General features: G+C 43.3%; 1 protein-coding gene and 2 long non-coding RNA genes across 4 annotated transcripts in view; all 3 read left to right on the forward strand.

Moving 5' to 3' along the window:
• Positions 1-2,103, forward strand: part of LOC306797935 (cystatin-like) — a 2,291-nt gene extending 188 nt beyond the window's left edge. Inside the window, exons 1-3 of the mRNA XM_079297619.1 lie at positions 1-106; positions 577-690; positions 1,699-2,103. The exon at positions 1-106 is cut by the window's left edge and continues 188 nt beyond it. Coding sequence (XP_079153745.1) covers positions 1-106; positions 577-690; positions 1,699-1,776 — 298 coding nt within the window. The 3' untranslated portion in view covers positions 1,777-2,103. The remainder of the gene's footprint in view (positions 107-576; positions 691-1,698) is intronic.
• Positions 2,104-5,408: 3,305 nt separating this feature from the next.
• On the forward strand, positions 5,409-35,716 carry LOC306797942. Of its 2 annotated transcripts, XR_013773235.1 has the most exons (4): positions 5,409-6,267; positions 28,519-28,598; positions 29,395-29,514; positions 34,759-35,716. It is a non-coding gene; the product is annotated as an uncharacterized lncRNA (long non-coding RNA). The 2 variants fall into 2 exon arrangements; XR_013773236.1 differs by lacking the exon at positions 34,759-35,716 and having other exon boundaries at positions 29,395-30,719.
• Positions 15,130-16,713, forward strand: LOC306797944. Its single transcript, XR_013773238.1, has 2 exons — positions 15,130-16,082; positions 16,115-16,713. It is a non-coding gene; the product is annotated as an uncharacterized lncRNA (long non-coding RNA).
• Positions 35,717-71,896: the final 36,180 nt, after the last annotated feature.

The raw sequence follows: 71,896 nt of genomic DNA on the forward strand, positions 1-71,896 counted from the left end.
TGAGGGGCTGGAGCGGGCTCTGCAGTTCGCCATGACGGCGTACAACAGGGCCAGCAACGACATGTACTCCAGCCGGGTGGTGCGGATCATCAGCGCCAAGAGGCAGGTGAGCGGCCGGGGCGGCACTCGCGGAGGGGCTGGGAACGAGCCCGGCCGGATTCCTTTGGGGAAAGGGCAGACCGCCAGCCTCAGGGCCTTTGCACGCTGTCGTTCTCTTCCTCACAGAAAGTGAGTAAAAGCCTTGTTTCATATCTTGGCTTCTCTCAGTCCGAGTGACCTTGAGTGCTGCGCGCTGTGGAAGGAGCCGGTGGCTTCCCTGCGCTGCTCGTGAGCTAACACGTGTCTCTGCTTATTGCTAAGGAAGCTGCTTTGTGGGACATGTTTACTTGGATTTGGCTCCTGTTTCCAAGAGGGTGCCAAGTGCCTCTTGCTTGGAGGTTGACACATACCATTCCGTCTGTACTTTCACAATCTGTTTTCCATCACTGCCTGCCTCTCTCTCAGGCTTCTCTCCACAGACAGCCTTGATCCGTGTGCTGTGAGTAAAGTTCCCTCTACTGACTTGTCTTGTTTCAGATCGTGGCTGGAGTCAAGTACATAATGGAAGTGGAGATTGCCCGGACAACCTGCACAAAGCCAGCAACTGATATCCAGCACTGTGCGTTCCATGAGGAGCCCCAGATGGCCAAGGTAGGCTCCAGGGCACAGCCTGCTAACACCCACCCCTCCCTGTTTCCAGCCCCATCCTGCTGGCTGGCTTCACACAGATGGCTGTGGTCAGTGTCCCCTAGCTGTCTCACTGACATCAGAGACCTTATGCCTTTATTCTTAGCAAGTCAAAGCAAGTTTTGCCCTTGTGGAACTTGTCTTGCCAGTTGATGTCAGAGAAGGCAGGGTGTTTTGGCTGTTTAAGTGGGGCTCAGGCTAGAGCAGTGCATGTGTCTCAGTCCTCTTAAGAAGTAATCATGGTTTGGATCAGAAGGGTATGAGAGGAAAGTCTGCCAAGCCTACAGCCTCCTGGCTCTCAGCCTGAGGTCCTCAGTCCCCACAGAATTCTCATCTCTTCTTTCCCGTGGTGATGTAAACATGGTATAAACATAGTTGGCATGCTTTCCTGTGGGACTTGTGTTGCTGTGAACAAACCTTTGGGCAAAGCACTGCCTGAAAGTACATCAGCCCATCTCTCTATGCCCATCAAGCAGTTAAGCATTTGAGCTTTGTGGGTGGGAGCACTAAATAGTGCCTTCATCTGGCCTGAATTTTTTTGCATAGTGCTTCATTCCTTCTGATGGCAGCAAAAGGATGTATGTGCCCTTTGTTCCTGCATGTGTGACAGGTGTAGCTGCAAGTAAGAGAAACACAAAACTGGTGTGTACCATTATGGCAACTGCCATGATTTGACACAGATACATGTGGCTTAGCTGTGCCTAGGAGCTTATGTTTGAGTATTATCCATGCTGAAAGCTTTCCTCCCTGAGTGGATGAAGGAGATAACCTGATCCTCAGCAGTGCTGACTGCTCAGCTTAATTTCTTAGGGTTTATTTAAGTGATGTGACTCGCTCTGAGCACAAGAGTGCTGTTCCAAAATACTTGTCTGGAGATGGCAAATCTGGAGAGCCACAGGAGTGAAGAGTAGTGGTAAATGACACTGTTTTGTCCTCTTATTTTTCTAACTACTTTTTTCTTTCTCTCCTTAGCACACCATTTGCAACTTTGTAGTGTTGACTGTTCCTTGGCGAAACCAAGTGGAGCTGCTGGACAGCAAGTGCGAGTAAGCCTGTCTAGATTCCAGCAGAGACCTGCAACCAGTTGTTCAGATTTAGAAGAAAAAGGCAATAACACAAACTGAGATGGGCTTTATCAATGCCTGTAACTTGGCTACTGACGTCTGCTTGTGCTATGCAAATTAAACCATGTAACTTCACTTTTAAAGCACAGTATGATCTCAACTTTTTCTTCTTTGGAATTATTATTTTAGAACAGCTGTTTTGGTCTTCTAAAGCCTTTCCAATAAATTCACTCCAGCATCAGAATTCTTATTAAAACCCCTTGGTTATGGGTTAAGTGACTAATGTAAACATAAAAACTTAATTAATAATTGCCATGTGTGGTTTTTTTTGAGCTTCTGCTGTCTTGGAGAGAGTGCTTGCTTTTAGTTGTCACCTATACTACCCTTCCTGAATAATGGGATGAGAAGGAATATTGTCCTGATCACAGAGGGAATAAACCATGCCTGCTTGTCCCATAGCCTGGCCTGTGGTTTTGAGTAAAAGATGGGAGCCTTACCTGTTTTCACTGAAGGAACTCTGCTTTGGAAGTCTCTTGATTTTGGAAGATTAGTTGAAGCTGGTCATGAGATAACAGTGGTTTTGGGTCTTGGCTGCTGTACTGTTCTGTTCTAAGGCTGTAAGGAAGGAGGATGCTCCCCTTGAAAAAAATTACATTTTCAGGTAGTAGGAGAAGGTGCCAAGTCGAGAGAGTCTTGGGAGTGGGTGAACGCACTGTGGTGAACAATGGGGGTGGCTTCTTGTTTTTTCACAGTCCTGATAAAGTAGTAAATTACTTATCTTGTGTTTTTGTTTTTCTGTATTTTGAAGTAAACCTTGTCCTTTTGGTGTAAATCTCAGCTATGGATACAGCGAGCTCAGCTCCTTGGGAGTGCATCTTCTGTGGGTTGTTCTTCCTGCCAAGGGAAATGCCACTTCCCATCATTGCCAAGGTTTGCCAGGCTTGCAGTGAATGTTAGGCAACATGTTGATTCATGTTGGGAGGATGAGCTGGTTGCCTGGCACTAAAGATCTGCATCTGGGTTGTGCTCAGATCCAATAGGAATAAATCCCTGTTTTCCCTCCTTGTCATTCCATTCTTAGTGCTCTGCATGACTGTGGCCTATTTTTCCTTGCCAGCCAGGTCAGTGACTGCATCTTTCCATTGGCTGACCCTGGAAATCCTGGGTCAGGCTGCTCAGGTGCCCTCAGTTGTCCTTCTCTAGCTCCTCAGTACATACATGCTTATTCCCTGGCTTCCATCTGCACAAGGCAATGGTGAAGGGATTCCCTCACAACTTTAGGTGAGTTTGCCTCTGTTAATCTTTTATCCTCTTGGCTTGAGGATGGGTGATTGCACTGGTCTCCTTCAGAAAGATCTAGGCAAGAAATGAAGGTGCAGATAGACATAGAGGCATTTCCAGCACTTTGTTATATTTATTAACCAGCAGCTCAGAACAGCATGGGAGAAAAAGAGTGGCTGTTCCAAAGAAGATGAGAGTTTGTTAGGAGCTCCTGAATCTGGAGGTGCTGCATTTTCCTGTTGAAATGACAGTGACTAAGGGAATAAATGAATGGCACAAACCTACCCCATGCTCACAAGGTGCTGAGTGTCAGCCTTAGTGATTATCCCACCTGGAGGAGTGCCAAAAAAGCCTGACCTGATTTAAACACCCTCCGCTGTGGGCTGTTACTTTGCATTTGCAATAGACTAAGAGCATTAGTGGCAGTTCCTCTGCCAAGTGCAATTTTCTTCTCAGGTCTTTCTGCTTGGCTGGCAGTGCACTGGGCCAGCTGAACACCGAGCCCTCATTTTTAGCTGTATTCTCTGCCTGACTTTTTCAAAAGTTGGTGTCAGATGTTAACAGGTGATGAGAGAAGTGCTTGTTTCTTTCTGAAACTTAGTAGAGAGCTTTGCTGCTGTTACAGCTCATGCACTTAAGGCTTTTTCCTGGTTCTGGTTCTCAGGGACAGATGTAGGGCTAACTATGTGAGAAGTGTAGCTCTCCTTAGCAATGCCTGCACTTGCAGGCCTGTTCACATGGACTTGTGGCTCCCAGCACCTGCTGATGCTGCTCCCTGGGTCATAGCCCTGCAGGGTTTTTCTGAGATTCTTGAAGCTGTATCAACACTCCTGCAAGGTATGGGCACTTCCCTGTGCACACAGCTGAAATGGCAATTTCCTGCAATTATGGAAGGAAATAGCCATGTGAAGATTTGAGTCACCCTGCAGCCCTCAGTCTGGGCCACCAAGTGCTGTTGCTGATGTGAATGCACTCAGGATGCATTCCTTAGTCTAAGGCAAGGAGACATCTTAGTGAGTGTTTAAAGATGCCTGGTGGTTTGTATTTATTGCTAACATGTAGTGCCTTAGAATCCTTAGGATGGTTCCCTCAGAAGGTCAAATTTACCCATCAAACACCCATTCAGTTTTGACTCTTGGTGCTTTCTCTTGACATGGGGGAAGGAAGATTTCATGTCCCTTTCCTTGTGGGATGCAATGGTCACCTGGAGATCATTTCTGCAGGGTTGAGTAGGAAAGTGTCCTAAACTGGATCACTGCTGGCAATGCTGAGCCTTTCCATGACTTGTCACTCAGCTTTGGTGGTGGCCTGCAGGTGAGAAGGTGGGGGGGCAGCTGCCTGTTTCTCCTCTCTGGATAGCATTGTCCCAGCTGGTGAGGAGGACTCATTCTTGAGTAAGAAGAGCAGCAAACTTGCAGGCTGCACAGTACAAATCCCTTCTCCCTGCTGACTTTCTGGCATGGGTTGTGGCTCACTGGGACAGCAGATCCTGGGGCAGGACCCAGGGCTTGAGGTGACACATGCTAAAGCCTCCCTTGTGTGTCATTGCTCACTCACAGGGCATTGCCCAGCCTCCATGAGCTGGAGGGCTCCTGCTGGCAGGATTTTGCAGCAGGGAAGAAAAGGAGAAGCTTAGCTTAGCTGCTGATCCCTGTGATAAGCTGGTGGATGAGCATTGGGTGTGTGCTGGGTGCTATTTTTAAGCTTTCTGGAGGCAGATGTGGGTGTGTGTGAGCATAGAGGTGATGATGGGGAAAACCTTTCCCTGTTTCCAGCTGGAAAAGATCCCCAATGGCTCATGATGCCCTCACTGTATCATGCCTTGCTGGGAGGCACTTTATTTTCTTCTCCATGAGCTGAGAAACTTCATACCTTGTGCCCTGCCAACTCCTCCTCTTTTCAGCATCCAGCTGCAGAAGAAATTTGGACTTGGGCCAGGTCAGGGAATGAATTTTATATCTTGAGTACAAAAGCTAGCAAAAGAAGAGTTGTTTCAGTGAAATAGTGATGTTTACACTAAGCCTGCCCCTCTCCCTTGTCCTAGGTGGTCTCTCCATCTGTACTGGTGAGTAGTGGGGTTTTTCCCCTTCTTGTGGGGCCAAGGAGGGAAGCCCTGACATCCCTGGAGGAAAATTACCATCTCCAAGTGCCAGAACTGGCTAAAAGCAGGAGGAGGCTGGAGAAAAAAATTGTCTGGGCTTTAAGGGTGACTTTGCAAATGCAGCTGTGCAGTTCTGAGCACATCCAGAGCCAGTGGGACAGATCCCTTCAGGTACCATGGTGCAGCTCAGCTGGGTGACATTGGATGTCCCAAGCTCTGTCTGTTCAGAATCACAGAGCTGGTTCCAGAAGAGATAGCTGGGAATTTTTCAGGAACAGGCTTCTCTCAAGACAAGCCATAGCCTATAAAATGAAACTAGTTTTGGGCCTCTGAGCATGGCTGGGCAGGTTGGCTAATGACCTCCCCTTGATAAAACTCACACTACTGGTTAAGATGGTGACAGATTTTTTAATTACTTGCTTTTTCTTGCTGAAAAGCAGGTCTTTTCACTGCTTTCTGTGATAGCCAGATAACATAGATAGAAATGTTTATCCTATTTAATCTAACATTTGCAGTGTCTGCTGCACACTCCAGATGGTTCAGTGGAAATGATTCCTTCTGTGAGATGTTGAGAGAATAATGAAACATGATGTTTCTACAGCTCTGACACGCTTTGTGCCCAGCTGCTTGCATGAGCAAAACTGTCTGGGATGTCAGTTTGATTAGGAAATTGGAGAACTGACAAGAAACTTACTTGTTCTATGCTCTTGTAAACTGCTTTCCAAATGTAGGAAATGTTTCTTGCAGTTTCTTGTGCTAGGAAGGCAAGGAATTCAGATACTAGAGGACAAGTGATCTGTAAGAGTCAGATCCATCAGGGAAGAGACCTGCTGTAAACCAAAATTTTTACAGTGTCAGCTCAGTACTAACTGCAGAATTTCTTGGCTGATAATGAGAAGGGGGAGGTGGGAGGAAAAATGCCTGACAGGCTTTCAGATGGTCCACTGAGCATCTTCCATCTATCAACAGAGCCAGTTCAATTGGGAAATAGTGACAGTGAGCAGTGAGTGTGAAATTAAACATTGACCTCAGACTGACATGTTTTGGTCACATTCTGCTGGACCTTGGTCTGATATACTGACACAGGCAAGCAAGGTTTATATATTTAGCCTTACTTTTTATTTTTACAGGAAATGTTGAGGGAATCCCTACCACTGGGGAAGATGCTGTATGATGGCATCTGAAACCAGCACTTAAGCTGCAGATGTTACCAGGTGTCCCTCTGGGCTGTTCTTCCCTGGACTTAATCAGTAGTATCTGCATTTACTGAGGTATTTGTATTATCTTGTGGAAGATACAGTTTCACAAGTTTTCCTGGAACATAGATGTCTGACCATTCCATTCCAGGACTGGAAGAGAAAATGAGACACTGCTGCTGCACATGATATGGTTAGTAGGGAGGAGCAGGGCAAGTGACAGTCTTGACTGAATTTCCAGCATGGAAAAATGGTCCCTGGGTCCCCCAGATATGGGAGACTAAGTCAAGCCTTCCTTTCTCAACTCTTGTAGCCTTGTACATGTAACATAAAAATCTTTCCACAGGGGGTCAGCATCTTACAGGAGATGCACAGGAATGGAAGACAAGCCAGTTTCACACCCTCAGCAAAAGGAAGGCAGGGCCAAGCATCTGCCACAGCCCTGTTCTTTATCCCAAAAGGATAAGGATCCCACAATGCTGGAGGAAGGTCTAATCCAGCCTGCCTGGAGCCTGCTTTGGTCACCTGGGCAGAAGGACACATGAAGGACACTAGATCAGTGTTCCCTGGAAAAATCGGGGGCTGAGGGGAGGGACTACATCAATCATGCCCTCAAAATCCTGGATGTCCACAACATTGCAGGATCAGCACCCATTTTTGGAGCTCTTTGCCTGGTATTTCCACTGCCAACAGACACCTCTCTGTCGTGTCCAGGTGTTATGCAAACTGAAGGAAGTTACTCTAATTTCCCCCCACCTTCTTGTCCTGCTTCTGAAGAGAATTGTTTATGCAAGTCCAATGAGCAACCCCAAATGTATCTGCCCCTAGGTGGAAGAGTGTTTGCAATGTTCACTGAGATCATGATAAAGGTTGGTTTTGTTGCTATGGGATTTCTATTCACTCTGTAATAGCAAATGTGTTTTTTCTCAGTAGCTCAGATGTGATGGAAATAGTTGGAGAGCTTCTGTCAATTATGTCCCTTCAAACAGACATCCTGAGGCTGTGTAAGCAGGTGTGGGAATTGGGATATTGAAATATGAGCATCCTTGGCCATTGATCCTCCACTGCCTTTGTACTTGGCACGTGCCTGGAGAAGCAGTCTAACCCAGCAACTGAAAAATTGTATTTGTGGCTGCTGCAAATTTCTGCTGAAAATGTTACACTGAAGATATCTCCTTAAATTTAGCTCTTCAGGATCAGCTAGAAAAATATTAACTTAAATCAGCTGTCATAAGAGAAGAAGCAGAAACTGGATGTTATAATAGATTAAGGACAGATTAATTTAGTGACTCTTCAGATAGCTGGTCTTATTGAAATGCAACCTATTGTTTTTGTAGGGCATAGCCTTCCCAAAAATAGCTGCTTGTAAATATTGGAGCTCCTGAACACAGGCACACCCTGTAATGGGCAGGTAAACCAGTGCCTGCAGACACTGAAATTCCCATTTTTTGGTTCCCAGTGGCATTTAATCCTGACAAACAAGCACCAAGTGGAGAATTGTCTTTATGCTGCCCCCAACATGTTTCAGGGCCACGTGCAAAGCCAGCAACAGTTGTATGTGCACTTCTGAAATCAGTGGTAAATATACTCCAAACCCTAAGAAATTATTGCCCAAAATTAGATGAGATTTGGAGAGTCCAGTTTATATAAATTCCTGGACTGTCCTATGAATTATCAATATGGAGCAAGAGCCTTATTCTAGTTGGCTTCTGGACCCCTCAATCTATTGACTTGCATAAATCTTGTTTGCTTTGGAATTAGCTCCCTTAACTGCATCAGCATAAAGAAAGCATCTCATTTTCTCTAAGTCGTCTTTTTTTCAAGGTGGACTGATATTAAATAGCTGGCAGATATAAGAGGCTGTGTTGTGGCAATGCAAATGATGTGATATATGGCATAATTGGGATCCTTGTGCAGAAGAAATGAAAATCAGGATTTTTTTTTTTTTTTTTTGGTGCTTGTTTGCTCACTTCTAGAATGCTGTGCCATCAATTAAGAGCTCATTCTCTGTGAAGGTGAAAGTCCCCACTTTGATGCAAGACTGGAAAAACTGCAAATTTGTCTCTTATCAAATTATGAAGATTGAGAAGGTGCAAATATTAATTGGGAGTGCTTGGCTGGGGATGATCCTGCCTGTGCCCAGGTCAGGCACAGCTGAATTTCTTGTTTTCTGCTAACAGCCAGAGTTTAATGAGGTGGATGTGAGTGAAGATAAAGTGTTGAGTAAAGGATGGGGGCTCTTGATAGCATGATGCAGTGCTAGCTGTGGTGTTATCAGGACAGTGTCTGGGGGAGCCAGGATGTCCCTTCCAAGCCCTCCTGTGGGTTGTTCAGAAAACCTTTTTCCTTTTTGGAGTCCCCAGAGAGCTCTGCACAAAATCCCTTCCCTTCAGTGCTTGTTTGGGGTGGTGGAAGGCAAAATTTCTTACTTCTCTGGAGGCAAAAAGCTACTGGAGAGCTGCTGAACAGCAGAAGTTTTGTAGTGATGCTTATCTTCAGCTGCATCTCAGTCCTCAGTTACTGGGTTTGGAAAAAAATCTTCAGTAAGAGCACAGACAAACTCATGATTATTAATCCCTACCCTTCAATTTAAGGAGAAAATAACAGTGAGATTGAAGGAAGCCTTTTGGTTTCTGTGCTTAATACAGAATGGTTCAGCCCTTGGTCAGAGCTAACTCTCTGCTCTGAGGCCATTGCCTGAGCAGAGGAAAAGTTTTTTCACACTCAGGTGTGAGGTTTTTGTCCTTTTTATCTGGATTTGTTTACCAGCTACCGTTTTTTGAGGATTTTGAGATCTGAGAGGATGCTTACCTCATTAATTTTAGTTAATCTCAGGAGTAACTTTTATCATTACGTCTTACTTTTAATGAGTTTAGGGTTATTTTTATAGGCCAGTTTTACTGGTATGCTCAATTTTTTATTATTATGGAGTACCATAAAAGGTGGATAAGACCTTCAGACTGTACCAAAACCTAACACTTTTGAAAATGAAAGATGTTTAAGGATGGTGTCTGGTTACTTGGTTTTTCTAAGCCACTCTTTCCCTTGCAAGGCAGAGCTCAGCACAGGTACCAGCAGCTTCCAAGACAGAAGCCATCTGTGTATCAAAATAACACCTTGTTTAAGGGACATCTCAGGCTGTGAGGGATGAAAAATGAGGTTCTGGGGATGTTCACACAATTTGGTGGTGTTTAGAGCAAGGGTGGCAATGACACTTTATCTCCCTGGTTGCCTGCCACCACTCCTGCAAGGATGCACAGGCTGCTGCCTGAACTGTGTTTAGTTATAGCCCTTCATAAAACCAATTACCCAAATGTCACAAAATGGTGTTATTATTAGTGCATTTCCTGTATATTAGCATGCCCTGAGCTCTTGCACTGTCAGGGCAGTAGAAAGCTCATGGCCTTTTACCAGCAATGGCACAAATCACATTTACTGGGCTGTGCTGGAGCTGAAGTAACATTTCTTCAAACTCTCAGCCCTGCAGGCCTGAACAAAGTGTTTTTGCAGGAGCTGAGAGGCTGCCAAGGAGAGATGAATTGCTCCACAGTGATCTGGCTGCTGCATAGTGACTGGGATGGTGGGGTGGTGGATGGATCTGGAGAAAATGGATCGTGTGCACAGAGGTGTTCATGGGCCAGGACAAATCAGAGCTCTTCCTTTTTGTGCTGGGGAAGAACTGTGTCTTCTCCATGTTTCTGAAGTGCCCCAGGCCTTGAACTTAGGAGAGGTGATTGGGCTGGGGCATCCCCCTGAGAGGCTCAGCCTAGAGAATGGATGGCACAAGATAAACACACTTTTAATTTGTTCTGGCAACCACAGAATAAACTGCCTCATCATAATATAATTTTCAGGGTTTGCAGAGCAACGTTTCCTAACTTTCTCAATCTGACCCTTATGAAACATGGGTCATTTTACTACTTGGAGAAATTAATTGTGCTGTACAATATCTGCATCTTTCCACCTACACACTTTCATGAAATGTTAGGATTGTTTTTGTTAGGTTGTGCTGCTGATGCCTCAGCAATTTCCAATGAATATCTGAATATAAATTGCTGAGATTCTTCCCCAGGGAGTTAAAAAAAATTATTTAGGACAGTCTTTATTCATTCCCCTTAAAGAAAAAATAATAATTTCAGGCAGGTTATGTTCTTTTCCATAAACAGATGCAGGACTTTTTTTTTTTTTTTTTTTTTTTTTTTTTGGTGTTGCAGTTTTATTTAAAACAAAAGTTTTTTTACACTGAACAAATTACTAGCATCTGCTGTGCACATGAGAATGTGCAATTAATTATCACTTCTGTGCTTTTGCAAACTTGCTCTAAGGATGTTTGAGTAGTGAGGAAGCAAGAAGAACCAGTGAGGCTTCACATTCCTCTTGATCTGGTTTGGATGTTTTCAGAAGGTTCCTCCAGTCAGGAGATGCTGTTGGAGGGGAGAACAAAGCAACACCCAGATGTCTTTGAAGGGCAGACAAACAGAATCACAGAATGGGACAGGTTGGAAGCGACCACAGTGGTCATCTGGTCCAACCTCCCTGCTCGAGCAGGTTCATCCTCTTACACATTGCATGGGATTGCCTCCAGACAGTTCTTGAATATTTTTAAAATATTTCACTCAGGGATACTTCACGACCTCTCTGGGCAACCTGTTCTTCCTCATGTTCAGGTGGAACTTCCTGCTTTCCAATTACTCAGCATCACCAAACAGAGCTTGGCTCCATCCTTCTGGCACCTGTAGAAGATGTATGCAAAACAGATCCACTCAAATCCTCCAGGGAAGAGCCATGTGAGGGTAACACCAGGATGGATTTCTCTCAGGTGGTGCAAGACCTTGGCTGGGGATACAGATCTGTTTTCTGCTGCACAGCTGAGTCTCAGCCAGGGCTGGCAGCTGGGGGCTCAGGGTTTGAGGCTGCAGCCCAGTAAAGGGCCTGGCCACACTGGGATGAAAGCAGGAGTGAAAATTGGGACAAGCCAAGAGCTGTCATCTCCTGCCACACCCACTGCTGCTCATGGGGCTGAAAATCCCTTTCCAGTAGAGCCAGTGTCACTCCATCCCCCATTTTTTTGCAGCCTCTGCAGATAGGTAGAGGACAGATTGCTGCTGTTTTCTGTCTGCAACTTCCTGGTTTCCTCCCCATCTATCATTTTCTGCTTTGCTTTTCGAAGACTGCATTTTTCATTCCTTTTGTTGGCTACAAGTGCTGGTAACTGAGGCTAGCTGGGAGTGACGCCTCCCTGACACACTGCAGAAGCATCAGATGTTTAATTGGTTCCTCCACCCTAGGATAAATAAACCCTCAGAGCCTCAGCCTTGAGTGCTTAATCAGAGGAGTTAAACATTCAGGGAATTGGATCACTTGATCTCTTTGCTTAAAAGTTTTTCTGCTTCTGCTTGATGAGACAGACATGCTGACAGTTGTCAGAAATCTTAGAGACCTTTGTGCAGAGAAGCTGAAGCTGAAATGTTTTTTTGTTTGTTTATTTTCCTGATTGATTCTGGAGACTATCAGATGAAGAAGTTATTGAAAAATGGGAGTGTGATTCAAGCTCTCTGACTTGAAATTGCCTTTTCTTTCTGAACACATCCTTCTCAACACAATTGTGTCTCCAATTTATGGAGAGAAGTTACTTTTCAATCAGGACTGCTGGAAAACACAACCCAACAGGAATTCACAGCCTTTCTACCCCTTGCTTTTCCCTCTCTGCTCCTTTTTGGCTGCATGTCATTCCTAAGCAGCTGCAGCAGGAGAGATGGGATCATGAATCACTGCCTTGGGGAAAACGTAGATGTTCCTCTCACGTTGTTCAGGAAGGAAGTTGAGTAATGCCATATGCAGGTGTTTAGTGCAAGTGTTTGAAGAGTGAGCCCCTGGCCAGCTGTAGGTTAGACCTGGCAGGAATCTTCTTGGAGGCAGAAGTTTGTCAGTGTGGTATTGATTTCCCATTATTTAATTCTCATCTGGATTAAAACATTTGGCCTTTGGACAATGGTGTTCTTTATTCTGCCCAGTGCAGAATGTGCCAGGGTGTCAGCTGAGATGGGTTTGAAAGCATTGCTCCTCTCAGGACTAGGGGAGTTTTTCCCAAGAGCTTCAAGTGGAAGGCAGATGGTTTGCAACTGCTTTTTGTTCTGATGTGAGACACTGAAATGAAAAACATCTTTGATATATTCATTGCAAATAAATGATTAGCAATAATAAAAGTTTCCTGCTTAATTAGATTTCAAAATGAAAACTATGAAGAGATGATCACAAGTCTAAGGTGCCACTTTTGTTACAGACACCCCATAATTCATAAACTTCTTTACTTTGTGAAGGGGAAGAAGAAGAAGCTTTTCTGTCCCTCCCACCACCTTTGATTATTACCTGAACCAGCATTAGCTCATAGAAAATAGACCCATAGTGGTGAATAGAGAATGAGATTTTGTTCTGTCTCTGGCTGTCATGCAGCATTCATCCTTTTGAGGGATTTTTGCTCCATCTCTGCAAGCTTCATGCACTAATGCCCTCATTTTATCAGCACAAACCAGAACATTTTCTGCAGGACAGAGTCCTTCAGGGCTCTGGCCCACGTTGCTCTGGGGAACCTGGTGTGTTGGGGTCACTGCTGGGGTAAAATAAATGCTTTTTGCAGTTATTCAAGTGCTCATTATACCTTGGACCCCTTGGATTTCTCTTTATAAAATCGTTCATATAACTTTCAGGTTATTTAGCTCTTTCTATTATTCCTTTAAAATATGAAATAAAAGTCTCCTTTCAAAGAGAAGAATGGATGCACTTGCATAAAGAAAAGGTGAAATGAAACATCTGAATCACTCTGACCTACCCAGTTCTACTGAACAAATTTCGTGCAATTTGTGATTCATGTCAGCACCCTCAAAACCACATTATTTCCATCAAATTGATGATGTGTCCTTTTTCCTTCCTGCTCCTAATGAATTACATTCTCACTGCAAATTGGATCATCCAGGTTTGTTTGTGTTGCTGGGGACCTTCCACAGCTGAGGAAGGCATGGGTTGTTCTGTTCTTGCAGCTCTCCATGTAGTCCTGAATTCCCTCTGGCTTTCCTCCCACGGCTGAGTGACTGCTCCACATTCTTCCACCTTCTCTTGTTCCTCTTGCTGGTGTCTCATCCCTTGTGGGATCCCTCCAGCCCTGTGCAGTATTTCCAACAGTGCTGCTTCAGCTTTTTGCCCCACTCACTTTCAAAGCTGCCCCTGTGGTGCACCCTACCTGTTAATAAGAGAACAATGTGACTTTTCTTGAGCTTGCCATAAGGAAAAGTCCAAATGCCAAGCCATGGGTGTGCATTTTGATCTGCCCCACAGGGGAAGATAAGGCATTAACAATAATGCTCAAAAGGGAGCTTTTTTCCCTACAGAGCTAATCAGGAAAGGCCCAAGGCTAGAGAAGAAAGGGGAAGATAAAAAAGCTGGTCATCTCTCTTTTTCATACCAAACTCATTTTTGCAGGTGCCCTTTTGCTGTTCAGCCATCTTTTGCAAAGGTATAAAAGGCTTTTCTTCATTTTGTATTAGATATGAACCTTCAGTTTAAAAATCCCCAAATCCTGGGTATTTTATAGCCTAAGCTACCCAGGGTTTTGAGTCATAAACTCACCTCCTACACTGGCTGTGCAACGTGCTCCTGACATGTTCCTGCCTTCATGCACATGGCATTACCCACACTAATGTGTGTGTGGCACCAAAACAGCAGCTGCAACACAAAGTGCTGCTTGCCATCTGTGGAGGGTGAAATCTTAGCAGCTCCACATGCCAAGGGTTGGGATGTGGTTGATATTCCCTGTGGATAGGGATCAGAGTCCCTGATCTGTGCCATCATAGTTATTGCCAAAGCTGAAGTTATGCAGATCTACTTTGCCCTATCTCTGATGCTCTCCAGGGAGCTGTGGGTTCTTCCAGCTCTGGACTGTAGGGGCTGGATTCAAACGTGCCAGAGTGCTCCTGAGCAGCTCAGCCATCTCTGATTTCTTCCTGCAAATGTTCAAAAGCTGGATTTCATTTCAACATACCAGGCATTGATTTTGACTCATTTCCTGCAAAAGCCAGCAGCACACTGGTTGAACACTCAGGGAAAGCCAATTTAAGCATGACTGCTCCACAGAAAGCCAGTTGTGAGTGATCTGTTTAATTTCAGGATTCACAGTGCATGCTGGCCTGGGAAGTGGCACAGATCAGGGAGCAGAAGCCAGGCTCTGAGCTGCATGTGGGTAGAGTGTTTACAGCAAACTGTGCTGAAGGAGCTGACTGCAGAAGGACGCAGCTGTGAAGGTGTTTGAAAATAATTTGGGATGGTGATGCCTTCCCAGTGCTATTTCACTCTTGCAAGGGATAAATCCTCTTGAGAGAGAGGATTTTTATCAAGGGAAGAGTTTCTGGCAAGTGACTTTATTATAGAATTACAGAACACTCTGGGTTGGAAGGGACCTTTAAGGACCACCTATCTAAACACCCCTGCAATAAGCAGGGGCATCTTCACTGAGACCAGTTGCTCAGAGCCCTGTCCAGCTTGACCTTGGATGTTTCCAGAGACAGGGCAGCTACAGCCTCTACCTGTTCCAGTGTTTCACCATCCTAATCATAAAAACTTAATTCTTTCTAGTCCAAGTTGTCCCTGCTTCAGTTTAAGGCCATCATGTGCCCTGTGATCTTACCAGCCTCAGGAGGCTTCCTCTGTGCCCTGTGATGGGTAATGAGCACCAGGAGCTCTGAGGCTGTGTTTTGCCACTGTGCTGTGGTGCAGAGGTACACAGTGTGGGCAACTTCTCCAGCTTCTCTTCTCTGTGGTTTTGTTCCAGTAGAATGAGCACTATTTTCCTACTTTTCTGTTTTCCTGGCTTCATGCAAGTCTAGCCCTTTTTCTGAGCAGTGGTGTACATCTTACCTTTTCTGCTGGTTGAACACTTTATACAGTGCAGAAGATGATGACGTGCCTGTGATGTGCTTGCAGAAGCTGTCTCAATTTTATGAGCAGAATTCATTCAACTCATCAATCACAACCATAATTACCAATAGTACAAATCCATTTGACAGCAGCTTGTTCACCAACTTACCAGCTTTGTGTACCTGGTGCAGACTCTTCTTAATGATCAATGAAAGGGGAACTGTGTTATGATGTGATTTCAGCTGCAGCAGAAATAAGCAAATATTTTTTCTTATTTCTGCACAGAACTGTTGGCCCAGCTCTTGACCTTATTGATCATCATCTGGGAACCCAAGCACAGGCAGAGAAGAGCACAGACACAAAAAAAAAAAAAAGAGGGAAAAAACAGGAGAGCAGTGAGGTTAACATACTGCACCAGATCAGAGGCTCATTTAGTTTGGTGAATACCTCTAGAGCAGAATGGGTCAACTGTGAATTCAAACCAGGGTGCTTTGGACTTTGTCCTGTTAGGACTTGAAGTTCTCCATGAACAGAATTTTACCAGCTCTCTGGACAGCCCATTCCATGCTTGAATATCCTTACAATAACGTATTTTCCCTTAAATCCAGCTAGAATCTATAATTTCAGCTAATTTCTGTTGTTTCTATGGAGCAGGATGAAGTGGGGCTCTGCCTCCTCAGCAGCCTTCTGGTGGGTACTGGGGGTGTGCTGTTTGCCTTTGGGCCAGGGTCACTATTTTGCCACTGAATTTTGGTGTAGTCCTGGTCACATCACCTCCCTGTGTTGACATTTCTCCTCTCTAATGATGTCACCATGATGACACTTCATACAATATTCAGGGTTCTGTGCACAGTTTACCTGGAAGGTTTTCAGAGTAGGAAAAGTCTCTTGTAGCTTCACCACAACCACCAGCCACTCCACACTCTGGACCAGCATCCAAGCTGTGCCTCTAAATTTTTAGCTTTCTTTCATTTTAAGTAAATCCCACCAAGAGAGATAATTTCAAGATTGTTATATGTATATCCACATGTTATTCTTTTACAACACACACACACAGTAAAATATATATATTGTAAAATATTGCCCTACTTAATAGATTGTTTTAAGTTGAAAAATTTATGTGGCCACAGGGGCCACTTTCTCCCAGAGGTATAATATCTCCTTTAAGACAGCAGGAAGGTGGTAACCACCTAACTGGAGGACCAGGGAGCTGACAATAATTCCTGCCTGTCACAAGAAAGTTTCACATTACTTTATTGCACATCAGCTGTGTTGGCCCAAAGTTGCTCGAAAATTTCTTGCTTGCCTTGCCCACAGAAAGTGTCTGTTCTTTCTTCCTATTGGAAACTTCATTTCCTAATGAAAATTGCCCCCAAATGGAGAATGTTGGTGAAATTAAAACCTTTATTTGATTTTTGTACGAGTATATGGAAATGCAGTTATTTGGTGAAATTGCCAGAGAGTCACATGGGAGCTATTCTTCAGAGAATACATCTAATTTCCCTCATGAGTCAGACTTCCTTGTCATATCATTTCCATTGGGAAACCATTGGCAAAAAAATTTATTTTGAAGTCCTAATTAGTGCAGTTCTCCCCTCACCAACAACAAACCCCTTCAACAGAACAGAGTAAACAAATAACATTTCTTCAGAAAAGTGGATATTGACAAAAGTCCTAAATAATTTAATGAGAAATTCAAGTCTTGAAAGACAGTCTAGATGAAAAAATAGATGAAAAACCCACTCTGCTAAGTTATGTTCTGAACATTTTGTGTCAATTTGCTGAAACTTTAGAGTGAAGGCTCTCAAGAGGGGCAGTTCTGAAGGAAAAAAAATCAGTTACTGTGTGAGTATTGAGGAATACTCTGCAATCTGCTCAAATGACTGAATTTCAGAACTATCAAATATTTGTATCAAATCAATTATGAACAATGTAGAGATCCCAGCTTATTTCCCATGTCATTTCACTTCATTTGAACCAAGAAATGAGTTTATGAAAAGAATGATCAGAGCACCACCAGGGAAGAGGACAAGAAACAAAACCTCACTCACTGCATGAAGTCTTTGGAACAAATTGCTTAAACAATCTAAAAGGTTTATAAAAAAAAGAGTATCTTTTACCCTCGGGATAACTGAAGCACCTAATACAGTTGTATCAGGAAGAAGTTTCAAGCACAGAAACTTGAAAATGGAAAAGAAAAGAAAAGAAAAGAAAAGAAAAGAAAAGAAAAGAAAAGAAAAGAAAAGAAAAGAAAAGAAAAGAAAAGAAAAGAAAAGAAAAGAAAAGAAAAGAAAAGAAAAGAAAAGAAAAGAAAAGAAAGAAAAGAAAAGAGAAAAGAAAAAAGAAAAGAAAAGAAAAGAAAAGAAAAGAAAAGAAAAGAAAAGAAAAGAAAAGAAAAGAAAAGACTGGAGGGAAAGGAGGATTTGCTTCTTTTGTATTCCACTGAAATTTTTCGGGTAAGTTAAAAAACTTTCCAAAACAGCAACATCATTTAACATTCACTGGACAGGCTGAGAAGAGAAACTCCTGCTGCCAGAGACACTGGACATCCTCAAGGAATGTATCCCATCTTCCCTTAGGGGAATGATTTCCACTGGAGATCCTATGCAGGATTTGTTGAGGAAGGTGGAAGTGCTGGAGAACAGGACTGAGAGAAGGGGAGAAATGTGAGGGATGGGAGGGGTGTGATGGCAGTTTTCCCTCTTGTCAGCCTTCCCAGTCTCTGGTGGTGGGAGCTGCCCCCAGGGACAGCTCACCCTGACCTGGGACTGCCACTGCAGCTCCCAGCTGTTCTGCTGCCTGTGCACTGGGCTCATGGAAAGACAGAGCAAATGAATGTTGTTGTTGAACTGAAGGGCTCCCTGATTCAATGAGGAGACATACCTCAGGTAATAGAGAAGAGATTTATGTCTTGCCAAAGCAGGCAGGAAGGAAATAATTCTGCTAGGCACAGATTGCTCCTTCCATCTACTACCACTGATGCAAGGCACCTTGGGAGAAACTCAGGCATCCCTGAAAGAAGCAAGGCTCCTTCCACTGCCAGGGTTACTTTAACAGCAGGTAGAATTGCTTCCTTTGCAACATTTATTTTCTTGGGTAATTTTCCTACACATCCCTGAGGCCACACTAATTTTCTCTTTTATGCTCAGCTAAGCAGCTGATTGATCCTTGCTGGATCTCTACCTGTATGCATGGGGGTCAGGGCATCACCCAATAACAGAAAAATCAGTTCTATGAGACACTCAGCTCCCTACAGCCAGGAAATTTCTTTTCACATCTACTCTAAAACCCTATCACTCTGACAGCAAAAGGATGGTGCTTTTGTTCCCTCTGAATTAGGAGCTCTGAAAGAGGAGATTTGGCATCTCTCCTTGTCTTGGCTTGTAAAGCAGGATGTAACCAAAGTGGGGCAGTGATCCTTACCTCCAGGGGAAATATCCTCTGCTAATGGGCCATCTGTTAAAAAACAGGTGGGACGGTGTTCTTCATCTTTTCCACAACCCATCCTTCTGCTAGGTAGGTATCTTCTGTTAATGACCATTCAGTCTCACTGTGTGACTGATAAAATTACATCATCCCACTGGGAGATGCTCCAGCCAGGGGGAGGAGCCAAGCCTTTCCTACCTGGATAAAAACTGAGATTTGGAACATCAGAGCAGCCTTTTGCCACTGGATTGCAGAGGAAAGCCAGACCTGTCCATATCATCTCTGGGCCTTCAGAGGAAAACTGCCCCTTCTACAGGAGCACTGCTCCAGCTGAACCACATCTGCCACTGCAGGAGGATGCAGCCACAATTGAATGGGACTGCTGCCAACACCCTGACTGACTGACAGGGTGTCAGGCTGTTTTCTGACTCTTTCCGTGTTTTTTGTTGTTTTGTAATACTGTATTTTTATTTTAACTTTCATAATAAAGAATTTTTATTCCTGTTCCCATGTCTTTGCCTGAGAGCTCCTTAATTTCAAAATTATAATAATTTGGAGGGAGGGGGTTTATATTTTGCATTTCAAGAGAGGCTTCTGCCTTTCTTAACAAACACCTTTCAAATCAGGACATTCCTTAAGCGCCCTTGTTCTTCTCTCTGTGTTCTGGATGGTCAGAGCAAAGTGTGTCCACCATCCCCTGACACCCAGGGGGTGATGATGGGATGTCACTCATTTCAACTCTGCTGCATGTTCATAAGTCAGAAAACATCCCCTGACCAATTGCAGCATTTGTGACCATTCCTAGCATTTATGTGCACATCACCATGTTTATGGGGTAATGCACAGTTGTGAAAGCAGACGGTTTGTTTAATAAAAATAGGAATGCTTCATTCAAGTGGTTAGGGAGAAGTGACTCAACAGCACAACTGAATAGCCTTTGGGAATGCACAGTTTTAAAAAAGATTTTCTTCATGGGACACAGCAGAACTGCCCTGTCTGGGGCAGTGGACTTAATAATCTTCAGCGGGATTTTTCAGAAGTGCCTCAGGTTTTCCAGAAGGAAATTTCTTATTCTTAATGATCTGTGCTGCTAAATTATTTAGGTGTCTTTGGTAGTCTCCCTGCTAATCCTAATGAAGACCTAGTCAGGCTCTTTAATAAGCATAGTGATGTGGTCTGCACCATTTGGATCCTTGGAAGAAGCTGTGCTGCTCAGATGATGGGAGCTGATTAAATCTGTATAGTTCCACTATGCAGAGATAACAGTCCTGAATATTCCCACTTTTCCTTCTGTCAAAAAATAAAAGACCAATTTAAGGACTATCCATCAAAGAAGGACAAAATTTGGATGCCTGACTGTAAAAAGGCAATTTTCACGCAAATCCCACTGGTTTAATGATATTTTGTGCCAACATGAGTTAGGGGTAATGTTTATCAGCAGAGACTGCAAGTTTAGTATTTCAGATTTCATCCCTTAATGCTCTTTAATTATTGTCCCTTGAGGTCCAGCACACACCTTTATTATTCACCCACAGTGTTTGCACATGTAGGAAAATCAAACTGGGATGTAGGGAATACAAATTTTGGGTTCAAGCACAAGGGGAAATTACATGTTCTCTGAAGAATGGAGCACTTCTGCCCCTCAGTTCTGAGCAGAGAACATTCTAGGAAAAAGAAAGCAGCTTCCATCAGCCTCTCCTGCAAAATACTGACTCTGCAACCTAGTTGTTGTTGTGCCTGCTAAAACTGCTCAGTGGTGTTGACTCTGTTATCACCTACCCCTTCTACTGCCCCTGAAGGAATAGCTGAGTTCCTTAGTTGGCAAAATCAATAAAAAGAATCATCACGGGAATCTGTGCAATTCTCTCCTAAATGATCCCCCAGTTCCTGAAAGAGGTCAAGTGCAGAACAGCAGGTTGTATGTATGGGAGGAAGAGAGCAGAAACCAGGTTATTTTCTGTCAGCACTTCTAAAATGCAGCATCTCACAGTGCATTCCATCTGTAGCTAAATAGGAAACTTTCCAGACAGCAGATTTTGACATCAGAAATTGCCATGTTCTTTTGAAAGCAAATTCTTTTATGAGAACATGGTGGCTTTGATCTATATTTTTAATGGGGGAAAAATGCGGTGAATTGTTTTGGATTTGTCATTTTTTTTAAGACAATGCAGTGTGTGAATGCTGCACTTTCTGACCTTAAATGTCCCTCATTTTGTTCTGAGAAGGACAAACTTCATTTTCATGGTGGTATATTTTGATCATGTTTTGTTTTGATATCTATGGAGAACTCAACAATTAGCTTAAATGAAAAATTTATTCAGAACTCTCTGTGTCAGGCAATATGGAAAAAGAAAAGTTAATTGTGGGCTATTAAACATAAAGATGCTCTTCTCCAGGAGCCAAACTCCCTGAAGCTGTCAGGAGAGTGGCTTGGGAACAGGGAGTCTGGCTGACAAGGGGGTTCCTCTACAGGGGGAGGGACTAGGGGACCTCAAGCCCCTGGGAAGTACCTTCCTAGGAAAGGGACTTCTAAAACTGGGGCAGAAGGAGACAAAATGGTAGGAGAAAAGTGGGATCTGCAGAGGAGACAGCTGGCTAAATTTTCAGTGTTGCCACTTGAAATTCCAGTCATGGTTGCTGGTTCTTCTGTCCATCACCAAAGTGGAATGAGAGCAGAGAACCGTGAAGAGTAAATTTACTATATTGATCTTTCTCTTTTATTTCATTTTTCTAATCCCATATAACCTGCAACAGAGAAGCTGTCAGGCACCTGCTTTGACTCCCTGTGGTAGCTGAGAGCAGTTTTCTTCCAATTCTATGGATGCTGTTTGGATTGCTCCGTGCTAAGACAGCCCTGTGTAAGTTAGGACAGCAGGAGAAGGCCTGTTCCTTCCCTAAGGCATCCATTTGGAGACCTGAACTTCAGCTAGATGTGTGTGATCTTAATGAAACTCTTACCAGGGTCTGTCTTCCAAGGCCAGAACTCAGCTGTAGGATTTTAGTCAGAAGATTTGGTTGGTTTCCCATGCAATGAGAGCTGGCTCATGATGATGTGTCTGTGTACTGGCACAAGCAGAGCCATGTGTCTCAGACCTGTGACTCTGAGCCTCACTTCAGCAGAATTTGTCAGAATAGTAGGGAGTTCCAAGGTGTTAGGATAAAGAAGAGAACAAACAAACACCAACAAAAACTTTACTGTGAGAGTAGTGCAACAGGTTATCCAGAGAACTTATGGATGCTGTATCCCTGGAAGTGTTCAAGGTGGAGCTCTGAGCAACCTGATCTAGTATAAGGTGACCCTGTCCATGGTGATGATCTTTGAGGTCCCCTCTAGTCCAGGACATTCTTGTCTCTCAGATGCAGAAACAGATTTTCTAGGTGTTTACAGTCAGGGGAGATTTTGAGATGGATTGCCTTCCTGGTCTTTGGTGCTCAGCTGTGGCTTGCTGCAGGAATGATGTCCTGCCTTCCTTTGGAGCAGAATGCTGGAGAGGACGAGCAGGGAAGAGCCAAGTAGCAGCATTACTGAGTGGTAACACATAAATGGTGCACAAGGAGGTTATTTGGTGGCTTGATTGCATTGTGTAATTACCTCCAGGAGGGATAGTGTCAGCTGCTAAGAGACTATTAAATTCAGCTGAGAAAGATGTGCTAATGCATTTTTTAGGGTCTTTTTCCATCTGTTAAAGTTTACTTCCTCCCTTCATTGGTTTTAAAACATTCATCAGTAGTCTGTTGAAATGCTGGACTTGGCCCTGCAGTGCAGGACTCAGCAGGTACCAGCTGGAAAGTAAAATGTTATTGATGGACAGGGAAGGGAATTGCAGCATGAGGTCTGTTTCCATTGCCCCCTGGCTACAGGAGCACATCTCTGTGCAGGGAGGGAATCAAAGGTAAACCTTGTGGATGTGTTCAGGGGCTGATGTCTGCTCTATTCCCAACAGTCTAAGATGGACTCAAGACTCAGGAACAACAGAAGCGAACTAAAAGACTAAATATACCTAAAATATATGAAAAAGATAGATTATGTGTTCTCTGGGTGATTATTTTCTCTGGGTGATTATTACTCAAACTGGTAGTAGGGCAATGTTTGGAATACAAATCTATTAGTCTATTGATGCCACTACACTCTTGATCAAATTAAAACTCAGTGACAAGTCCTTAGTTATTTTTCCACAAAAAGGTTCTGTCATGCCCTCATTCCTCCCAGTGTCTGCTTCCCAAATTTAGCAACATCACTTGAATTATTGAAAACCATATTATTTCATGTCTCCCACTTCTCTGACAGGAGCATGATGGCTATTGACAATGGGCCATCAGTCATGTTTTAAAAAGAGCTGTCAGTATCAGTCAGGAGAAAGAATGATTCAAGGACTTCCAGCAAAAGATGAAAAAAACACTAAAGAAGGGCCAAGTGAAATCTTTCCCTAATGAAAGCCTCAAGTTGTAACCAGAAACTGTGTGCTTTCCTCACCAGGCATTGTTCTGGTCGTTTCCAGATGAAAGAAGTTGCTACATCTTGGATTCAAGTCGTAATTTAATTGGTGCCCAGATGGATTTGTGAACAGTGTTTTAGAGCTTGAATTCGAATAAGCATTTTCATCTCACCTGCAAGTGCTTCAGACAAAGTGCAAATGCAATGAATAATAATAACACTGGCTTCTGATCACCCTATGCCATGGAAACTTGAATTAAGTGTTCAGTGGAGGTCAGAACAGATGAAGGGAGCTAAACTCTGCCAGGGCTTCCTCTGAGGTGTAGGGATTTTTAGGTGTTGAAAACATATTAAAATAATTCCCCCATTTTATTTTTAGGACTGATTTTTATAAAGAAAAGTAGCCAGCATGGGGAGAGGAGACAACATGTTGTTGTCAGAAAACCAGGAAAGAATGCTTGGGAGACCTGGGACTGCAAATTGGCTTTCTGGGGGAAGAAGTGCTGCCACCAGAGCTCCTGCCAGGGCTCCAGCAGCTCCTCAGGGGTTTTGCTGCACTCTTTGACCCACAGGGTTTACCAGAATAATTTTTTCCCTTCCCAAATCTGGCTGCACACTTGGCTTGAAGGGGTATATCATGGTACCTGCTGTGCAAACACCTGCCTCTGCTTGCAAGTGACACATCCATGAAGAAATAGGAAAAACAAAATGTGGAAAGTTCTGATTTCAAAGGCAGACCAGATTTGAGGTTTGAGTTTTGAGCAGGGTGGAGGTGGGGAAGCAGCTCTGGTTCCTAACCTGTCCCACAGAGCATGGGAACAATGGTCAGAGAGCAAAAGCAGGAGATGCCAGATAACAAATCAAGGAATCCTGGTTTAGTTTTCTCCTTAAAAATGACAGCGAAATTTATTGCTATAGGATCTCAATAAAACAATACATTTTTCTAGCTCCTACCATGTTTTGCACATATTTAAGAGTCAGAGCTACACAGATGAGGATCCTGTGTATTGGTAAGCCCAAGGCCAGATTCAGGTCTGCAAGAAACTTTATCTGAAGGCAGATTGTGAAACAGCTGCTTCCTAGATTTACTGCTGTTGGCTTTCTTCTTCTGCAAAGCCTTGATGGCAGCCACTGTTTGAAGTCTGCTTGCCAAAACACACATACAAATATGCATATGTGAAAGCACCACATCTCCTTGCCCTTTGCTCATTTTTTGTACCTTCATTGCAGGACTGTTCCTAAAAGCATCAGTTAATTACCTTTCCTCCTTCCCAAGCAGCTGCCTTTGGACAAGGCTCATTGAAAGAGAGCTGGGGTGAATTGAAGTCAATCTGCACACAGGGGAAAAGTCCCACTTCACTAATCCATGTAGAACAACTCCAGCAGAGACATTCATCTAAGGTTTCTTGTTTCTCTGGGGAAAGAGTGACTGACAGATTCCAGAAAGAGCCTGGACCACTGAATTTTAAAAATCTACTTGCTTTTACTGCACCACTGTCAAGCTTGTGAGTTCAAGAGCAGGAGACAATTCCCCAAACTTGTAAAACGGGTACAAAGCTTGCTGTCTTATAGAAGGTGATAAATGGGCATTCCTCTTATTCTGAGGCTGAAAATGCAGGATTACCAGCTCTGTCTCCAGCACAGATCAGCTAGAATGAACAGAAAAGGGATCACTGCTGCAAAATGAATTGATGCTTAGGAAGGATTTTGGGCATATACAGATGTGATTTATGCTTACTGTGATCTCTGAGTACTATGAGTTAGAGAGCACACACCCTCTAACAATGCAATCCTGTAGGTGTAGAAGGGATTACAGCTGCCCTTGCCCCTGATAAGTCACAGTTGTACTAATTACCAAAGAAGAGGAACAGCCTTGCCCTTAATGGGTTACAGCTGTGTTTAATAAGTGTGATAAAAGGAGTGGGTTGGCGGGTTGGCTGGTTGGGAGTGGCCTGGAAAATGAGGACTTTGAGGAGCCCTGAAGAAGAAAGAGTCATCCAGAGAGACACAAAGAAGAATGAAACAAGGGAGAAAGTTGCTGCAGTAGAAGATCTGATATGAAGTTAGTCTGGGTTTGATGGGGTCAGAGTCTGCAGCTGCACCCTACAGTAGGAGCTTGCTCTAGTCAGAGTCAGGATGGCTAATCTGTAAAGAAGAATAATCCAGTGCCCTTTTTATGTTGTTGAGTGAGAGTCTGTGTTTTGACTCATTTCTGCCCCTAGTGAGAGATCTGCTGCAACAAACTCTTTCCACAGGAACCCTGGTGGAATGTCAACATGCCCCACTGCAATGTCCAGTCCAGTGTGGGATGAGGGAAGGAAAGCTTTTCCAAATTCTAGTCTCCTGTAGTGCAATGTCTTCCTTCTCTCACCTGTCTGTGGCTGAAGACATGTCATGAAAGGACAGAAGTGGAGAAAGTCTGAGCCACTGGATCAGAGAGGGACAGCAGGGACTGGAACAGGCAATGGAGAAAGGGGTGTTGACAGACTCTTTCTCTGACTCAGAAAGCTCTGGGCTTGGACACCAGCTGCACTGGGCTGATATTGTTGTAGGTTAACCAGGATGTGCTCCTAAGTCTCCTAAGTGCATCCAAGGAAGGTGTATGTAGAGATGTGACCCACAACATTTTTTAACAGTAATCCTAAACCCCTGGTGATTCTAAGTGTTGAAGTGTGTTGGGAACTTGAATTGTGCACCCAAGGTGGTGATGGTCAGTGGTCAGTCTTGCTCTGACCAATCTGATTATTAGAGATCCAAAGCACCACAGTAGCTCTTGCATTAACTGAAAGTGTCTCAGTCCTATCCATAGCAGGTTCATGGCAGCCACCAGTGGGACTTGTGCTGGCCAGTGAGTGGCAGGTCACCCTGCACAAAATATCAGAGTGTTCAGCAAGTGCCAGGTGTGGAACCTGCCAGGAGATGCACTTTCCAGGCTTCACCTTATGTTTAATCAAACACTGTTTTCTGTGAGATAACCTGTATTTTGAGTATGGAGAGCAGGGCTGAAATTAAATACTGCTCATTTGTTTTTTTCAGTGCTGAGACCTTGCTCTTTCCTCCCTGCTTTTCTTTTTTTGCCCATTTACCATGGTTTTATGCCTTATATTCCCAGCTGTCAGCCAGACCCTCTCTGTTCCTGGCTGGATTGATGCTGACTGCAGTGAGGTTTAGCTTCTCCCCTGAACTGACCTGAGTCCAACCTCTGTTTCATTGGGGTGTTGGATGCTGAGGGTCAGGGCCTCTCTGATCCTGATGACACAGAGGGACAGGGCTGTAAATCTGTCACTGCCTGGAGGTGTGTGCACTGTGCTGATAGCAGTGACACTCCAGGAGCAGGGAAAGAGAGTGATGCCCAACTCAACCTCTCATCCTTTGTGTCCCAAGGCCTTGAGCTGATGGATTCAAAAGGTGGAGGGAGATGGTGATGTGACAGCTACACTAACAGGTTGAGTGACCATGTAGAGACAGAGTCCTCCACCCCTCCTTTCTTTTTAGGAAATCAGCAGAATTTGCAGCTGTTGAGCAGAAGAATTTTGATTTTTGCTTTATTCCTTCTGTGGTATTTCAAGTTGATGGTCAATATGGACAGATGGATAGATACTAGGATGGTCCCAGCAATTCTGGCATGCTGACACCTGCCAGATGGAAATGTGGTCCAGCTGAACAAAAATCACATCTTTTCATACCCAGTCTGAATGCAGCTCTCTCTGTTGCAAAAACACTGTCCTCATTTGAGGGGAGTCAGTTGCAGTCAGTTTGGCAGTGGAAATGCAGAGTTTCCAGGGACTGTATGGTGTTTTTCTACCTGTTACTGTTGGATTTTAACTCGAGGCCATGCCTAGTCCCCTGGCAGTGCCAAGGCAATGCAGATGGGTTACAGGTTCTGCACATCTGCTGTAGCCATCAGAACCTGCAGCAGGAGGATGAGACACGTGTGTTCCACAGGAGGAGACAGAAAGGGACAGTGCAAAGCTTGCCAAAGTCCTCTGCAACAAATTTTTTGCAAGATTGGTTGAAGCAGGGTGTGTGCAGAATTTGTCCTCTAGCTGGAATGTGTTTGAAATTAGGAACTGACTTAATGGTTTGGTGCAACTTTTTGTGCCTCATGCTTTCTGAAGATTCATGCCTGTTGTGGGCTGTGGCAAGAGGTTGGAGAGTGACAAGGTGCAGACAGCTTGTGATAGAGCAGCCTGACTGGGCTGAATAATCCTTTATATCAGCTAAGATTTCTGAGTTTCAGCACTTGTATTTCCTGGGCCTGTGATTGTCCCACTGTCTTGGGTTGCAATGCTGGACATGGCCAGAAATGTGTATTCTATCCCCATCTGTTGGAGCTGGGTGGGGCAGTGACCCTTATCTCTGTGGCACACACCATCTGCTAATGGGCCATCTTTAAACCAGCTGGGGCAATCATCTTCATCTTTCCACAGCCCATCCTCCCTCCAGGCAGATATCATCTGCTGCTGGCCCATTCAGTCCCACTGTGTGACTGAGAAAATTACATCATCCCACTGGGAGATGCTCCAGCCAGGGGGAGCAGCCAAGCCTTTCCTGCCTAGATAAAAACTGAGATTTGGAACACCAAAGCTGCCCTTACCCACTGGTTTCCAGGGTACAAGAGCTACCAGACCTATCTACAGGATCTACATCCCTGCTGTAAGGTTGACTTCTGTTGCATCCAGGGGATAAGTGACCTCAGAGAAGTTTCTGGGGAAAGTGGTGCAATGAACAAATTATGTCAAGATGGGCACAGGGAACATTTGTAGCAGGTTTTATGGAAAGGGACTGTCTGCACACACAGGAAAATGAGCAGGTGTCCAGGTTGTTTCTCTAAGCCCAGATGCTGCTGGTGCTGGTGGACCAACATCAACCCTCTAAGATCAGAGTGACCAAATTGTTCCTTTCTGGCTGCCCTTGTAGGAAAATGAGCAAGCTCTGCCTTCTTTTTGTTTTGCCTGACAACTATTAGCCAATTACTGGAAATGAGGAAAAAAAATCCTTTTCTCTCTTAAAAACAGATCAAATTGCATTCTTGCAGATATGGAAGAAAGCAATTTTTCTTAGAAGCTTATCTTGTCCTGAATAGAACATTAAACTCCTGTGCAGCCTGGGAAACACGATGTTCTCCAAACTCAGCCTCTCATTTTCTCTTCCCCTCCCCAGATTGAAAAGGAGCTGCAGCAAACTTGCCCTGGTTTTGTACACTGTGCATGGATGAACTCTAGGTTGTGTCAAAGGCCAGTTGTTTGCCATCACCATACAGAGATGAGAAACCTCTTCTAGCCCTTGTACCCTCCTAGTTACTAGACAGCTGCTACATCCAGATGTTTGGCTTTGTGGGGCACGTGGATTAACTGAATTTGCTTCTAACTCTTCTTTTAGGATTGCCTGCACAGCTGAGTGGGAAGGGATGTGCACCCTCAGCAGGAATGTCTCCCTGATCTCTGGAATCAGTGTGCAGGGTAAGGAGAGGTCACTCCATTCGTTGCCATAGTATTGAGCCACCCTGCAAAAAACTCAGTCTTTTGTCTGCCTTGTGAAAAACACTTCACAGACCAGAAATGTCTGATGAGGGGGGCATTACACTGCAGAGTTTAAAATCCCTGATGCTGAGCCCTCCCTGGGGCTTCCTTCATCAGGAATGGGAGCACTCCAAGCTCAGTTCAGGACAGGGAATGCTTGAACAAGCACAGCTGCCTAAATGCCCTGCAAACTGGGGTCTTTGGAACAATTTCTTCTCACTTGGGTCCTTACAAGAGTTGAGGAGCAGTAAATTCTGGGCTTCTCATCTGTATTCCTCCTTCAGATGGGCTTTTTTTCCGTTGAGAGGCAAAGGGAAGGAAGGGAAACATGGAAATAGAGCAAGGCAGTTTCTTGGCTGGTGTGTCTTTGAGCTGCTCCAGAAGAAACAGTTCTCTGACATCAATTAATGCCAGCAGGGAATCTGCTGATTTTAAGTGGAACATCAAATCTCATTGAGATAGAAATAACTCTTTTATGCTTACCTCAATTCTCAACACTATCAAATTCTGGGCCTGGGTTCTTGCCAGGTCTTTTCAGAAATAATGAAATTATTGTTCTCACCTGCAAGCTAGAAAGACTTTCAACTGGAAAAACCCCCATACCCTGCATTTGTTACAATTTTATCCTTCATTTTCATTAACAACTCATTCCTGGTATAGCCTGGCAAATATGCTTATGATTGTACAGTCCATTGAATTCTTTTCACTTAATGCTTTTTTTTCCTGTCTCCTACAGGACTGAAAATTGGACTGTGATGAAGGGGAATGTACTTGAAGGCAAGCCAAGGAGGAGCAGAGAAATATGGCAAGCATGGTGATGGAGAGACCCACTGGAGCAGGGATTGCCAAGGAGAAGGTAAAGAAGCAGCTGGTGTGACCACCTGGTGAGAAGACAGATGAAAGATGGTCTGGGAAGCTTTTGGAGGAGTGTCCTGTGGACTGAAAATGAAGTAGAGGGATGCAGGGGAAGTAGGAGCAATGCAAAGGCAACAGAAGCCACTGGGGACTTTTTGGAGTAAAGCTCTGCCACAGCTTTGCAGGTGGAACTTTTTTCCTCCAGGGTGAAAAGTAGATTCCTCAATGCTGCCATACTTGAGGAGCTCCTTTTGCTTCTGCCAAGTTAACCATCTCAAAACAAGTAAGATAAGAAGATAATTTCTCTCTTGGTATTTGGAAATGAAAGTTTCATTGCAAACATAATTCCTTTTTTATAAAAAAAAAATGTGGAAAGAGTGATTTGGAAAATAAATCATCTGTTTCCCATTTCTTCAGTGTTTCACTTAACTTAGAGAAACATTTTGGTATTTGTTGGAAATATTAAGACTATTCTGAATAAGGAGGGGTCTGAATACACTTCAAAATTTCAAGTGACAGCAATGTAAGGGCAAATATGGCATTATTAGTTATTTGTTACTGCTCTGGAAATCCCTCTCAAACCTGAGACTGGGCTGAAAGCAAAACTTCAGGGATGGCTAATTTATGGAGTGAGTGAGGCTGGTGACAAAATGAGATTGAACCAATCAGAATTAATTAAACTTTCTGAAGTGATTTTTAACACCCACATAAGCACACCAAGGGTGAAATGAAGAAGAAATCCTGCAGGTCTATATTGTGTGTGATAGGAAGTTTTGAGAGACATCATTAGGGCACTATAGGCCTTTTCAGACAGCATGTATTTAATATGTGACATAAGCAATAAGCAAAACTGAATAATTCAGGCTGGTGAGGACCTCTGGAGGACTCTGGTTTATTCCCTGTGCTCAGAGCAAGGCCAGGAGGAGCAGGTTGCTCATTGTTGAATCTGTTCAAGTTTTTAATATTTCAAAGGATGAAATTATCTCATATCTCTAAACTTCTGTTTTCAACTTTAACCACTGACTGAATAAAAAACTCAGGCTAACAGAAGAAGAAAATGAGATACAAACAAGATTTTGGTGCCGTGGTGTGAAGCATCTGGCACTGAGAACTTCAACTCCTTGACAGAATGATGCTCCCTTAGTCACCATGAGTTACATTCCTGCAGCACATCTTTTGCCCATGTTTGCATGAAAAACATCTCCCTTGCAGGCTCCAAATGTGTCCCAAAGCTTGGTGAGAGGGAGAGCAGGGGCATTTTATCAGATGCAGAATCCCACTGTGGGTTACAATCCCAATGTGCACATTCAGAACCAGCTCTGCTATTTCCCTCAGGAGTGTTCAGGGCAGGATGGATGGGCCCTCAGCAGCCTGACCTGGAGAGTGCCATCCCTGCCCATGGATCCTTAAAGCCCTTTCCACCCCAAACAATTCCAGGATCCTGTGATTCTTCAATCACAGGCTTTATAACTGAGCAAATTCCCAAGTGCTTTTTAGGGGTTTGTAAAATCTGATCTGGGGCTCTCCCAAGTCCTTTCTTCTCTGCACCTCCACAAGGACATTTCACAACTGCTTCAAAATAAACACTGACTGTGAGGAAAGAATGGGACTCCCAAGACAGCCCACTGTTTTATCCTTTTGAATCTCATGAGGCTGAATTTTTACCCTCCTCAGCACTGAGTTTTCAGAGGGAAAAAGCTCTGTGGCAGCACAGACCGGAAGGGGTCTGGCTTAATCTCCCATCATCTTCAGCAGCACAGGAATATTTTGTAATCTTAGTGGATGAATATCTATTCACATGGTTTCCTCTAGAAACAAGAGTACTGTCATTATTTTAATGAGTATCTGTCTCTCTTATTCTTCCCTCCATCCCTTTTTGCTGTTTCTGGTAGTTTCCAGCAGACTTACCAGTAGCTCAGAGATTGCAAAGATTCTATGTTCATATAGGTTTCCCCCCTCCTCAAAGAAGTGGTCACATAGGGGAGGCATTGCCAGAATGTTCATGTTTCATGTGAGTGAAACAACAGAAATGTGAACTTATCCTTATTAGACAACAGAAAATCTTCAGATGAGAGAGAAACCTCTTACCAAGGTGCCCAGATTCCTACATAAGTGTCATTAGGGTTTTTTTACTTTTCTTTACACTGCCTCATTTAGCTGAGAAGAGGAACCTCAGGGATCTCAGTGCTTTGGGATCAGCCTCAGTAACAGGATTTTCCTGTTCATTGCTCACTAGGTGGAATGGCAAAGCACCAAAACACAGCGCACATAAATAATATTTGGAAATTAATCATTCAATTCCCTGCAAGTGATAAGAAAATTCACCCTGTGTGCAAGTAATTTGCAGTAATTTATGGCAATTTGTAATATTTAAATAGTAAGTAAATTAATTATTTGGCATTATTTTTAGTTAGCTGATTTACTGTAATTGCAGTGACTAGATCAATCAATTACTTAAAAAAAAAAAAAAAAAGCCCCCTGACAAATGTGGCAAATCAATTGCTTAATATTTAATGGGAATTACTCACTGTTACCGAAAACAACAGAGAAACAAATCCTCTAATAACATAAGAAAATTCAATCACTGGGGAAGCCTGGGGAAAGGGGTTTCTGTACAACATTACCTTTATATAACTCACAGGATAATGCAATGAAATAGTGGGAATGCATGGGAATAGTGAGCCCAGATGAACTACCAGGCAGAAAACAGCTGGGACCTGATTTTCTGCACCATCCCAGCAGGAGGAAACAGCTTACCCATGAACAGCACCTGTGCCAGGAAAGTTGTGAAAACAGATGGTGGGTGCCTGGATAAATACCACCTGTGCTGGAAAAACAAATCTGTTATTTGGAGTCATTAGAGAAAGGCTGGAGAAGATCATTGTCGTGGCTGTGGGAGGAGGCTGCTGTCAGCCCACACCTTAGAGAGGGTGGGACAAATCTCTCCTCTCTGCTCTCCTCAGGAGGGTCTTTAGGAGATGCTACAACAAATTCCAGTGGGGACAGTGGGAGCCTGTCACAGTTTTTAGACAATGAAACCATGGATGAACAGATTAGGACTGATCAGCCTGGAAATACAGTGATGGAGAAAATTGAGGAGTTAAGGGAGGGCTGGAGAAGAGAGGCTCACATGGGTGCACAAGGTAAACTGTGGCAAGGATACACCAGGAGAAAACAGCTGGAGACAGGGCAGCACCCTGGAAATTTAATTATCTTCCAGATCTCAAACTGAGTCTGATGAGGTTTATTTTGGGCAGCAGCTTCAGTGTTAGTCATCAAAAGACAGAGAGGAAGATGAATGGTGCTGGAATAACCCTCATTAGGAAACTGGGGTTAGAGCCCACCAGAACTTGGTGAAACTGTTATTTCTCATCTCCTGTCCACTCTTTTAATCCAATGTTATGGTAAGGGTGTATATAAATTACTGTATCCTAAAATACAGCTGGTTAGGTCATGAGTAGATTTGGCAGCAGCTTGCTCCATCACTGGTGGTGGCAAGTCAGCTTTAAGATCAGGAATGGCTCCCTTGGAGCTCTCCCTGTTCCTGGAAACCACTGCTGGTGAAGAGACAGTGCTGATGGAAGGAGTTCATCTCCTGTCTCACCTGCTGAATGCCTTTGGAAAGCCTCATTACCATGCAAATGGAGATTGCTCACAGGCTAAGAAAAATGCATCTGTCAGGCTGCACATATTGATAACAGCAAATGTGAGCCTAACTGGGATTTATAGAGCCAAGGGATTTCACCTGGGGCTGCTTAGGCTTGTCCTGCTGCTGAACACAATAAAGGTTAATTGTGCTCGGTAATTCTGTCATCTTTCTGATCAACAATTCATCTCTAATTGTTCCAAAAATCAGCCAAAAAACCTGACACAGTACTGGGAAACTTTTGACCTCGAAATGGGTAGAGGAGAACTTTGACAAAGAAATTGCAAAACTGAGAAATGGGAATGAGCAATGAATGCAGCTGTGCAAGGGAAAAAATGATGACCTAACTCAGCCATAATTTTGCAATGGATCAAGTTGTCCTCTGACTTACATTGGAGTGATGATGAGACATTGAGAAAGACTCCAAGGATGCTGCTGCTCTAACCTGCCACAGGGCAGCAGCTGGACACTCCTGACAGGGTGTGGAGTGTGATGATGGGGCACCCAGCTGCAAGCCCAGAAACAATGTCTGTGCAGTGGAATTTGTGACTGGGAGAGTCAGGGCACCTCAACACCCAGAGGGAACAACTGCACCAAGCTTAGGATGTTGTGCTTTCCTTCCTCCAATTTGAACTTCCACCTCTAGGCACAACTAGACATGCCTTGGGCAGAGTTCCTGAGGAAAGGAGTCATCCAGATTTGCCAGAGACACACACTGCAGAAATCTATCCAGCTAAAAATATTTTTACCTATTTCTGAATATTTTAATATGCTTATTGATGTGGTGGTGCACAAGCACTTCCACAGAGTGATAGCCTCTCTGCAAACTCTGTAGAATATACCTTTGATTGGAGATTACAGGAAAATAATTTATTGATCTACTGAAATTGACATGTGCACAGTACAAGGCATTTGCCAATGCAGATATATTTTATTTACTGAGGTAATACTGGCAAGGAGTCAGGGACAATTAACTTTGCAAAGGCACTCAAGGGAAAAAGACAAAAGCAAGCTTATAATTTATACTAGAAATAACAGAAAAAGTCTGTGTGTGTTTATCTGAGTTCCAAGATACACATTTCTTGGAAATGCATAAATATACCCCCAGGTTTTATATCTAAACACACTTTCTTGAAAAACAACTTGATTTTCATGCTTTCCAGACTGTTTGTAAGTGTTTTGTTTCATATTGTCTGCTAGTTAGAATATGTTTCAAATTGGAATCCAGTACCAAGTTGTTTAATAGAAATTTTTGAGATGAAAAATTTCTTCTGGTACTGACGACATCCTTTACATGAGAAATAAAGAAGGCATTTATGGGAAGCTGCTGTGTGGTTTTGATAACAATGGTAATGATTATCTTGCAGCCTTTCCCCACCCTCACATTGCTACATGTTAACTAATCAACTCACTAATTAATTCCTTTTCCAAGCTGCATGCACAGCTGGAGGAACCATGGCACTGCAGTGGGGTTGAGCATTTTCTTACTTTCATGGACCATTCACCACCAACCTAGAGTTTCCTCTCCTCTCATATATTAACTTAAGGTAGCCGTTTGATTATTTTTGGTGTTTTTGTTTTATTTGCTTTATTTTTCAGGCTGAACATGAAAGCTGGGAGTACTGGAGAAGTCAGGCTGGAATGTGACATTTCTGGTTCAGTTACTGGCCACCCAAACCATGTCACTATCTCCTCTCAATTTTGATGAAATGGATCTTAGAGAAGACAAGAATTGTCTTGGATAGCTCTCCACAATTCTGGAGATGGATTCAAATTAGCATTAGGACACCAGTTTTAGTCCCTAGACCTGACATCTTTGTCTGCATGACTCCCAGCCCATGGTGATATTCTAAAAGTTTGTTCTTCTCACTATCTCCAAAAATATCTGCAAAGGCAGGGTGAATATTCCCTAGGGGACTTTTGATAGCAGAAGAGATAAAAAAAAGCCAACATTTTACAAGGTAAATACATTTACAAGCCAGATAACTGCAAACGTGGGAATTACCAGTTATTTGCTCATAGGCCTTTAAAATCTACAGAAGAGGCCTGAATATGTTTCTGCTTAGAATCCAAATCTTGACTCCTTTTTACCAAACACAAAGGCTTCACTCCAGTTCTGGGATAACTGTTTTTGCTGACTGGAAAAATATTCTTGTGTTCACATTTGAGACAAGACAAACTTAATGCCATATTTGCATTTTGGGGTTGACTGGGCTTTCCTGAAAACCCTGAGGTTTAATCACCCACTTCACATTTGAATTGCTTTCTATGATTTCACACAGAATAACAGTATAACCACAATTCCATTACTCTGCACCCCCTCTCCCAAGGGTTTGGGATGTACACAGATACCCTGTCACTGCACAGCATTGCTCTTTGATCTGCCAAAGATCTAATTTTGCAACAGCAGAGAACTACACTCAGCTCTCTCAAGTCCCAGCTCTCCACCTATTATTTCAAGAAAGTTGTCCATGGAGGTATTAAATTACCACGAGATGCTGCTGCAGCAGAGCTAAGTATTTAATAATTAGCTAACACGTGATTTGTTTGGAGTTTTTTTGTTTGTTTTTTTGTTTTCTTTTTCTGTGAGGCAACATTGGCATAGAGCTCTTCTGTGAGCCACGAGTACATCTCAAGATCTCATAAAAGCAAGGCTGGAGAATTTTGGGTGCCAGACTGAGCTGTGAACAGCCAGAGCCTGTTGATGCCAATGGGGACATAATGCTAAACAGACTGAGAATTTGCTCTTGCCTGGTGTTTCTAAAAACCTTTTTGGAGCTCCTCAGATGCTCCAGTGGATCTTTCAGGCTGAGGAAGAAGAAGGTTTTTTAGTAGCTCCTGGAGAACCTCTCCTGAGTCTTTCCTGCCATTGTCTGGTCTTGCTGAGACTTACCAGGATGGAAGAACTGGCAGGAAAGGAGCTTCACTCATCTCAGAATAATTCCCAGTGATGCTGTTGGTGATCCATATAATAATGAATCCCCCAGCATCAAGCAATGCACAAGAAAGGGAATGCAACACTGAGGGGATAAATAAAGAGAGAATGCAAATAAGGTTTAATGAAAGCCACTATGGTTTTCAGAAAATAGGTCTTGTCATAGAAATGCTGGTTTTTTTCCCTCATTATGGGCTTCTGAGTAAAGCACAACAAAGGAACCACACAGAAAAAAAAGTACACTCTAAGCTAAATTGGAAATCTTAGAGTAATGTGGTGTTGGATGTCATAAAATAGGAGCTTAGAGGATCAGTCTGATGCTCAAACCACTTTTATATTCTCACTAAAGCTTTTAAAGTAAATATGAAATCATGGCTAATAATGCTTGCCATGTTGTTGTATTTTCTCCTCTCTATCCATCTGCCTGTATTCATGGTGCTTGACAGAAATCAACATTTTCCTATACTTTATCTCAAACCAGCTTGAGACACAACACTAGAAAAATGTTAAAGAAGGGAAAACAGCACAACAGCAGCTGCTGACAGAGACAAAAGTGTTTTCAGGAAAAACTGAGCAAAAGTCTGCCCTCAAGCATTCTGATACTTCCCTTATGTACACTGTAAAATATAGCGAGCATTTTGGTCTGATTAGTTTTTTAGCCATGTTAATGAGATCCTGTCAGTAGTAAGTAAAGCAATTAAGAATAATTAAGCTAGTTTGAATATTTAAGAATGAACACCGTAGTTTGACATGTTTGCAGGTGTAGCTTTTAAAGGTTTGCCTGTTTGCATTAGGATTTTAAAGTGTAGCCCAGTTCCAGACAGGAGGGCAAGGAGGGGCCATTACCAGCATGAGCTGGCAGGGATTAGGAGGGAGCTGGTGATGGATACAGGCTTCTGCAGTAAGGGGACAGGTCTGTGAAGCATTTCCAGCAGTGCCCCAAGGCTACCTCCTCTTCTTGAACACCTCTCCTGCCTCAGGTGTGTGCTCCAGGTGCTGCCAAAGCCTTTCCAGCCCTTCCCAGCCACACCTCCTGTTGCAGTCTGTCTGGGGGCAAGACACCTGTGCCTGCCAGGAGTGTGTGTCACAGCTCCTCACAGAGAGATGCCTTTGCAGACTCATCTCTCTCAGTACAGCTGCCTGCTGATTAAATAAAAGTTGCAAAGGCATTCTGATGCTGACTGCTGCAGCCAAGTGTTTCATGGCTTTACTTAGCTTCCAGTAAGTTACTGCCTGCAGCATTGCCAAATAGGCAGGGATGGTTAAAAAAAACCCAAAATCATCCAAGATGATTTTTTTTAGTGCCTATACACTTTCCAAAGGCACGGGCAGACTGTGACTGCAGACTGAGAAAGCAAAACTCCTCCAGCTGCTCTTTCTCTGAGTGTGGAGGTTGAGCCTATTTTCACAGCAGCTGTTCCAGATGTTTGCACCTACTCCAGTAGATGTATCAGCAGAGAGGGGCCCTAAAGGAACGAACACAGCCACCTGACTCCTATGGGATATTTGTCAGGTGGGGATAGTGGAGGGAAGGTGTTCACTTCTTGTTCAAGTGCATGTGAGGGTGGATGTGCCAGTGGCAACCTGGGATCGCTGCCCTAAGGTGCCTGGTAATGTAAAGGCAGAATGAAACCCCAGAAAATGCAAAGGAATAGAGTTTGAGTGAAGGAGATGAAAGCTACAAGCCCTTGACTAAGCCATCTTTGTCCCAAATGTGTTTCAGCAGCTGTTTCCAGCAGTGGTTTGGCTGTGAAGGGCGTTGTGTCAGCTGTCACCATTGCTTGGCTGTTCTCCTTGCCTTGAGTGAGATCTGAATGTGGCAGCCAGCTCAGCAAGGACACAAGAGCCTGGCTTACTCCTTCCACACTTGCCAGCCTCTGAAGCCCTCTCTGAGTAACAAGATGAGCATTTTCAGGTCACTGCCACCACCACAAGCATCTGCTCTCACTAATGGCATAATGGCATGGTGCGTTTGCTCGAGGCTGCAGCACTTTTTGCATTCAGTCTGTCACCAGTCCTATCATCTGCAGCATCTCTCAGAGGAAATGATGCTGAGACATTCCCTTCCCCAGCTTCACAGTGTGAAGTGTGTGCTTTCACATGGTGAGGGGCTTTAAATTTGAGGTTTTTATCATATAGTAACAAGTATGGGACAAGATGGAGGACTTTGGGTAGTATCTCTTTTGGTATTCATCTTCCTTCATCTTCATGGTTTCAGGTAGTAGTTTCTGGTTGGACAGTTAGTGCCACACTGAGGGTCATGGAAGGTTAAAAAAATAAATAATATAGGTATTATTTCTCCATTGGACTGTTTAGCTTTAAGAGACCTTGTAGCTAGCTGGATCTGTCTCTATTTTGCTCGCTTCTAGCTGGTGGCTAGAGGTGTTATTGAATGTTCTGTACTATTTGATAAGATTTAAACAAGCCTTAACATGAGAAAATCTGTTTCCTTCGTGTATTTTTTTTAGTCCTAGCTCTAAGTGAGAGAGAAGGAACTGCAGACAAACCATTAATTAACTGGAGCAAAACCCACCCACCACTGTAACAGACCACTTGGCAAAGAGCAGATTGGTATTTCCCCATCTCCCCAAGAGCAAGAAAAAATAGAAATTGTGGGGCATCTGTCTCCCTATTGTGCCTCTTAATAGGACTTTAAAAACAGAGCTGCCTATCTGACAACACTGTCAAAGCCACAGAAGGGACTTGCCATAAGATAAGCCACCACAGAGGCACCTTGAGCTAAGCACAGAAATTCACAGCAGGAAGGTGCTGATTGCAGGCTGGGCTGGGATCTGGTGAGCACATCCAGGATAGTGAATCCAGAAAAAAACCACCCCTGTGCCAAACTGTGGGAAAGGAAAACTGCCACTGGATCCAGGGGTAGATCCTCACTGATCTTTCTTTCTCTCTCTCTCTTCTTCCCCTGCCCCACCATCTTTTCTATCTCTCTAACTCACATTTAGTGCTAAATAAAATCCGTGCAATTGAGTTTGGCCTATGGTGTGATTTACACCTGAATTTGGGAATCTTGCATGGATCCTAGCAGCCTCACACCTGCTCTGCACCTGGGCACTGTTGTTCACCCAGTGCAGCATTACTTTGGAAAAAGAGGCCTCTTTCTCAGGTTATTTTTACAGATTCATCTTGTAGTAGCAAACACCAGGCCAAGCCAAGCCCATTTCTCCCTAGATTTGCATCTCAAATCAGATTTGTCTGCTAGAAGACAAGAACTTCAAGTGTTTTTCTGCTGTAGCTGCACTATAAAATGTCTCTCCTACTTGGCTTCTTTCCCAAATGATTTTTTTTTAAATTTACTTAGGATTTCATTTCTTGTACAGCTGTCTCAGGCACTTTGTTCTGCATGGTTTCCTATTTGCACAAAGCACAGGAGGAGTGTAATGACCTCAGAGACATCTTCTACTGTTGCTTGGGCTGCAAGGTGATAGGGAGTAGAGACTCAGTTAAATAGTGGCAATGCAATAAAATATTCTTCTTTTATCAGGAAAGCAGGTTGAAAGGAGGTGTTACAAATTGCCAAGTCTTTTAGACACCCAACTGAGATATCCTGAGAAAACCTGATTTATAAGAAAAGCTCAAAATTCAATGCCTGAAAATCAGAACCTTTAAAACACATCAAAATTCAAAACCCCAAGACTTATGTGGATCATAAAACATTCTGGAAATTATCAGATGAGAACCTTCTTCATAGGACCTCCTACAGGAGCTAGGGCAGCTCTTGGCATTCTGAAAAAGGCTGAGGAACAAAGAATAATTTCAAACACAAGAGCCTGACGAATTTCTCAACTGGCAGCAGTGAGAAACACTTGTTAAATTAATAGTCCAAGTAGTTTCTTGTCAAGTAAGTTCAGTCTAATTTATTAATTATGACTTTATGAATTTGCTGCAAGACTCTGGCTGGTCACTAGATGTCACTAATAAAGAATAAGAAAGAAGAACCTTGGGGGAGCTTGTTGGGGAGGCAAAATTATTTAATAGACAATAGTTCCTACGAGTGCCTGAGACCAAACTTCTGTAAGCAAAAGAGTGATGCTCAAGCACCAGGATGGTTTGAGCAATTACTGTTGTAGGATTTGCAAAATGCCACACTTAGCACTTTTCAATTTTTTCCAGTGCATGGAAACCTTCCTACCCTGTTTCTCACCACTGCAAGAAAAGGAGTGGACTTCAGCAGGCCAGTTTGAAATGCTGCTGCATCAACAGTCCTACAGCTTATGGGGTCTCCTGAGGAGCAAGGAACCATCACAGCTGAGACTTTGGCATGTATTTACTCAGGCATGGCCAGCATTAGTAAACTTTTGATCTGGTTTCTTTATGACATGTTAAAAAGTCTCTATTACACTCTATGGTGCATCTTCTACACAGAGTCCATTGCTTTTGGATGAGCAACCAGCCCACATCACACACTTCAAGGACTTTGAGGAGCTTGCTGCTTGTTAGGCTCAGTGAAGATTTAATCCAATAAGCACAACTACCACCACACCATTAGTTTGATGAATAGATGCAACCAGAGCCTTAGATGTGTTTAGCTCAGGAGAGAATCCATCAGGGAGTCAAGGCCATCCAGCTCCCCTCATCCAGATGCTAATTGCACTCAGGTCTCCTGTTTAAGAACTTTTAAGTTACATTTCTTTTGGTTGTGTCTTCACTGGGCATATGTAAGTGAGTTGTGCCAGAAAGACAGACAACAGTGTCCTGGTTTGAAGGACAGGTGTCTGCCAATAAAAGCAGAGGCTTCTCTTTGAAATGGAGAATGTAAACCCCCTCCCTCCAAATTATTATCATTTTGAAATTAAGGGGCTCTCAGGCAAAGATATGGGAATTAGGAATAACAGTTCTTTACTAGGAAAATTAAAATAGAAATACAGTATTACAAAGAACAATCCCAAAACACTGACAGAGTCAGAATACAGCCTAACACCCTGTCAGTCAGTCAGGGTGTTGGTAGCAGTCCCATTCAATGGTGGCTGCATCTTCCTGCAGTGGCAGATGTGGTTCAGCTGGAGCAGTGCTTCTGGAGAAGGTGCAGTTTTCCTCTGAAGGTCCAGGGATGATGTGGAAAGGTTTGTTTTTCCTCTGGAATCCAGTGGAAAGAAGGTACCTTGCTGTCCAAAATCTCAGTTTTTATCTGGGTAGGAAAGGCTTGGCTCTTCCCCTGGCTGGAGCATCTCCCAGTGGGATGATGTAATTTTATCAGTCACACAGTGGGACTGAATGGGCCAGCAGCAGATGATATCTGCCTGGAGGGAGGATGGGCTGTGGAAAAGATAAAGATGATTGCCCCAGCTGGTTTAAAGATGGCCCATTAGCAGATGGTGTGTGCCACAGAGATAAGGGTCACTGCCCCACCCAGCTCTACAGATAGTGATAGAATACACATTTCTGGCCACATCAACCCAAGACACACAGGAATTAACTTTCTCTGGTAGGTAACTTGTCAAGCATGGCCTTAGGTCAGACTGCCTTGGGTTAGATATTTACAGGACTCCATGAAGCAGCTCAGGCCTGCTCAGTTCCAGCCTGATGTCTCAGCCCAGTGAATTTGGCTGTTTATGGGGACACAAGGATGGGCTGGACAAGCCTGTCCTCCACCTCAAATTGCTCAGCACTGTGTAAAACATTGCCTTTATTGGCAGACACCTGTCCTTCAAACCAGGACACTGTTGTCTGTCTTTCTGGCACAACTCACTTACATATGCCCAGTGAAGACACAACCAAAAGAAATGTAACTTAAAAGTTCTTAAACAGGAGACCTGAGTGCAATTAGCATCTGGATGAGGAGAGCTGGATGGCCTTGACTCCCTGATGGATTCTCTCCTGAGCTAAACACATCTTGCTCAGCACTGTGTAAAACATTGGAAAGCCTTACAGCAGGCATGAAGGAGAGGACATTTTTCCAGTCTCTCTTGGGGCAGCAAGAAGAACTCAAGCAATGCCATGGGAACAGGGAGGGACAAAAAAAATGTCAATAAGATGTTGAGTGAGAAGCTGAGATTTGTAGAGCTGAATACCCTTATTTTCTGACATGCTTCATCTATTGACCAGCAATGAAACCTCTGCAGCCCCCAGACAGGACCATCAGCAACCACTCTTTCCTTGTTCATTTTGTGCCTGGCTTTGTCAGTTTCTTTGTTTCTTGGCAGAAATACCTGTGAAATACCAGCATTTTTAGCCAGTGATAAAATCCCAACATTTCAGAAGTCAGTTTTGTTTTAAATCAAATTTCAACACAAAATGCTCTTCCCTCTCCCTCCTCCAGAAATGAGAATAATCAAATTGAATGGTTCTGAAAACATCAAAATATTTTGTTTCAACAATATCTAAATGTTCCATTTCCATAAGGCACACACATTGTTATTCTGTTATAACAAAGCATTATACCAGCAAATATCTGAAATACAATATTAATGTTTGATATTATCCTAAAAGCTCGAGTGAAATTAATGGAAATGAGTGAATTGAAATAGGAATTTATTTACTTTTACCAGAATGAGACCATTTGGTATCAAATGAAACTTACCAAGAGCTTTTTCCTGGGCTTTCCCTGTTCTATAACCTCCACTGAGGAGAATAATATTGAATTACAGTAATTATGAAGTTATTTAAGAAAAAAACCCAGTGACTCTTGAACATAAAAAGACACTCACTAGGCTTCTCACTAATCTGTGGGCCAGTGAGGGGCTGACAAGCAATGCATCACTCTTCTTACCCAGAATGAATTGATTCTGTCACTAGCAAACTAAATGCAATCAAGCTCTTGAGTTGAATCATAAATCCTGTGTAAGTCACAATTAGCAGTAAAGTGAACTGAAGCTGATAAAGGAGTCTGACAACAGGCTGGTCCAGCAAACAGTCTCCAATAAGGAAGGGGAATGTAAATATTTTATTTTGTTATCTGAAATACTTTCTAGTTTTCAGAACTCCATGTAGTGAGAATGTAGAGAATTGTAGCATGTCAATATGACAGATCTTATCACCCTGGGCCTTTCCCATAAAACCAGAGTGCCTGACCAGGTGATTATCAGGGTGTCCAGGTCCTGGGGGCCTGTTAGGCTGAATCTGCTGAGAAATTATTTTGTTTTTTTTTAGTAGACCAATCTGCTATGTAGACAGACACTGAGACAAAGGAAGCCAAGGGATGTGATCTTTTTGGATTTCAGTAATGCTTTCTGTACTGTCTGTCACAGAATCCTTCTGGGCAAAATGTCCATCTCCCAGATGAATGAACACATCCTGTGATGGGTGTCAGGGGAGGTTTAGTTTGGATATCTATAGAAGGTTTTTCACCCAGACCATGGCTGGGCACTGAACAGGCTCCCCAGGGTAATGGTCACAGCACCAAGCCTGACAGAGTTCAAGAACTGTTTGGACAATGCTCTCAGGCACATGGTGTGACCCTTGGGGAAGGACCTGTGCAGGGCCAGGAGTTGGGGCCAATGTTCATTGGGGGTCCCTTCTGTGATTATTTGAAAGGTCCTTGCAGAAACCCCTCCACATGGGAGATTTTACAGAGTGAGGTGCCTTCTGTGCAGGAAGCAGTTCACACAACTTCATACAGCAGCTCACCTAACACAGATCTGTTTCTTTTCCTGGAAACTGTGTCTGAGGAGATGTGACCAGGGACCTTGTCCTAGAAATCTGTGCAGAGGAGCTTCAGTGGCATAAAGGATCCCTTCTACACCACCAGCATCCAGACTGCAGTGCCACCCTCCCCCTGGAAGCTGTGTCTCTGTGAAATGGCATTGATGGTGTCTGCAGGGGGTCCAAAGGATGGGAAACTCTGGGTCACAGCACAAGGAGTTGGGAAAGAGAGTCAGACACAGTCACATCCATTGAACAACTTTGTCAAGGCTTCCTCTGCTGGGGAATGCTCTGCCTGAGCATTGACCTAAAGGCTGCCATTTAACAAGAACTTTTTACATTAAACCCTTGGAAGAAGATGGTACAGCTGAGGCTCTCTGTGCTGATCATGTATTCAGATTTTATCACCAAGTACTGAAAGGATTTTGATTCCCTTGATTTGTGACAAGTTCAAACATTTTCTAGTCTAACTGCTCTGAGCAAAGACAATGATGAAATCACCCTTGCATTTAGATCTACCCAAGATCAGTTAAGGTTCCTGTGTTTAGTAATTTAAAATCTATTGAGACCAAACTCCTTCACAGAGAGAGAACAGAACTTCATCAACAAATCAGACAGCATGATTAGGGGAAATACAAACAATCTTCTTCACCTCAGATTTACCAAACAAAACAAAATGAAAAATATTTCATAATTTCTCAAATGAGTTAGGGAGAGAGCTGATTAAAAAGTGTGTGACAGAACATAATTCTCCTTGAAGATGGTATTTCATCAAAACAGGTGAATTCTAAATGCAGTAATATAAAAGAAAAATTGTTTTTTGAAATGAGGCTGGAAGAAAAATAGTTCAAACGTTTCTTTCTAAACTTGTTATCTCTGAGATCTCCTGGGGCATGGCTGCAAGCCCACAGTACTGGAGATGGAGCTTTTTTTTTTTTAAAAGGAAGGAGGTAGACACTCATAAACTCATCAGTCTAGTTGTGATGCCCAGAATGACACTGACATCCACTCATTTCTCTCACAAGCCCTTAAAGAAGACTAATTGGAGGGTTAGAAACACTCAACTCACATTTATCAAGCCATGCCAGAGCAATGGCAGTGCCAGTGATGGCATTTGTTTTCCTGGGTGCCCTGCCTGCAGGGGAAGGGGACAATGGTGGGGATCAGTGGGTGTTTCAGCTAACATGAGTGAGGTCTTCTGGTGCTGCCTCCAGCTAAGAAAGTTAACGCACAGCGTGGGTGAAGGCACCAGGAGGTGCAAACAGTGCTTGATTCTAATCAATAGATTTATTAAATACAGAAATGTTTCACTGACATGTCCCACTCAAAGCCTGAGAGATTTGGGGTGACTCTGAGACAGGATTTGGTCAGACTTGCCAGGGTGGAGAAGGAAAATGGTCTGCAGCCTCTCAGGTGGCATTGGCTAAAGACACACCTGGTGTGACACACAGGGCAGGAGAATTCAGCAGTCTGAGATGAGGGCAGGGATTATGACACTGAGAAGAAGTGAGATGCAGGATGCTCTAGCAAAAAGGCAGAGCTGATTTGGAACAGTGAAAATGGGAGTGCAGCTTGAGAGACAGTGCTTTTGCTCTGGTCACCTCAGGGATGGGAGGGTCTTGAATCAAGTGTTTTGCCTGATGGTGAAGCTGTGATACAAGAATGATGCAGGGGCACTGTCAAAATGCCAGTGCAGAGAAAGGAGCAGGAGCAAGACAGATGAGCCATCTGTAACACACAGTATGAGAGGAAAGAACCAGTTATCCAAGAAAATAAGAGACTGAGCAGAGGCTTTCAATTATTTTTTAGTAGGTGAAAGGTGGTAATGAAGAGGTAAGAGGCTAATTGCTGTCTTTGTTGGGCCTAGGAGAGGTAAAATGGAAAAACCAGCAGAAACTTCTCATTTTCACATGAACTTGCACTTTCTCTCATCCTAACCAGCTGACCTCAAAGAGGGGTATTGATCCCACCAGAGAGGGTTCCCATTATTAATCTGCAGCAATGCAGTCGTAGTTTCTTTCTAGCACACATTCCTGGTGTCAGGGCTGAGTGTGTTTCAGTGCCAGATGACTTGGAGGGGACAAGTCTGGCCTGCTCTGCCAGGAGCTTCTTTAGAGATGTGCACCAGTCCTCTCCTGAATCAGGGAGGTGCTGTAATGTGTGAGGGTGGTAAGGAATCCTCAGAGGTCTCAGTCTTTGTGGAACTCTGTGTTTGCTGCTGCAAGAAGTGGTAGAACAGCCTTGAAGAGAACTGCCTGCACAGCTCCCAGAGTGGGCACTCTTTTCTCAATGGCAGATGCCAAAACATCTCATGTGAGACACTGCTGGGAACCTTCATTTGTCCTGGGTGCTTGAGAAAGGGAATGATCTGCACTGGCACAGTCTTGTTGGCATTTCTCAGTACAACATCGATTAGTTTTCAATTAGAAGATTTATTCCAACTTTCATGGCATGCTTTGCTGGGAACAGGGTTTTGATTGTCATTTCCTAATGCATCCTGGCTAACTCATCTGTGTGAAACCCAGACAAGCTGACAATTCCCCACAGTCCAAGGCAAATTTTCCAGAATACAGAACTGTGAGAGGTATTTTTAACATGGAACATTGCATCAGTTCCAGATATGCAGAAGCATATCAGATTCTCTTGTCTGACACACTTCCCTTTGAGATGAGCATCTAATGAATTGTCCACAGCTTCAATCTTCCCTCAAATTACCTGCTTTTTTGGAGAGGCACAATGAACACAAATTGCATTATAGCTCTGATGCCCCTAACCAGTCACTCAACTAATGCATGGTGGCAGTCCAGGTGGAGCCTGCCAGTCCTTCTCCTGCAGGAGGAAATAGAGAAATGAAGAAGTGAGAAAAGGAAAACCCCAAAAGTAGGAAGAAGAAGATAATTCACAGGTGTTGAAAGGTTACTTTGAATTGCAGCAGCACCACTGATTCACCAGGACAGTGGAAGGAAGGAGAGTTTCTGGCTTTTAGCTGGAGCTCAACACCTGAAGGCTTTTTCCATTTCAAAAGATGCTTTTTGGATGGGGAGACAAAAAAAGGAAGGGACACCAAGAAACACTGCTTCTGCTGCCTTCTCACAGAGCATGTGGCTGCACTGTGGAGCTCTGTGCCACTGTCAATTGTGGCTACTGAAAACATCAGGGCATTGCACAGAGAAAGTTGACAATTAGAGTGTTTACCTTAAGATTGTAATCCACATAGCTGAAGAAAGGTTGGTGTACTCACATTAGACACTGTTTCTTTCCAGCTAAAATTAATTTTTCCCTCCAAGTTAAAACACTTTATTTTCTGCCAGACATAATGTGTGATGTACAGCCCTGTGAATTAATAAAGCACTGCCTCCCTCCAGCTTAGCTTTTCCTGTTGAGTCTGATAATGAAATTTAGTTTTCTTTTATATACTCAATTAAAGTAAGTTAAGAACTGAAAGTGTGACTTCATTTATTCTTTGGACGTGTTTTCTTTGGGCTCCATCACTGGTGAAGTGCATAACCCTGTTTCACTGTGATCTTTTGAACTTCCCTTATTTCCTGAGAATACAGAGGAGAAATGAATCAGCATGAGCCAAACTTTGATGGAAACAGCAAGGACCTTCCCATGGGATCAACATATTTCATTCCACTCTTTTCACAGCAGGTTTTCTGAAAGAGCTGAGTTCCCCTTCAGGGGCCAGACTTACAAAAGAGCTGAGCAGGTGGGACACACCTGGGAAAATCTGCTGGTAAACATGGAGCAGAGGCAGCAGGAAGCAGAGGTCTCTGGAAGGGCTGAGAGGAGATTCTTCTGAGATCCTCTTCTTTCAGGGATCCCACCTGTTTTCCTGCTGACAGACACTCTGCAGACTTATTTTGGAGGAGGAGTCCAACACAAATTTGTCTACCCTCAGCTCTGCTGAAAGAGTGCAGCTGCAATCTCCCTTTATTACTTTGTCTCTAAACAAGGTCTACATTTACCTTCTGGCTTTACTTATTGCTCATGCCCAGTCCATAGCTCATGGTAAAAGTGCAGAAGTGTTGGATTCTGAGGGTGACTGACACAAAATTCCTTTTCTGTTCTTCACCACTGTTGTGATGATGTGGTCCTGACCTTCTCCAGGGTGATTTATCCAGCTCTGAGTAGGTGCAAGCCCTGAGACACAAGAGTTATTGTGCACCTTCCTCCAGAAGAAGGTCAGTTTATCACCTGCACATCCCAGACCAATTACAACACCCTGGTTCACTCCTCACCACTCTGTCACTGAGCCAGGCTGAAAAACTCACCAACCTGAAGATTTGCTGCTAATTGCCTGCTTGGAGGATATGCATTTCATCATCTGTCCAGGCTCACCTCCAGGATTTGTTTCTCTGTCGTTCTCTAGGATCCTTTGCTCCTGTTCATTTCCACACTTCTGCTCTCTGGTTTCCCTTTATTTCCACTTTTCCAGCCATGTCTGAGGGCAGTGATGTGGTGGCACCTGGCAGAGCCTGTAGTTTAGGATTGAACTGCCTCACACAGGTCACCAGTGAGCACTGCTCTTCCAGGAGAAGGAAAAGAACATTTATCCAGCAGTGGTCTGCTTGCAGACACCAGGTTTGGACTCACCTGCTCCTGCTCTGGGTGCAGCAGCTCTTGGGACCAATTTGTGCAGAATTACACATGACAGGGCTGCTAACCACCTGTCTCTGCAGCAGTCCAGCCCAACACTGTAATTATCAACATTATTAACAGTTAGGGAATACCCCAGAGGATGGAAAACCACACATACTGTTGCTGGGAAATTCACCTTCCATGGAAAAAGCTGGAGTGTTCTGAGGAAGGAGCCACTTACCTGTTTTTAATAATGTATTTCTTTGTCTGCAGCAGCATCTTGGATCTCTTCTGGTCCTTGAAAACTCCTAAATCAGATAATTCAAGGGAGAAAAAAACCCCAAAACCCAAGCCGAAAACCAACAATGTTTACAATTGAATGGAAAGAATTAGCAATAATAACAGTGTTGCTGGCAGTGACAGTGGTGTAGGGAAGGTTCAGCAGCTCTAGTGCCCTTCACTGGTCTTTCCTGCTGGCTCATTAGGTAGAACTCTCACAAAATAGTCAAAAATGGTTTCCCCTTAGAAAATCCATTTAGCAAAATTATCCATCCACAAATAGATGTCAGGACAAATCTTTTCACCTTGCCCAGGTCGTTCTGATAATGTCAAGCCAATGCATTTCAGTCCTCCTGATGATTTGTTCCAGTGACAAAATATCCTGCTTCACAGCTCTCTCTGTTAAATTCCATTTTGGCTTTACACAAACATATTAACATTCATTTTCATTTAAATGGACCTTGCAATTTGCAGCATTAGTGTTTTGGCTTCAACATTTAGAGCCAAATGTGTGCTGCCTACTTTGCTGAGGGTTGCTTTAGCATCAATGGATGCAAACAACCATCAGTATTATCACCAAGTCTGTGAAACATGTTTGTCCAGCACTAGGTTGTACTGAGAGATTGCAAAAGAGAGATTTTGCAATAAAATATCAGTCTTTTTGACTTTATAAATTAAAGGCAGCTTGGAAACTATAGAACATGCAAGGTGATGAAAGATCCTTCTTTCATCTCTTCAGCTGCAAACAGCAAAACGTAGTTTGGCATTCAAAAGCCTCCAAGAAATCAGCGTATCGGTGTAACCTAGCAAAGGTTTTAGCATGTGCCAGTTGTGCTGTCCAAGCCTTCCTTTGCCTCCTTCAGCCTGATCCCCTCTAGAGCTCTCCACAGCCATGGTTCTTTCCTCAGCTCCTCCAGTCTCTCTCTCACAGCTCCCTGGATCTGCTTTTCTTCACATCTCTCCCCTGCCCAGCTGCAGAGTGGCCTGTGGGAGATGGCTCATCCTGCTCCATGTCCTGGGTGGCAGGCAGGACCAGGGCATCCAGCTCAGTGAGTTGTTTAGGGGAGAGCATTTCCCCTTCCTTCCTTTTCTTCCCCTTGCCTTGACCTGTGCCACCAGCTCAATACTTTAAGAAAGGTCCCTCACAACCAAAGCATCAAATGCAAAACTCTTCTGAAACACCAGCTAGGGAGGTGTCATGGTGGGTACAGAAGGGAATTTGCAATCCCACCCTTGGCCTTTTTAAGTCTCTGCACTGGAAAGCATCTCTGGTCCTTGTGGACTAGGTGGACAAGAGGATTTGATCCCATGTAAGGCATTAGTTAAATGTCTTGGAAAAAGACCTCTGTCTTCCCTTTCCTGCACTCCTATGAAATCCTCACTCTCAGATGGGGAGGGAGGACACAAGGCAGAATACCTACAAATAACACCTCTGGAGGGGTATTCCTCCAAAACTGAGTCTACAGAGGCACAGCCCTTCACACTAATAAAAGGCCCTTTCCTCAAAACCAATGCTCTGGGGAAGCAGAGGAGGTTAATGTCTAATGAGGCTGAGACATCCATTTCTGGCAAGCACACGTGGGAAATATTAGATATCAATGCAAATTCTTTCTTGCAAGCAGTTATGTGGTCTTAATTGGCAAGATTTAACTCTGTAAAAATGAAGAAATTTATCTTCCCTGCTCAGTGCTTACTGCACAGCTGGCTGTGATAAGTTGCCTGCATTTTAAGACCAGCAAATTAACTTTTTTTATGTAAGGTCCTCTTGTAAAATGCCTGTGCTGATGGCAGTGAGACACTTTTTTTCTCATGAAAGCACCTGCTCCACTCCTTCTAAGGGAGGGGTGCAGAGTTCCAAACAATTAAGTTAACTTTGCACTTTTCTGTGCACAGAAAAGGGATATTTTTGAACTTGAAGAGGTTCTCAGAAGGCAAAACTGTCTTTTGCCAACCCAAAACCCGGAGGCATATGCTGAAGATGTAACCTTGAACTGTCTGGACTCTTGGTCAGCCCATTGGGCTGGATTTGCCTCCCCTCTGGCCAGGGGGAAAAATTCTCTCAGGACAAATTCTTTTGCTTCTTGGCCATCTGGGACAGTAATAGATAAAGGAAACATGAATCACATCCTTCCAGGAGCAGCAAATTTCCTCCTGGCCCCTTAAAAAATGAGGGAAAGTAGGGATTGAGTTTATATCAAAACTTATCCCTGAGACCTGAAGCTTGGTGGGGAGTCAGTTCCTGATTTGCAGCAGGGTATGATGAAAATTGCTCTGCAAGCTCCAGGGTTTCCAGCTATTGCATGTTCCTCCCTGGAGAGTGCTGCTGGATTTCTCTATGGAACACATCAGGGTTTATCTCACACAAACCTTTCCTGCAGGGGTTAATGCAGAATGGGGCTGACTTGGTAATGCTGGCTCTGATCTGATGCTTTGGTAAGGTTTTCCTGAAGGTAAAAGGTTAGGATAGTGGAGATTGGAATATGTAAAAGTGGGAGGTTTTAATTGAGACACAATTTTCTCCTCTATTCACATAAATAAGTGTTTTCCCATGTGGGTTCCTATTCATCTATCAATGCACTTCCCTTTGGGAAAAGCCAGTACTGGCTTTATGAGACATATCCTCTTGCTAAGCAAGCTAATTTTCCTCAATATTAACTGGGTGGGCTTTTTAATGCAGATGCCAACTTAGGGTTTTAAGCCTACTCTGTATGTTTGTTGTAAGAAGTCTCAAATGAACAAATTTGTTGTGACATTCCCTATGCTCACCACAAACACACACTCACTGAACCACAACTGAGCTGGCAGAGAAGTGGCAGAGGAACTTCTGTTAAAATAGAACCAAGAAAATGGAGTTTTGAGGGGACAAAAAGTCTGCTTATGAATCTACTTCAGCAGAAAATATGGGAAAATATTTTAAATCACAGAAACTCTTTCATTCCACAGTATAATTTCAGTTACATCAAATGCTGATAATTTCTGAATTGCATTTGTAGTTTAGAATTGTCTTTGAGGAAGGAAGACAAAAGAATAGAGGAGAAATGAGCTGGGCCAAAAAGCTTTTAAACAAGCCCTTCCACCTGAGATCAAGCAAAATAAATTCAAGATAAGCTGAATTATTTTGTGCATCTTTTGTTTCAGCCACTAAGCTAAATCTCTCTTACTGATACAGGACAGCTTCTTTCTTCAGCTAATCATAAGAAACAGGCCTGTACACAAGTCAGGGAATTTTTACTTGGCTTTCATCTTGGATGTTCCCTGCAGGTGTGTGTTGGAGTTGGACAGCAAAAGTGAGACACAGTTGAACAGGAATCATAAAAATCAGCTCTGAGCAAGGGGACAAGTGTGTCCTGTCACCCTCAGGCCGGATGAACTCTGTTGTGTCCTGCTGAGTACAGGGTGGTTTCAGCACCTGCTGGTGCTGCCCTGCTCTGTCTCTGCAGGGCTGGTGGAGCTGCTGGTGGCAGCACTCAGCCTCACATCCCAAACCCTCCCCAAACAGACCTACATGGGCCATCCCACATGGGGCCAGCAATGCCAGAAGGGGGAGGGCTGTGATGCAAGGATGTGTGGGATGCATTTTGTGATGTGGCACTGTCTTGGGTTGCCATACAGGACATGGCCAGAAATGTGTATTCTGTCCCTATCTATTGAAACTGGGTGGGGCAGTGATTCCTTATCTCTGTGGCACACACCATCTGCTAATGGGCCATCTTTAAAACCAGCTGGGGCAATCATCTTTATCTTTCCACAGCCCATCCTCCCTCCAGGCAGATATCATCTGCTGCTGGCCCATTCAGTCCCACTGTGGGACTGATAAAATTACATCATCCCATGGGAGATGCTCCAGCCAGGGGAGGAGCCAAGCCTTTCCTACCCAGATAAAAACTGAGATTTTGGAGAGCAAGTCACCTTCTTTCCACTGATTCCAGAGGAAAGTCAGACCTTTTCACATCATCCCTGGAGCTTCAGAGGAAAACTGCACCTTCTCCAGGAGCACTGCTCCAGCTGAACCACATCTGCCACTGCAGGAGGATGCAGCCACCATGGAATGGGACTGCTGCCAACACCCTGACTGACTGACAGGGTGTCAGGCTGTATTCTGACTGTGTCAGATTTGGGATTGTTCTTTGTAATAGTGTATTTATATTTTAATTTTCCTAGTAAAGAACTGTTATTCCTAATTCCCATATCTTTGCCTGAGAGCCCCTTAATTTCAAAATGATAATAATAATTTGGAGGGAGGGGGTTTCATTCTCCATTTCAAAGAGAAGCCTCTGCTTTTATTGCCAGACACCTGGCCTTCAAACCAGGACAGACACGAAGAGCTCTGACTCCATCAGAGCTTAATCTCTGGAGCCATATCCCAGAAATGCCTAAGAGACCCAGGCATGGGGAAAAGCAGCAGGAGGAGGCTATGCAATGTGCCAAGCCTGCCCTGTGGATTATGATTCTGGGTGCTCCTGCTTCTCCAGCTCTGGTAGCTCTCTGTGAACTCACTGAGAATGGGAAGACTGGCCAAGGCAGATCCATGGGATGCAGAATGGCATCCCTCAGAAGCTTCTGGGAATGCAGGGAGAGCTTAGTGCTGGACCTAGGAGGAGAAGAAACAGCTGCCACAGTGCCAGGGCTGTCTTACTGCATGGACATCGAGGAGAGAGAAGATTTACAGTGAAAATTATGCAGAGGGATGCAGGGTACAGACTCTGTCAAGAGCTGTCCTTGTCTCTATAGTCACACCTTCTAGAAGAAGACTTTTCCTGATGGATGCAAGAACATTTGGGAATAAACCCTTGGGTCTCCCAGTTAGATTTCCCTAAGTGAGACCCCCTTCTGAGCAGGGATTTCCCTGCCTTTGATCCCACACCTTCTGGCCTCTGCTTTGTCTCTCTCTGATTATTGCTTCCCTCATGCATATATTTGATGTAAGACATGCTGGGGGTACAGTGGCAGCAGGATACATAGGGATTTGAAGAATCCATTAACACTGATAACATTAATTACACTGCAAAACAAAGCATCCATGAAAACATATCCCATGGGATCTAAAGCAAAGATTCATTAGTTCAAGCCAAATAACTCTTCTCCAAGCTGCCTGCTAGGGACAGCACTCTGTGAATGGCAGCTGAAGAAAAATGAATTTATCCTGGCCACTGCTCCTCTCAGAATTTGTCACCAAAGAGGAACAGTGAGACTGGAACTGCTCAAGTCATCAGCACCACTGAAAGTGTTAGGAAAGGTCCTGGAAACAGAAATTATTTTTGATTTTGTGTAAAGTACCTGTTTGATCAAATAGGGGCTTTAGCATAATGCCAGGTGATTAAGCAGCATGAGTACCCAGGACACAGGTGATTGCAGCTGGAAATCAATGCAGAGCATGAAATGCTAATGAAAGCAGAATTGAATAACTGCTCATAACCATTTTGCTGCTGGGAAGGCATAAAACCCCCCTAGGAAACAGCAATCTGTCCAAAACAAAATTATTTCCTGACTTTCCCCAACTAGTAGATATTGTAAGGCTGGGAGCTGTGGATTCCTAACCTTACCAAAGAGTTGTTATCTAAATTTTCTTTGATGAAAAAGAACTTTCTCCTTAGCTATAAAAACAGCTAATGTGGGCTTGTCTTCTATTACATTCTTGGCATTGACAGTATCTCTTAATGGCCAGTTTCAAAGGTTTTTTGGATGGGGAAGGGAGAGGGGTGAGGATGAAATTTCCAGTTTTTGTAAATTTGGTGTTGTTCTGCTTTGTCTCAGATTGTCCAGTGAGCAAAAATCTGAAAGTCTGCCTTGAGCTTTTATAAATAGCTCTCCTTGAGCTCCAGAAAAGAACCAGCTCTGAACTCTCCTGGCATTGAGGAGGTGTCTGCAGAAATCAGTGCCACAGGCAGGAGAAGCATCTCTGGGCCATCCAGCAGGAACACCTGGGTCATGGATCAGCTGTAGGGTGAGCATGCAGGGAAGAAGAAATACAGGTTACAGGTGTCTTCTCTGAGAGAAAAGCAAAAATCTCTGTTGCAAAGTCCAGTGTCATTAAAGACAGAGCTCAGCCTGGGGCTAAAGTGAACGATTCTGGACATTTTTAGCTACAGTGCTCAGGATTAGGTAGTTGGTTGGAAAAGTTTGGTTCTTTCCATGGCTCTATGGGTGACAGAACCAATGCAGGAACTTTGTTTTTTCCAAAGAAAGGAAGACCTTCCTTCTTCCAAAAGATGCTTGGCATTAGATAATGCAGGCTTTCTTTGGCCCAGATACAGGAGGAGACAAAACATCTGCTATATTGATGGAAATCTGATAGCCTGAGTTGGGCCATCCGTAAGTCAAAGCTACTTATGTTACTCCTTGAAAGGATTTCTGAAAGGAGATTTGTAGGAAGTTGGGAGCTTCTCTGGCACTTGGGGAAGATGTATAAATGCATGAGATTGCCAAAAATAGCCCAGAGGCTTTCCAAAACAAAAAGAAGCAGACTTCACTCAAGCTCCCCAGGAATGCAGGATGGATTTTTCTGCAGATGGGTTTGCAGTTTATGAACTCTTTGGAAAGACAATGACTGCTGGCCCATCCACCCGGGTCAGAGCCCCTCAGTACAGCTGGATAAACTCACATAAACTGGTTTATTTCCAGAGGCATTCACAGGGAGAGAGGGCCTGCCTTCTCTCAGCTAAGAGTCAATTCCTTGCAGTCTGGGTCTTAAGACCTGGGGAAATTTACCAAGATGCTGGGAATGATCCCGTGGGATAAGTGCTGATGGGATCAGGAGATTATCTGGGGAAATAGCAAACTGAGCCTCAGTTTCCCTGCTCTGAAGAGTTTCAAGCCTTGCTGGAGGCACTGTGGGAAGCAAAGCTGAATCTGTCCTTCGTGTCAGCAATTTACCATGTCTGAATAAAGGTGCAGAGTAATTTATCTGTCCAGAAAGCCTGAGGTGCTGTGACAAACAACTTACACAAACCAAATTCTCTGACACAATTCTGAACAAGCACTTGGGGTAGATTATTCCAGCCTCCCTTACTCTGCAGCAATGACTAATGCAAGGTTTAGGTGATCCTTAAAACAAGGCTTTCATACTGCTGTCCATGGCACTGAAACCACTGAGATTGATTGCAGATGCAGCAGGCAGCCTTGACAAATGAATGTTCCAAGTATAAACATTTGGAAAGTCAACAAAGGTAATAAATCTGTGCAGCGTATGGAGAAAAAATAGCTGAATAAAGGTTTTTTGGGGATGTTTGGCCTGGACACCACAGAGCTCTGACAGCTCTGGAAGCAGCTATCATTATTATACATTGCTTTTGATTGCTTTATTTCATCACACAGACCCACAGGCAAAGCACGTTGTGCTGCAGTGTGCATTTAACCAGGAGATGGAAAAAAATGTGTGGGGTTTTTTTTGCTCCTCTCCTGCCTGGTTTGTCTAGGAGAGCCTGCAAGATTTGTGAAACAGGATATTAGTGTCCAAGTCCCATTTTTTAACTGATCTATGAACAAAGCTGAAAAGATTTTGTAAATGGGCAAAGGTGCAGGTAGATCTGCATTCTTAGGCTTTTGCCCAGAAGGATCAGATGAACAATTGGTTTTGAATCTATGGGTGCCTTTTGGATACCTCAAAAGCTTTCCTGCATCTCACAGCATTCTTAATGATCCAAACTCCAGCTGACTACAGCCTCAGCCAATTCCTGAAATAGAGGTTTGGCCATCTTCAGACCTGATGATAAAGCTGCTCTGCAAACCAGGATTTTTATACAAGATGCAGAGGTTCAGAAATGCATATTTACAGTTCCAGATCCTTGCATCATTTCTCAGAAGTGCTCAGCTACCCAGATCTCCTTAGCAGAGCCAAAGAAAAGCGAACTTGCACTTGGTAGCAGACTCCATCCCAGAAATTTAATAACATTTATTCTTATGGGCATGTCAAAAATTATAGGCTCCGATCTGGTGCTCCTGAAGTCACTGGAGAGAGGACAATTAGCACTAAGCTGTCTCTGTGAGTCCAGTATTGCATTATTAAAGTCTCCTTTGCCTCTGGATTTAGGGACACTATCCTGCAGTCACCTCAATGATACAAAACTCTTCAATGACAAAAGTCAACAAACAGCACAGAATCAGAGTACTTTGTTAGCAACTTGTTCCAGTTTTTATTTTGCTTCTTCCTGTTCCTCCCTTGTCATCTTGCAGCCCCTACCCCTGTATGAGTTTCCATAGAAACAGGATGAATGAGTTCCTCTGCATCCTCCAGTGGGATTCAGGCAGCAGCAAAGATTCTCTGAGCAGAGCCATTGTTGTAAATATAAAGAACACTTTTTGTCAAAACCACCTGAGAAAAACACGAGCAAGCTGCCACCCCATTCGTGAAGGAGGTTGTGTTTTCTGCTCAAGCTCCTGCAAAAACAGGGAATGTGGTGCACACATTTAGTGTCTCACACCCCCCTGTCCACATGTTCCAGGATGCACAGAGCAGTGTGGTCTGGTACTGAGCACAGCCATTCCCTGCAAAGCCAGGAGCCAGCTTGGACAAGACAAACCCTGTCAGGGTTGTTGTGTAAGAACTGACCAGAGCTGGAGATGAAGCAGTCCCATTTCCCTACAAATCCATGCAGGGACACAATGGGTGTTGCAGCGTCTTCAAGATTTCACCTCCCATCTCTTCGTACAGCTCTTAACTGGCACATTTCTGGGTATTTTGAGAAAAAGCCTCAACTTGTATTTTTATTAAATAATTATAATTGCATTTAAACTGGCATCTTAACTGAGGTTGTGTGTAGCACTTAAAAAACCCATTTTATCATAGGATCTTTTTTATATATGGATGACTCTTGTCAAGAAACAAGCTTTACATTTAATGTCTATGTGGCCAAAGATCTGAGGTCAATAGCTACTCTCACAAAATGTTTGCTGCCAATTTTCAAAGCCAACAGGACCTATACAGTGATTTTTAAAAGAAGTCTTGATCAAGTTTGGTTAATTCTGCTGTTTTATGATAAGTATTCTAAGTAACTCACACTTGATCTTCTTCCACTTCCATATTCTTTAAATGGAAATTTCCTTCTTTTAAAAGCATCTCTTAATTGCAGTGCACTGTGACATCAACCTCTGCAGACCTGAAGGCACCGATTCATACACTGCAATACCTACAAAGCACAAAGAATTCCACTAAGCAAAATTAATCACTATATTCTGCCAATTATAGTCCCTCCAAAGCTAAAAACTCCAATTTTCTGAGCAATGCCAGGAATGTTTACAGGGATTGGAGTCTTCACGACTTATCAGCTGCTACAATTGTCATATTTTTAACTGAGTGCAGAAATAAGCTTTGTCTCTTAACAGAAGATTTACATACATGATAAATGGAAAGGGAAGGAGGAAATGAATTAATTCTGATTTGTGACTCTACCTGGAGGTCATGAGCTTGCCAAAGACATCTAAAATAAAAAAATAACCAACTATTAAATGCAGTCTGTCCAGAGTCCTGACCCAACCTTTTGATTTTATTTTTTGAAATCCAATGTATCCATTTGCTATTGACAGTCATTCCCTCAGAGAGTGACCTTGTTATTTCAGGGAAGCCCCAGACACCAGAAATTCTAGCAGACAGAGCCAGGTTACCCAGTAGAGCCCCACGGTTTCTTTGCAAAAGGATGAACAGCTCTCTCACAGAGCTGCATTTCCTACTGTCTCTGCTGGTATCTCCAGCTGCCTCCAGGTTTCTCCACAGCACACTCCCAGACCTAACAAAGCAACCCAGCTGTAAAAATCTGATGGAATACTGCAACTGCCTTCAGCCATGGCTCCATGAGGGCAGCAAACCAAACCCTCTGGATTACTCGGAATCCAGGCATGACTGCTGTTCAGAAATTTTTTCTATTTTCCCCCAGTTCTGTGCCTGGATGCAGACTGCTGGTCCTTCCCTGGACAATCTGCTATGTGGAGATTTCAGTTCTGTCACCCACTTGTGCTGTGCTTGTAAACTGCAGTTAATTTCTGTTCCTCTCTCCGTGAAGGTTTTCATATTAAAATGCCAACATTTCGGTCTGGATTGACTGCTAAAAACCATTTTGATCAGTTTTGTTAAAATACCATCCACAGATGAGAGATGTGTTCTGCATTTCCATCTTCAGTGCCAGGTGACCTCCTTTGTTTGACAAATGGTTATCATAGCTCCAAGACATGCATAACATCCCTTTAGCTCACAGATCCCATTCTGTCTGTGAACCTCCAGCCACTGTGCCTTGCTTTCCACAATTCTTTCACTTGTTAAGGCTTTGTCTCTTGATTATCCAGTCTAATTTCAAATTTAATCTGCTGCAAATTTTCCAGGACAGCTCATCCCCTTATAACATAATGATCTGGTAACGCTGTGACAGGTATATTTATCCAGAAGAAGCATCTGATTCCCAGGAAAGTTAATGAGCACTTCCACTTTTTCCAGAACAGTGTAATGAAAAGGACATATCCCACTGTTAGCTAAAATATCACCATCCTGATAAGAGAACACCACAGTGGTCTTCAGCTTTCCTCAGTAATATCATAGCTAATGATCCAGTTCTTTATAAGGCTGCATTGATATGGGAACATCCAAGATATCACCATTTTTATTTATTGGAACCTGGACTCCCCTCCATCCTTTGCATAGGGTTTGCATTTCAGTGACAGCTTTAAGATCAAGCACATCCTTTATCCCCTATAACTGCCCCTTTTGGCCAGAGAATACCATTATTAAATACCAAAAACCCCTTGTTATAGTGCTTTGGGGATGAAAAGCCATAAGCTTTTATTTTAAAAACAGAAATGCCAAAGATTTTCCCAACTAAGTTACCTACTCTCTTTTCCTGTTCAAATGACTGTGTTGGGATAATGTGGCCAGAAATGTGTATTCTGTCCCTATCTATTGAAGCTGGGTGGGGCAGTGATCCTTGTCTCCATGGCACACACCATCTGCTAATGGGCCATCTTTAAACCAGCTGGGACAATCATCTTTATCTTTTCACAACCCATCCTCCCTCCAGGCAGATATCATCTGCTGCTGGCCCATTCAGTCCCACTGTGTGACTGATAAAATTACATCATCCCACTGGGAGATGCTCCAGCCAGGGGAGGAGCCAAGCCTTTCCTACCCAGATAAAAACTGAGATTTTGGACAGCAAGGTACCTTCTTTCCACTGGATTCCAGAGGAAAACCAGACCTTTCCACATCATCCCTGGAGCTTCAGAGGAAAACTGCACCTTCTCCAGGAGCACTGCTCCAGCTGAACCACATCTGCCACTGCAGGAGGATGCAGCCACCATTGAATGGGACTGCTACCAACACCCTGACTGACTGACAGGGTGTCAGGCTGTATTCTGACTCTATCAGGCTTGGGATATTTCTTTGTAATAGTGCATTTCTATTTTAATTTTCCTAGTAAAGAACTGTTATTCCTAATTCCCATATCTTTGCCTGAGAGCCCCTTAATTTCAAAATTATAATAAAAATTTGGAGGGAAGGGGTTCACATTCTCCATTTCAAAGAGAAGCTTCTGCCTTTATTGGCAGACACCCGTCCTTCAAACCAGGACGTTTGCTCATATCCAAGGCCATATTCACAAATGCCACCATCGCCAGACCTCATGCACATTTCACACTCTGTTCTCTGTGGTTCCCCATCCCAGGTGTCTCACATGGTTATCACTGCCTTGGATACCTGTGTGGTCTCAGCATGCTTTCAACGTGCCAAGTCGTGATTATGCACCTGTAATTGCACCAGATTCAAAAGGATTGCCTTTTGTTCCCACCATTCCTGGAGAGGCTGACCTGGAACAGAGTCTAGACAGAGTTAAAGGAATAAAGTAGGTATTTGTTAAAAGGCCTTTAAAGGATACACTTTGGGCAGTACAAGAGCCTGGCTGGGGCTCAGCCCAAGATGGATGACTGCTCAACAGTTTTCACACTTTTATAAGTTTTGGTCCATTTGCATATTGGGGTTCATTGTCCAATTACAGCTTTGGGTTATGAAATCCCATTCTCCCAGTTTGCTCTCCTCAATTTGATGTTGTTTACACTTCTTTAGGCCTGAAGTTGCAACGGTGTCCTTGGTGCTTGGGCTGGAAAAGGATTGTTTTATCTAACTAAATTGTGAAGAGAACTTGCTAACACTTTATATGCAGCTCAGAGTTGTACATTAAGGCAGTGCAGAATCTGAAAAATATGAAAGCTAAAACTTAAGGCATCACCCATGCCATCTCTTTCACTGGATTTCCCCTTAACAGATAATTTTTTCCCTTTTTCTAATTGAAATCTGTTTATATTGTGGGCAGAGGTTTGTTTTTTTTTTTTTTTAATTTTTTAAGTAGGTACGACTTTCTGGCCCAAAGCAAGAACTTTGGGTGTGAAACAGGTGCTTGCACTTTTCTGGAGAAGAGATGCCAGCATTTGGCTGTGTGATTTGTGAAACAAAGACCTCAAGATGGATCTTGGCATCTGCAAATCCATATCAGTTTTCCCTCTTTAAGTAATGTCCAAGATTCAGTCTAAAATACACTACTGGATTACAACTTGCAGAAGGCCTTTAGTTTGCAGCATCCTGTCACACTCACTCATCACTTTTAAAAAAAAAACTATGCTGCTTCCCAGGCTAGCACAACAGCTTGCTAACAGCACTTTGGGGTTTAATTTCAATCAAAATTCCTTGAAATTAATTCAAGCAAATTTCCTTATTCATGCTGCTCTTTGGATTGTCACTACTGATAGTTTAGACTCTGTTCATGAGCAATAAAATATAGTTTTCTAGCTTGAGCAGTTTAGGCAGTCCCCACTCCTATCTATTTACTCTATACCATGATTACCATTTCTTGTAATTTCATTAAAGCACAGGAGGTTTGTGGGGGGGCTTTATTTTCTGTTATGATGCTGTTAAAATCTGATACAGAAAAGGAGTTTCAGAAAAGTGGTGTTTTTTTCCTGGTGATTTAGTTGATGGATTTTTTTGCTTGCTTGCTTTTTAAAAAAAATCTCTTTAATCTGCTATAGAAGTTCTCCCAGCTCCAGGTGAAGCTTCTTAACTTTCTACCAGCAGTGCTTCTGGCACACAGTTAAATCTTCCTTAGCCAATGTACTTCAGGACTTCTAGAGGTCAGACATAGAAAAGATCTTCTGTCATTCTCTTCTAAACTGATTGCATTCCCTCTCTCAGATAACAGAACTTTTTTTTTAAAGACAAAATCACTATTTGCTTTCATTGTTTGCTGACAGCTTTCCTGGAACTGCAGTGTCTACACTAAGTGAATTTCTTGAACAGCTCAAATCACAGCAGTTCACTCTTTCCCCCACTACTCTATTACACTGTAAAATTTGTGTTATGGCCTAACAGCCACAAAAGGTTCCTCTGGAGCCAGTGCTGGAATATCTTCCAGGAACCACCCATTTTCCTGCAAACTCTTTCCCTCTCCTGGGAGGAGAGCTGGGTACAGCAGACAACACCCAAAGAATTCATTATACTCCAAACTGCTGTAGTTTAATGTCTCAGACCCCCTTATACCTGGCTCCTGGCCCATAAATGGTTTCTGCATGTTTAGTTGCCCTGACAGGATTTCTCCTCCATCCATTCCCTTCTTCCCTTGAAAACCATGCAAGCACACGGCTTTCACAACATTCTGCAGCTTGAGCTTCACCACCCTGATAGTTTTATATCCTGATATATTTATATCCTGATTGTTTTTGCTTCTACCTCCCTTTGGCTTCATGTGTTGCTTCTTTTGCAATTTGAAAATTAAGGGAAATTCAGGCAATCCTTACCCACACTTCCATGACCATCTCTCACTCTTCCCTCTTCCCCAAACACCAAATCTCACACTCTGCTCCAAACCCTCCAGAGCCTGCAGCATTGTTGCTATTTCAGGATAAACTGGAGGAGCAAGCCCCTGATGCTCAGATAAACACCCCTTCAATGGATGAGCCAGTGAAAATCATTAGTGTGTGTCCTGTTTAATACAGATGGGAGATGCCAAGAGTTGTGCACATATAAAAGGTGAGGTCAGATGTGACTTACAGTGGGTTGGCCCATTTGTGAGGAGAAAGTTATGTCTAGGGGCCAGGGAGAAGGGTGAGGGAACACTGATGAGCAGAAAAAGGTCAGTGAGGACAGAGAAAGGGAAGAAACAAACAGCAGACAAAACAACACATATAATGGAAAGCTGGAGAACTGGAGGAAATTCCTGGTGCAAGCACCACTTTCTCTCTTACAAAAGAGCCTGAACAAAAGAGAAAAATAACTTTTACCTTGAACTGACTTCCAGCATTTGTGGTACTTAATGGACTGCAGGTGGACTTAGTGTTTCAGTTGTACCAAATACCTTCAAGTCAGCCTGCCAATTCTCAGAGCTATCAAGTTGTCCTCTTGTCCTGGTTTTATTTAGGTTTGCTAATTTTACTATACTTATTTTTTCTTTGAGATAGGATTTAGGAGCAAAAAAAAGGCAGACCTAAAACTCAAAAGGATATAAAGAAGAAATTTACTAATAACACAGAGAAAAAAAAAAAATTTGGAATAAGATTTCTAGATTACTCCCTCCCCCCCTATATTTCTTAACAACGCCACACACAGACACTTCAGTCTTTTACTTAAAATAATTATTTCAGTTTACTTTAAAGAGAAAAGTGTTGTTTTGTTTTGGTGATAGGGGTTTTTTTTTAAGAGAAGAATAAAGTTTTTTTCTTTACTTTCACGATTTGCATCTGCTTGGGAAAATTTGCAAATTGGGAAACTCTTCTCATCTTCACAGTCTTTTCAGAGCTGTTAATGTGTTATGTCAAAAACTCATGGGGTATTACTTTTAAGGACTGTTTTAAGCTGTTCAAAGGCAAAAAATTTCTTCATCTATTTTTTCATCAAGTGTCTCTTTATTTTTCTATTTTCCAGAAAAGAGACCCCCATTCCCTCAGGGAAAAGGAACCTTTTCTCAAACACTTCAATCCCATTTGTCAATTATTAAATCAGTTTTCCAATTGGCCCCTGCAACCCACAGAGGAAGTTTTCATAAAGAAAAACCCCAGTGTGTGTATGTCTGTGCTGTGTGCTCCTTGCCCCTCCTCCTTTCATGCAAAACCAGTATATATATAGGTATATAAGCACAGAGGTTTCCACTCCTGTGGGAAAAAGCCATTAGATACTCTCCATTGTGGAGGATTTGACAGCTGGAATAAAACCATTTCAGTGATGACCTTTCCCACCCAGCTCCTCCTGGGATTTTCTTTTTGAACTTTCCCCTGCCCCCTCACATCAGTAACATCCCAGTGCCATACTGCCAGGCTGGGTCTCATCCTGCTAAAGAATTGCCAGAATCCTCAGCCAAGGACAGAGCAGCTTTCTGACTTTCCATTCTTGGTCCCTCCTGCATGTTTCCTCAGGGCACAAAGATAACCTCTCCATCCAAGCTGTGCCAACCCAATAGCACTTGGTCAGGGAAGGTGTGTTTGTGGAGTGTCCTCCCATCTTCTGCAGCATCACAGAACCCAGGGGTGTGCAAGGAAGGACAGTGTGGCTTGGAAAAATCATCAGATTGCATTTATCTGCTGACAGGGAACCAGAGTGGTGGCATCATTCACGTTTACACCAAGTCAATTTTCATTCTGGGAAGCAGAGCAAACAAATTAATTGAATTTCACTGCATCACTGGCATGTGATAAACTCATTTGATTGTTAGTCTCTCTTGCAAAGATCCAGTCCCTACAGTCAAGATAGGACAGAGCTAAGCCTTGGGAATCAGGCAGGAAAAGGAGTTTCCTTGGATTCCACAAATCCAGAAGATACAGAAAAGACCTGCCCTTTTCTAGATACTTATTTTTCAGCCCATAACTAGTTAAATTAATCTCTTAATTAATAATTGGTTAAATGAACTCTTGAATCAAGACCTTCTGAGTCAGGATCTCAGGAAATATCCCAGAAACTACAGCATACTTCAACTCTGTCTTGCTCATTATTCTCTCTCCCAAAAGAGAGACTGATATGCAGGGAATTCCTCACAGAAAATATAAAAAAAAAAAAAAAAAGAAGGAAGGGACATGAGATCAAATTGCAGTGTGCAGTGGTCACCACAGATCCCACAGTCCTAGTCCAAAATAATCTGTTTTTTTTTTAATGTAATGAAATATTTTTCACTAGTTATTTTAAAAGAGAACATGAACTCTTTAAGAAAACATAAAAGAAAAAAGAATGGGGCGGTAGGAGCAGATCACAGCTCCTGGGAGGCTGTTGGGACTTCTCAGTCATAAACTGTCCTGAGCAAAGCTCAGAGGGACAAGGAGGGAGATTCATATCTGGGACTTTACATCTAGGACTGTAAAGATGGGCTTGGGCTGGAGCAAGAGTCAGGGATTTCTTCCCCAGCACCAAAGGGAGGAGGGTATTAAAAAAAATAAACCCAGAAAGAAACTCCAAAATAGGAAACAGGATCTGATGTCTCATATTGTTAGCATCACCATGTTTGGGTGTTAAATAAAGGAGGGAATTGCTGCAAGTATTCCATTTTATTGTTTCAAAGCATTCTTAAATGAAAGCCACAGTAATAGAGAAGATGTGGTTCCATTTTCAACCAGACATTTCAAACAACTAACAGTTCAGAAAAAAAAGATAGTAATTCTCAGCATGGTTGATTTACATTACTACAAGATGAGACAAAGCTTGGTTTCTAAAATCAAACTTGACAGCTGAAGTTGTAATCCTTTAGCAAGGGGAGGGGGTGAAGGGCCGGATCTGGTCACATCCAAAATCTAAATCTGGAACGCCGTGAGAGTTCACAGCAGGACCTGAATTGTTCCTCTGTTTGCTTATCCCCTGGCCTTCTAGAGGGACTGGGTCTCTAGAAAGTGAATCTATTTTTTTACTCAGGGATACCAGCAGAAAAACTGAAATTATTTATCAAGCTGCCTGGCTTATGGAGGTCTTCAGGGATCAGTACTGAACCTGAAATTGTCTGTCAGCCCATCTATGCCTCACCAGCACAAAGATCCAGAGGGATCAGTACCAAATTCAGAATTATTTGTCTATTCACTCTTCAGCCTGTTTCCTTTCCCAGCTCTGAGATAGGAAGCAGACCAGCAGAAACATGAAGCACATCTCAGGCTGGCTCAGCCAGTGGTGTAAAATGCTACCAATTGTCAGAGTTGCAGTTGGCAAAGCCTTGAAAATTTACAGTGGAATTGCTAAAATGTACTGGTTTAATGCTGTGCTGGACCCCTATGCATTAAAGAAAGGTACTACACGGGCCCATTTCCTCAACTGTTCAAAGTATTTGTACATTTATACCCAACCACCCACTGCACTTGATCCCACTGCCATTTCCTCGTGCATCCCCCTGCATGGCGGATGGTAAGGAAAGGGTATGGGGTCCAGAGGTGAGTTTTTTATTGTGAATAAGACATCCTCTTTCCCTATGGGATATTAATGGCCTGTTTCTTGGGCTTCTCACACAAAACCACAGCACCTCAGGTTGTTTTTTCTGGAAAGGAAGACAGGAGTGTGGGACCAAATCCCTGCAAGGGATGCAATGAACCACTGTGTGTTGTTTACTTGTCACCTCTTGTGTGAGAGGGGGGCTACAGGTTGTCAAAAAATGCCACATTTGCCTGGTGCCTGACAACTGCAATTTGCCTGGCAAGTGAAAAGGATGGACTGGGAGGATTTGTGAGCTGCTCGCACAGGATGTCCACCTCTGTTTGTCATTTTGTTACCTGTCTCATTGCATTTCTGTTGTGGAAAGACATGTCTCTTTGAGGAGAGCCAAAGCTTATTGTAGTGACACTCAATCAATCATGTCCAGAAAGTAAAGTGCCATTTTTCTTGCCAAGTGCTTATCAATGCCTATTTTCAACCACCTCAAGGAAAATGATGCAATTCCTGCTCCTGTAAGTGTTAAAGCAGCAGAACTGCTTGACACTAAGCAGGAAATTTGCTCTGCTGACAAGGTTCAACAGTCTCTGAGGGACACAAGCAGATGGTGATGTTCTTTCATGCCACCCAAAAAGTTTTTGCTAGTCAATGCTGAAAACAAAAGCCATAATAATGTGTTTCTTTCCATGACAGCTCTCTGATCTGTCTTGGATACCTGTGACAACAGCCTAATCCTCTGGATCCAGTCACAAAAAATGTAGAATTGTGTACATGCAGGAGTATCACTGAGATTTGGGCCAGATGGAGTTTAGGGCTTTAAGGCATATTTCTGTGTGAAAAAACCTCTCATTGTGAGAAATGGTCAAGCATCGAGCAGCAGCTTCAGGGGAAATTCAAATGCTGTACAAGGAGAATAGAAATGACTTCAGAACAGTTCAGCTTTTTTAAGTCACAGTGAATCACATCTTTGACAGCAGACAGCTGCAACAGCTATTGACCAGTGATCAATTGAGCAAAAAAAACAGATAGAAAGCCATACCTGTATCGATTTGCCATTTGTCATTTGAGATGTGTTTTGAAGAAAGTGGAAGCAAGCAGAGCTTCTTGCATGAGAGATGGGCTCGTTTCCCTGAGGAGCCCCAGCGCCTGCAGACAAAACCATGGGAGCACAGCCAGCTTGCCAACAGCTGGGCAGAGCTCTTCCCTCTACATCTCTTCAATTCTGATTCCTCCTGCCTCCCTCAAAAAGCTTCCAAAACTTTCCTGATCTAGGCACCCCTGCTCCCATCTCCCCATTCTGTGTGTGCTGCACATCTCTGACAGATTCTCTCCTGCCTCTTCAGCAGAGGGGAAAGGAAGGTGCAGCAAAGAACCCACGACCATGGCAGGGGAAAGAGAAGCACAGGGCACATTTCCAAACAGAATCACTTTTGTAATTAACCAAAACATTGCAACTTTCAGCTGAACTGTTATCAATATTCAAATCCGCACCATTTATTTTCCCTCTGTCTTTTTCCGGACTCCCAGGCAGACCAATACCAATGAAACATTTAGGAATGAGGCAAGAGGTGTGGAAAACCACAGGGTGAGTGTGGAAAAGCAGTGCAATTAATTACTTTTGTTTAATATTTATATACTACTGAAACCTGGCTAGTAGGCATTGGACAGAGAAAATGCAAATTACTTTTGGTCACGAAGCAGCTCCCAACAGCATGCAGAAGCCTTTCCCTAGTGGAAGGGAATACATGCATATTCAAAGCCTTTTACCAAAGTGGTGGAGAAAAGAGAAGCAATTCTGTGGAGGCACAGGGCCCAATGGAGGCCATGGCCCTTCCCCAGAGGGAAAGCCCTGAAGACAAGAAGCTTGCAACAACATAATTAATCAAAGTACTTAAATAATTGTCTTTCTGCCTTAATCAGAGCTGTGCAAATAAATCATTTTTTCCAGTTCAGTAGCTAAATCAAAATAATAATTGTAGAAATATTTTTAAGATTTCTGAAATGAAACTTTGGGCTCCCTCAAGTATTTTCAGTGAGCAGAGATACTTGATTTAACTGGAATAAGGTGATGACTCTTCATGTTAAGTGCTCTTTATTTATTTTAAACAAAACAAAACAAAACAAAAAGGAAAAATCAAAACAGATTTCTTGAAAGAAGTATCCAAATTAACAGTTCTGATGTAATGAAGAGAAACAGACCCTTCCAGACAGGCTGGCTCAAACCTGAGCCTCCCTCTGCCATTTCCAGTCTCACAGGCTGGCTCAAACCTGAGCCTCCCTCTGCCATTTCCAGTCTCATCTGTGGGAGCATCCAAGGGATGCTCTGCACTTCATTCACCTGTGCCCAGTGACTGAGCCCTTGAAGAGACAGTGGGATGGATCCAGGTATCTTACTTGTGGTAAGAAGTGACCAAATTTGGAAATGAGACCTTCTGCACGTGTTGTTGGCAGTGCAGGACTAATCCCCAGATGCCCAGGGGCTGATCAACCTCATCAAAACCCTACAAACCCAAAAATCATGGTGTGTGCCAGAAAAAGTTCCAAGTGTGGCTGCCAGCTCTCCATAACCATGGGAATTCTGCCTGCTTTATTTGGGTGCCACAAAGTCAATTTAAGCATAGTACATTTTATTAAAGGAACTGATGTATTCAGTGTGAAACAAGCTGATTTTCAGGCACACACACCTTCCTGTGTTTGGGTCTAGGTTATAAATGCAAGCTGCAGCACTAAGGACAAACAGAATAACTGCTCAATTTAATTTTAGGCTTTAATTTGATTCATTAACTTACTGACACCTTGGGTGAGGAAAGGTATTTGGTACCCAGGAAGTAGAGGAGGAACATTTTTAGCATGAGGGAAAGTAAAGAAGTTGTTTAGTTCTCTGGGAAAGAGAGGGAGAAAAAAAAAAATGAGAGTAGCAAGTAATTTATTGCTGTTTTAATGAGAAGCTGTAAGCTGAGAGGAGGGGATAAGAATTATAAAGTGCTGTAAAAACAGTAATTCTATTGAGGCCCTGATGTTCAGTGTCCAGAGTTATGAGTTGCAATTCCCTGACTTGTTTCTTGCTGCTCCTATTTCAGACATGGAGAAGGAAGCTGGGAGCTCTAAAAGCTTGTCCCTTTTATTCACCTCTGTGAATTGCTCCCATATAAAATATCACCTTTCCTGACAAGATAAGGTCTTGCCTCCAGAACATCCTCTGAGCCCTGCCAGTCCCATCAGAGCAGAGCTCAGGGCTTGGCCCTACAGTCACTGGAGCCTGTCACAGGTAAGGCTGGGGAGGTGATGGCCTGTGGGGCTTGCACACATATTTAGAAAGGAAGTGGCAAATCCCATGGAGATGTTGCTTTACATTGCACAAAAGTTCATTTTTTTCCTGAAAGCTTCAACTTCCCACAGTCTTTGTCTTAGGGATCCATTAGCTGGGCATGGGGCAGGGATCCTGGAGAAAAGTCACTGCCTCCTATTCCCTGAAAGAGCCTTAGGATTCCAGACACCCCCACTCATCTTCCCAGTCACTGATTTGAAGTGTTATGGGATTCTTTCATCCAACTTCAGATTTGACAAGAACACCCCCACACATACTTAAGAAAATGAAGATGTTAGTGAATTAAATTCTTAGCTCTCACGAATGTCCTTTGATACCTTTGGGGACTCAATGGTCCTGATTCTCATTCACATGAGGGCCTGTTTTTGTTGCTGCACTAAAAAAAAAATCCTATCTAGGCTTTGCTGTAAATCCAAATTAGGTCCCAAATGCTGCTGCTGGGGAGAGGATTAAATTTATCACAAGCAATTGGTATGTAATATTTTGTACTCCCCAAGCAAATCCTTCCAGAGCAGAATGAGAGACCATACATTGTGTATGTAATCCAAATGGAAAGACTCTTTTTCTTCATGGTAGACAAAAAAAAATATTACTTCTTTACAACTTTCCTGTATTAACAGATGTTTTATAATTTTTTTTCATGCCAAAAAGATGCCAGAAGAAAAATAAAAAGAAAACTAGTAAAAATAATTACCAAGGCTTCCCATGGATTCAGAGCCTGATTTATTCATTAGGGTGACAAATGACCCTGAGATTGGCTCAGCTGCTCAGAGCAGGGTGCTAATAATGCCAAGGTCTTGGGTTGAATCCCATATGGGTCATTCACTGAAGAGTTGGACCTGAAGATCATTCTGTGTCCCTTCCAACATACTCTTCTTCAAAACATCAGCCCCTCTGTCCCTGTGCAGAGCTCACAGCCCAGCCTAGCTCCCTCCCTTCTTCCCTTCTTCTCTCCCTCCTCTTGCAAGTCAAAATAACTTGTCAGCAGTCCAATTGCATTCCTCTGCTTCACATTTACTCAATCTGACTTCTGAACCAGACACAATAAATCTGCCCACCTTAGGCTCTGAATGCCCCCTCCTAGGATGTGCAGCTCATGGTAATCAATAAATATGCAGAACCTGCTGCTTCCATTGCCAGAGACTTGGAAAATCCACATTCATTTCCTCCAATTCTTACTTCAGTTCTACCTCTACTTTAAAACACCCAGGCTATTAAGGGGGTGTTCTAGAAGGCTCTACTTCCCAAAAGATAGTCTTAATCTTCTTCATCTTGCTTCTGGGTTTCACCCTGAACATATCAAAGTCAAAGCAAATGCTGTGAGAGGTAGTTAAGAGCAGCTCTGAGGGTCAAGGTGAAAACCACACTCCAGAACCTGGTCCATGCTTCAGTTTTGGAAAGCCATATTGAGAGCAGCAGTTCAAGGCATTCCTTAGCTATCTTAACAGAAAAAAAAAATCAGAAAACAAAGTAAAACCCAAAGAAACAGCAAACAAAACACATAGGCAGAAACGGGAAAACCCACCAGAAGAATTTCTTCTCTTCAAAAACTGACACTGCAATTGCAGAGGTGTTCCCCACCACATTGCTGGATTTATGCTCTGGAAATACTGAGCAGTTTAGCTGGTTTCACCTCCAAGCTGAGGAAAAAATTCAGACTGAAGCCTAGTACTGGGAGTGAACAGCTAAAGGCACTGAGAAAAGCACTGTTACTTGTGTCTGAAGAGTTAGGAGCTGAGAAATTCTCCCTTTCAGGTAGACTGCACCCAGCTTCTGTTGGAGCTTCAGCAGGTATCAGAGCCATATGTGTGCTAGAAACTAATTTATATCATCACTGTAAGAGGCACCAGTGCTTGGACAAACACTTAATCTTCTGCTCTTGCAGAAGCTGATTTTGGTATAAGGCAAAAGCATTTATATCTAGTCCAAGGGGCTTTTAGGTTTAAAGCTCTGGACAGTGGAGAGATCTAAATATCTGCAGGGTTTCATTCATTAGTGTAGTTGTGGTTGCCTCTAAAAGCCAAGGAATAGAACAGACTTTTGGTGTGAGAGTTTTCAGAAATGTCAAAGGAGGTTTCATTTTCAGAAAGAATTATGTCTACAAATGTCTAGCAGAGAACAAAGTGAGCAAAATGAGAACCCTGGTTCAAACGTGAATTACAGATTCCTTGATCATTTTCATCTGCCCATTCATCCATTCCCTGCCCAGGGAGTTTTGTACTACAATAGGAAAAGAAAAGGAAGGAACATCACATCCCCAAAACCTCCTTTATCTCAGGTCTTTCCCAAAACTGTTTGGTACTTCCAAGTCAACAAGTTTGCTGCAACAAACTGTGAGAGATTGTATCAAATGCTGAAATAAAGGCTGTCTTCTGAGTCTCACAATCTGTGTGCTCCTGGCAGCCCCTAGCACTCTGTGAGGCCAAACCCAAAGGGTAAATGGCAGTGCCCTGGCTCTAAATTATCTTTTCATCCCTCATGCTGCTGTTTGGGAATATGAGCCATGATAGGAGAAGTGTTAATGCTGATATCTAGTGTATAGATTGAGCTTCCCTCCCAGCGTTTCTTACTTAGATTTAACAGGTAACTCCACCCTGGAATTCCCTTCCCAGCCAGAGGAGGGGAGCCAAGCCACGTGTTCCACCTCATAAATGTCAAG

The sequence above is a fragment of the Erithacus rubecula genome (assembly GCF_903797595.1).
Source record: "Erithacus rubecula genome assembly, chromosome: 2".
NCBI lineage: Eukaryota > Metazoa > Chordata > Aves > Passeriformes > Muscicapidae > Erithacus > Erithacus rubecula.